At 41.0% G+C, this 72,089-nt stretch overlaps 1 protein-coding gene and 1 pseudogene across 6 annotated transcripts; both read right to left on the bottom strand.

Moving 5' to 3' along the window:
- Positions 1-2,663: 2,663 nt before the first annotated feature.
- LOC138110501 (pre-mRNA-splicing factor 38A pseudogene) lies at positions 2,664-3,765 on the bottom strand (annotated as a pseudogene).
- Positions 3,766-23,509: 19,744 nt separating this feature from the next.
- On the bottom strand, positions 23,510-67,711 carry TAB3 (TGF-beta activated kinase 1 (MAP3K7) binding protein 3). 6 transcript variants are annotated; one of them, XM_069033168.1, is made up of 8 exons: positions 67,422-67,706; positions 41,224-41,412; positions 37,123-38,257; positions 36,805-36,978; positions 33,597-33,757; positions 31,199-31,292; positions 29,549-29,632; positions 23,510-27,367 (listed from the first exon to the last, which is right to left on the bottom strand). In XM_069033168.1, exons 2-8 carry the CDS (start codon positions 41,323-41,325, stop codon positions 27,219-27,221), a joined length of 1,899 nt encoding a protein of 632 aa, XP_068889269.1. In that variant the 5' UTR covers positions 41,326-41,412; positions 67,422-67,706; the 3' UTR covers positions 23,510-27,218. The 6 variants fall into 6 exon arrangements, with proteins under 6 accessions (XP_068889269.1, XP_068889355.1, XP_068889497.1 ...); XM_069033254.1 differs by having other exon boundaries at positions 36,805-36,882; XM_069033396.1 differs by having other exon boundaries at positions 36,805-36,882; positions 38,020-38,257; positions 67,422-67,702.
- Between the last annotated feature and the right edge of the window lie 4,378 nt (positions 67,712-72,089).

The following is a 72,089-nucleotide window of genomic DNA, read 5'->3' as shown; positions in this document are numbered from 1 at the left end:
AAGAGAGGGGACTCTCCATGTGTGTTCCAGACAGGTTTATTCCTCTGAAAAGACAGGGTCGAAGAGGCCAATTGGTGGGAGGGTCCAGGGATCTTATACTGGGTACAGAATAGGTGGGGAGAGGAATCTCAGCCAATGGGATAGAGACAAGCAGGTGGGATTGACAGGAAGGGAACCAATGGGAACAACACATAGGAGGGACTGAGGGAAGGATCCAATGGGACGTCAAGGAACAAGGAACTTTCTAGAACTGATACATATTAAAGAAGGGAAATGAATATACATAACTTCATACATAAAACAGGGAGGGGAAAACATTAACTAATCATGGAAAAACATGCAAAAGGCAGAACAAGGGAATCATGGGTTCTCACCATGACTGAAGGTAGATGCTAAACTTGGGTTGCTGACCACCACAGCTGCTTGTCTGTGTTCTCCTCAGGACAAAGAGTGGCTGGAGCCACCTGCACTGCCACACGTAGCTGCTTCAGGATAAATATTTTGTACTGGGCAGTTGATTGGGTCTATACATGTCTTTGGGGTTTGCTCAGGTCTTCTTTGCTCATGAATAACTAAATTTACTTCTAAACAACTTCTTTGGTTATTTTCAAACACTGAAACTTCATTGGAGAAAGTGGGAATAAGTGAGGAAGTTTTGGGGATGTGGGCACATGCCTAGGTGTTGACTGGGCCATGGTTAGATCTGATGAAATGTTTACCCCAGTAGTTACCAAGACTATGAACTGGGATCAAGAGAAGACAGGATGTTCTCTCCTTATTTTCCTCACTTGTTGGAGCAGTATGGCAGTGCCCAAGTGTGACTGATAGGTAGAGCTTTGTAAAGGGAAGGCCTGGTAAAACCATGGCTCCGGCCTGTTACTTAGCCTAAGTAGAAATGGACTGTGGGAGAATGGCTCAGCTAGGATAGAGGAAGTGAGGCATGCTGCATGAATGCCTCGTGCCCACACCATGGTGTATGGTGGTTGGTTAAATTGGGTTTGTTGTGCCTTAAAACTATGTAAACTAACAACTGACTAATGGCATAAAAAGGCCAGGTTTTTTGTGAATGAAAGTCCTCCGTTGCACCTGCCTGGGGACTCCTTGCTGCTCCATATCCTTACACCCAAGGACATCTTTTTTCTCCTTCCCATGACTAAATGTGCTGCTTTGAAAGCAAACCAGTGGATGCGAGAGATTTCAGGTGGGTGTTACAATATAACAGAATTACTGTTGCAGTGCTCGGTTTGGTTTAGCAAGCCGCAGCCTTCTCAGGAAGCGCTGTGAGGGTGCTTAGGACAGAGCAGTTCCGCTCTTCCATAGTCCTTCCAGATGGCGTCGCATACCAGCTCCCGCTAGCTGTCAGCCCCACAACACAGTAACAGGAAAGGTCCCTCCATGTGGGCCTCAGAGGAACCTTTATTGCATGATGACAAGCTGATTCCCAGAGGCAGGGAGACCTGGTGGTCAGGGAGCAGGGGGGGTTTCCTCAGGGCCCAGGGGTGGTACATGGGCGGAGTTGGGGTACAGGAACTAACAGGGAGAGCCAGAGGGAGTGGCCAGGGCTAGAGGCGGGGGAAAGGGTGGGGAACAATGTGAAAGGCATAGATTTAAAATGTGAATCAGTGGGAAATACAACACCACAAGTTACAATAAATGCAGTGATACAGAAAAACTGGTTTAAACCCACAGAGTACAGCCTGGCACCCTGCTGGTCAGGGTGAGGGTGGTGGTGGCAGTCCAATGAAACAGTGGTTGCAGTCCTGGGGAATTGATGGTTGCCGTCTTGTTGAAAGCAGTGGTCCTGTGGAAGGTGTGATCCTCCTGTGAAAGTTCAGGTCCTCCTTTGGGTCTGTCCAGTGGTGGTGGTGTCCCAAGTCTCCAAAGCACCCAGATGATACATGGTCAGATTCAGGTAGGAAGGTCCAGTTCCTCCCCCAGGGCAGGGAATGTCACAATGGAATGTGTCTGTGACTACGGTGATGCACTGGTGATTTAGATCTTGGTCTCTGGCACCTGTCCTGGGATCTACTCTGGTGCCATCTTGGGCTTTTGTTATGATGCCTCTCCTGGCACAGTGAGGGCCTTCTTCTCTTTCGAGAGCAGCTGTGCCTTCTTGGAGACCTGCTCCGGCTCTGCCTGTACTGCACCACTGGAGATCTGCAGAGTTTGTCCAGGTCTCTGTACCCTCTTCTGTGGTGGTCAGGAGACAGGATTCGTTTCAGCTTTTTATCCTCCTCTTCCTCCTCCTCGTCCTCCTCCTCGTCCTCCTCGTCCTCCTCCTCATCCTCCTCCTCCTCGTCCTCCTCCTCGTCCTCCTCCTCCTCCTCGTCCTCCTCCTCCTCCTCGTCCTCCTCCTCCTCGTCCTCTCCTCTTCGTCCTCCTCCTCTTCGTCCTCCTCATCCTCCTCCTCCTCCTCGTCCTCCTCGTCCTCCTCCTCCTCATCCTCCTCCTCGTCCTCCTCATCCTCCTCCTTGTCCTCCTCATCCTCCTCCTCGTCCTCCTCATCCTCCTCCTCATCCTCCTCCTCGTCCTCCTCCTCCTCGTCCTCCTCCTCGTCCTCCTCTTCGTCCTCCTCCTCGTCCTCCTCCTCGTCCTCCTCCTCGTCCTCCTCCTCGTCCTCGTCCTCGTCCTCGTCCTCCTCCTCCTCCTCCTCCTCGTCCTCCTCATCCCCCCCCCCTAGATTCTACATCATCCATGTCTTCTGCCAGAGCACTAACACGAGGCTCGAGTTGCTCAGCTCCTTCCAGGACATACCATTTCTGCAGTCGAGGCAGGATGATATCACATACACGTGCCTCATGGAGCAGCTCATCAATAAATTCATCCACATGCATCAGCTCAAGTTCCCCATTTCTGTTCTGACATTTTATTTTCCGATAGTCATCGTACAGTGGTTCCAGGTACTTGTAGCAGTCAATGGCAGTGCCTGTCAATCTCATGTACAGCGCTCCAAGCATTTGAACATACTTGAAGTCCTCGTTCTTTATGAAGTCCATGATGATGTCCTTCTTGGGCTGGATCTGCAGCAGCTTCAGTGTCAGGCACAAGAAGGGCGTGGGTTTAATGTTCCCTCCATAGACGCCCCCCACGTATTTCAGCTCCATGGCCTTGTCCACCACCAGCTCAGCTGTGAGGCCAAAACACTCCTTCCAGTACTTGGACTCATAGATGCGGGTGCGGATGATCTTCTCCACCAGGTACTGCGGGTTGGTGCTGTGGATGCTGTGCGCGTCCCTCACTGTGTGGTTGGCCATGACAGATGCTGGACAGCCCCACTCGCAGCTCCAAACTCAGCTCTCCTCAGTTCCCCTTCCGTGAAGAGCTGTGCCACCTTCTGCCTCCTCCTTGTCAGTCACTGTGCAGGCCGATTTGGTCTTGGGTTTCCTTTTCTGAACAGGGGTGACTGCTACCCGCTTAGGCTGTCCTGGCTCAGTGATGGTTTGTGTGGACACAGCGCCTGTTTTGTTTTCTTTTCCCTATGGCTCGGCTGGTTTGAAGGTAAACCAGCGGGAGAAATGGTGGTCAGGGTGGTGGTTGCAGTCCTGGTGAAGCGATGATTGCAGTCCTGTCAAAAGCAGTGGTCCTCTTGTGGAAGGTCTGGTCCTCCTCTGGATCTGTCCAGTGGTGGTTGCTCTAAGTCCCCAAAGTGCCCAGATTATATATGGTCAGATTCAGGCAGGAAGGTTCAGTATCTCCCCTGGGGCAAGGAATTTCACAATGTAATGATGTAATCCTATGAGTCACAGGGTATTTTGGGTACTCCTTGATGGCCTAGGTCGATACAGCTGCCCATTGGGGCCTTTGAGCCATTATGGGCCATTGGCAGAGATAAGTCCCTTAGGCCGGTGTGGCTGTCACAGCTGAATACATTTGTGAAGACAAAGAAACACTGGCCTGCTGAAGGGTTTGATCTTTCCCTTATCTGACACCTGGCTTGCAGCCTGGGGGGTCGGGTGTGCCCCGGGCAGCTGTTGCAAGACACCCACCATTAAGTGTTCATCAGGAATAATGCAGTGGGGCTAGAATTCAGAGTTTAGTTACACCCCACGTTGTAACCCAGCACACTAAACAATAGATTAAGTGCAAAGAGTGGAAATAGAAGTGACAAGACTGCCCACCAGAGGTTTTAGTAGCTCTATTGCCAGAAAATCCTGTGCAGTGGCCACGGGCACAAGACTTGCTGTGTGGCTTTTGCACAGCACAGGGGTCACTCCTGGCTGCTGCGACCTGGGGAGCTGGTGAGCAGGGCTGACCCTGGTGGCACTTCCCCCTGCCTGGGACCAGTGTCTAGTCATCTTACAGGCTTCAGCAGGCTGAGGAGAGCAGGTTGTGGGGGTGTCACTGGTGAGGGTGTGTGTATACCCCATTTCACCGTTGGCTTCAGGTGTGTTGGCAAAGCAGAATTGAGGCCTGCTGGTGGGAGGATGATGATGGTCTGGTTACTGAAATGATGAAGCTGTCAATCCCTCGCTCCAGTCACCCTTTCTGCCTGACATGGACCTCCCACAACAGTAGTGCACACAGGATTTACCCCGCTCCTGCCCAAGCACGAGCCTCAAACAATGCTACAAATTCTGCATTTATTGGACAACAATTCTATTCTTATATTAACTTCCTCAGGGAAAACTTTTGCTTGTTGTGTTCCTAGTAAATGCAACTCAGAAGGAGTTTTACTTTGATTTTAAGAGGAGGAAAGTTACTGGCTTTTCAGCCTGGAGAAGAGAAGGATCAGGGACACATTAGTGTGGCATTCCAGTAACTTAAGGTGGTTTATGAAAAAGAGGGGGAGTGTCAGAGACTGAAATATTATATTTTATGACTTAAACATTTTCTTGAAGGACTTTAAAACTGTATTACAAAAGCTGCAGAGAAGACTACTACACCCTGAATGGGGCCCTGACTGAGGCCTTACACCGCTCGCTGATGAAGATAAGATAAAATAACAGCTCAGGGCTGGGGACATTCACAAAGCACAGCCTTAACACCTCCAAGGTGGAGACCACAGCTCCAGGGCTATCAGCTGCCAGGCTCACACAGACCCTGAACCAAAGGGTGGAGGGAGGAGAGGCTTTGGGTGTCTGGGAAAAGCCTCTGGTCAGAGATGCAGTGACTGCCCATCCTCCACTGTGCAGAGGAGCCCAGCTGAGGGGTCCTCACCGGGGGGGGGAAGCTCATCCACAGCAGAAGGGGTGACATGGCCCATCACAGGGGCCCCCTCAAAGGGGTCCCCAGAGCCTGCACCAGACACCAGAGATGGTGCAACAGACCCTCAGTGTTGCAAGGGACAGTGTCAAGCCGGCCCCTGCAAGGGAGACACGAGGGCGTTCCCGCCTGGCCCACAGCGGATATTAATCCACGGGATCTGCACTCTTTGGCGTGTGGCGGCGTGGCCACGGCAGCCATGGGGGACCCTCACCACCAGCAGACCAGATGGAGGGGAGCAACGAGATGTCATTGGGACCCTTGGATGGGTGATATGCTTCCACCTAACCCCTGTCACCTCTCCCTGTTCCCCCACCCACCACACACACTTCTTTTTCCTATTTCTTTCTCTCTTTCTTTTCTCTTCCCTTCTCTTTGCCTCTCTGTTAAATAAAATACATCAATTTTTTGGCATCAACATCTAACCTCGTTTGGTTTTAATCTCGTTTCTGGGAATATTTTTAACCTTCTAAGTTCTTTCTGGTTTATGCTCAGAGACTTAGCTTGCTTTGCTTTCCTGGGTCTAAACCAGATTGCAACAGGGAGGAACTTCTTATATGGGGACAGAGTGACAGGACAAGGGGCAATGGTTTTAAAGTGAAAAAAGGCAGGTTTAGATCAGATCTTAGCACAAAATTCTTTACTGTGAGGGTGGTGAGGCCCTGGCACAGTGTCGCGGGTTGGGTTTGTAACCGGGCAGAAACACCAATTTAGTGTAGTGGTTTGGTCTAAAATACTCATTACTGTTTATCTTCTGTGAGATAAGAATTAGGAGAAATACTGGGCAAAGCGAGTATTAGGTCATAAGTTAAGTAGCATGATAGTGAGAAACTTATATTGTAATTGTACTGAACTACCTAGGGGTGGAATATGGCAGAAGTTGAATGCAATTTTGATAATAACTCTTAAATGTGTCTTCACAGAGGCGAGGGGTGGAGAATGTCATAGGTTAGCAAGCATAGTCCCGGAAGGGATATCCTTGCTAAGGGGTGCTTACAGCTTCCTCTGGGACCTGATAGAACCTATCAGCTGGCCAGTTTGAATATGGACAATTCTTTAAGCCACTTAAAGTTGTGACCGCCTCTGTGATCCACACTTAAGAATAGACAAACTCCCCCCTCAAGCTCTCTCTCGTTTCCGGCGCTGGGACAGGTGGCTGCAGGCCCCGTGCAGGGGCCAGCGGGCCCGGCCAGGCCCTGCTTGGGCCAGGCTGGGCCGGGCCATGGCCAGCCTGGAGCCATGGGCCTGTTCCAGCCATGGAACCCCCCCCCACTGCCTTGCCGTGGGCAGCCGGAGCGGCTCGGAACCCCCCCCTCCACTGCGGCCGAGATTCAGCAAAGCGGCACCTCTGTCCGGCAGAGGCCAGGTGACCAACTGCGATAAGCCACATTCCAGCTGCAAGGCCGAGGTGAGATTAACCCTTTTATTGCTGTGAAGAGCTGAAAACCTGAGGGAAGAGAGAGAGGAGATGCTTAAAGCTGAAAGTCTGTTGTGAAGCTATGATATATCAGAGTATCCTGTTGTAATTTCATGAAGATATGGGGGGTGGAGTGTTCAACTCATAAGCAGAAGCACCTGCGCTGAGATAGGCAGATGCTGATGCAGCTGTAATTTCATGAGAAGTTTGGACAGAGAGAGATGAACCAGATGAACCAGATGAGGACTTTTTGCTCCAAAGAGGAAAGGAGAAAAACCTCAATTCCTAGAGATGCTTCCAGAGATAGTTTTAAAGATGAAGATGACCCTTTGCTCCCAGGGAAGGAGAAGGGCCTCTGTTTTTCTTTGTTTCTGAACAGCTCAACCTTAAAATTGTACCCCAGAAAACTTTCAAGAGTGGACCCTCGAAAGCAGTTGCGGGAAAAGCTGCAAGTCGGGGGAAGGGACTCACATCGCAAGCAGAGAGACTCCTCTTCCTGAATGGACTGAACAATATTTGGAAGTGGGTGGCTGTCTCGGTGTGATACTGTTTTCATAGCATGAGCAAAAAGAGACTTCTCTTTCTAAATGGACTGAACCAGGTTATTATGGAAGTGGTAAACAGACTGAACATCTTAAGGGTTGTCTTTACATTGTCAGTGGGAGACGGGAGGAAGGTGGGGGGAGGAGGAGAGTTCTAAAGGTGGTATAATTTTTTTTCTTTTCTTCTTTTAGGTCTGTTAATAAACTTCTTTATATTCATTCAAGTTGGTGCCTGCTTTGCATTTCTCCTAATTCTTATCTCACAGAAGATAAACAGTAATGAGTATTTTAGACCAAACCACTACACTAAATTGGTGTTTCCGCCCGGGAACAAACCCAACCCGCGACACACAGGTTGCCCAGGGAAGCTGTGGGTGCCCCATCCCTGCAATGTGTTCAAGGCCAGGTTAGATGGGGCCCTGAGCAACCTAGTCCTAGTGAGGGAGGGCAGGGAGGGAGGAGCAGGGAGGTTAGGAGCAGATGACCTTTGTCCTGCGTTGAAGTATATTTTATTACCATCCTCATGAGCTGTTGAAATCAGGTGGGGCAGTGTTTCCTTGCCTCCTCCCCCCAGACTATCCTGCTGTTAATGGCCCATCATTGTCCTGCTGCATGACTCAGAGATAACTCCCTCCGGACTATCTTCTGTTAATGAGCCTAATCAACACTTGGCTTCATGACTCATTACCCCATTGTGAGATGCTCCACCCAGAGGGAGGAACCAAGCATCCCATCGTGGATGTAATCTGGGACTCTGAACACCAGAGACACTCTTTCCACTGGATTTCCAGAGGACAGGAGCTACACAGCCACCACTGGACCTTCTGAGGAAGAGCAGACCCCTTCTACTACAGGATCACCACTTCAGAGGACTGCAGCCACCATTCCACCAGACTGCTACCACTACCCTGCCTAACAGGGACTCAGGTTGTATCTTGACTCTGTCAGTGTTTTTTTTTACTTTCTTTTCCTTTTCTTTAATTTCCATTAAATTGTTATTCTGACTTGGTGCTTCCCACTGGTTTGTTTTCAAACTAGTACACCTTTAAGGTCCCTTCCAACCTAATTCATTCTATGATTTCATTACTTTAAATTCTACAAGACACATCAACACTTTCCTGACAATTTATAAGCTCTGAAAGGAATGAGGGACTTGTCTTTACAAACAAGCTGTGGGACTGCTGGAAAATAAAACTAGTACTGGGAGATAAAATAAACAATGGGAAGGATTCCACTGATTGATGAATGGAAAGAAAGATATTTGTCTTTACAAATAAACTATAGGTCTGCTGATAAATGAAATTGGATATTGAGAGATGAAAGAAACAATGGGAAGAACCATAAATTCCATAAGAATTAAAATAAAGGGGGAGTTATACATTAGAAGGGAGTCTTAGGTATGAGGCGTTTCAGGAAGCCTGTACCTCTCAAGTACCTCAGCCAATGGGGAAAGAGAGAGGGAAATGCAGTCAGAAATTAGGATAAATAGGAGGCTGTGCCCTTCAAAAATTTGAGAGACCCCAGGGGAAATGCCCCATGGCCTCTCCCTTTATGTGAATAAAGTAACAGGATTCCTCTGTCTCGTTCTTGAACATAAACCTCTGGTGTTTGTGGATTAATTTTCCTGACAGCTCCTTTCACCCAGCACTGAAACATGGCTGCATCTTTTCTATGGAATGAAGCTGGAGTTTAAAGCAAAGGCATCTATTTGTTGGTATCTGCGACTGCATCTCTATTTTTGCAGCTAAACAAAACTATTGATGCCATTTGATAGCTTAAGAACCTCATTAAAAAACTATAAAGGAATAGATTATTGTTATTTATAATTTAATCATGATTTAAGACAAATAAATATCTGTAAATCAAAAGATGTCTAGTCATTACTTTTGTTGTATTTCTTCTTGTGCTTTTCCCATCTTTTAGCTGAAGGACAGGAAAGGATTTTAGTTTCCCCTGACAGTGCATTTTTTCTTTAAGGACAGGCAAATGAAAAAAAAAAAATAATACCCAGGATGAAGAGCTGGATGTAACAGCTCTGATCCAGGGAAATATCTTAATTCAAAAAAGGATTTTAACTGTGTTTTAACATTACCATCAGCTTCAGTGAGAAAGAAGTAGGTGTGTTTCCAGAATAAAGAATCAGCTTTGAACAATTTGCATGCTTAGTCCTTCTCCCTAGGAGGGACAGGAGCTCTGAATTCCTTGCTGAATGAGAACAATGAATATGCAGATCCAGCACAGCAGCCTCTTAAGTCCTTTCAGGAGACCTGGTAAAAATAGACAGATCAAATAGAAGTAGAGGAAATCTCAGTGCGTATCTCACATCACTGGCTCTTTGAAATACAGAGTGCCTGAAGCAAAGTGAGAACAGTAAATGTAAGGACAGGATGGCAAAACTGGAGTAAGAATTTTTCAGGAAAAAAAAGTTTGAAAGAGTAATAAATGTTTCATTGCCTTAAATTCTAGAAGGAGTTTAATCAATAATGGGAAAGGTACCAAAAATTTCTGTACCTCAGTATTGATTCTTATGTTATATTTATCCTTTGAAAGGCACTAGCAGGTCATTACTGAATTAGATAGAAGAGCCCTGAAAAGCTGAGGACTTTTATCACCCTCAAAATTTGTCACTCAAGATCACAGGGAACGTTTATTTTTGGAAAACCACTCGTTCCACCTAGTATGTAAGGGAGAACAGTCCCAGCTGTCAGACAGCAAACCTGATGTTTCTGTTGCTGTCTGTAAGGGTTCATACATCATCCTTTATGTTTGAAAAGAAGATTATTTTACTAGCCTAACAAATAGTTTATTAATTTACTTTGTCTTTTCAGTTAATAATTACCCAGCATTGCACCATTAGCAGATTTGTGACCTTCTTTATTACAATTTTATGTAAAACCTTTGGCATTTACATGTTGGACTTTGTATAAATAAACTCTGGACTAACCAGAGACTCTGTAAAAGAAAACAAATACCATCTGAATGGCTAAAAATTTCCCCCTCCCCTGAGGAAACGTGACAAACTCTGCATTTGTGTGAGTGTTTTCAGGGCTTGGACTGTTCATTCCCGGGTTTCCCACATGGACCCTCAAGCCAAAGGACAATGTGCAGCCCTGTTGTAGCAGCAGTAGCCAAAATTCCCATTGTGCAATGTTTATTTTACAACTTCTCTATATTAGCTTGCCAGCCAGCCTTCTGTTTAATTACAGTTTAAACTTAAATGCTTTAAAAAAAGAAAAAATCTCTATCCCTTTTTCAGTATTTCATTTCAGTGCCCTCTCTGTTTTATGAGTACATTTTCTTAGGCCTTCTTTTTTTCTTCTATTACTTTATGAGGAAAACAATATTATCTTTGAATATTAAACATACAGTAGGACATAAAGAACAACGAAATCCCCAAATTAAGCTTTCTATCTTGTTATGATTTACAACTCCATTTCAGTTTTTCCCCTAATAGCCTACCAGGATCATGATAAACTGCTCCAGATAACCCCTTTCCATCAACAGAGATTAAATTACTGTGTTGGGGTTAAAACCAGGAATTAGGGAATGATAAATTAAAACCTTGACAGTTCATAAGGAATTCCTAGAAAAGATGACTCTGTGAATGAGATTAAGGGGAATGTGCTATGAAGGACTAGGCAGCACCGCAGTGGGCCAGCCCCCTAACTGTGTTTAGCTGTACCTGGTGAGGCACCAGCAAATAGCTCCACCTAGATCCTGTGAATAAAGCAAGACCAAACTGGCTAAATTAATTCTGTATTATACTGGGGAGTTGTGAAGATCAGAAAAAAGAAAAGAAAAAAAAAAAAAACAATGCCCCTGTAGTGGATCTGTTCAAATTATCACTTACTTATTTACTTTCTGTGAGATAAGAATTAGGAGAAAGCAAAGCAGGCACAAAACTTAAAAGAATACAAAGAAGTTTATTAACAGACCTAAAAGGAAGGAAAAAAAAAAAAAGTCACACCACACCTTCAGAACACTTCTCCTCCCCCCACCTTTCCCCCTTCTCCCACTGCAAAAAAACAATCCTTGAGATGTTCAGTCAGTTTACCACTTCCACAATAACCTGTTCAGTCCATTTAGGGAGAGGAGTCTCTCTTGCTCATGCTATGAGACATCTCCACAAGAAACAGTTCTCTCATGGCTTCAGTATCACGAGACAGCTGCCCAGGTTGGTTCTCTGCTCGTGTGTGAGAGTCCCTTCCCCCAACTTGCAGCTTTTCCCACAACTGCTTTTGAGGGTCCAATCTTGAGCTACTGGGGTACCATTTTAAGGTTGAGCCATTCAAAACAAAGGTTCTCCTCACCCGTCTCTGGGAGCGTCTTCATCTCTAAGAATAGAGGCCCTCCCCCTTCCCTGGGAGCAAAAGGGTCCTCCTCATCTTCATCTCTAGGACTATCTCTGGGAGCATCTCTAGGAACTGAGGTCTTCTCCTTCCAGTTGGAGCAAGAGTCTTCATCACTTCCATCTCTCCCTGTTCAAACTTCTCATCAAATTACAGCTGCTTCAGCATCTGCTTATCTCAGAGCAGGTGCTTTTGCTCACTACTGCAGTCTGAACGCTCCACCCCCCATGCTTTCATGAAATTACAACGGGTACTCTGATATATCATAGTCCATCACCACCATAGCTTTACAACAGAATTTCAGCTTTCAAGCATCTCTTCTTTCTCCTCCCCCAGGACCCCAGCTCTTCTTTCTTTACTTAATGTCTGCAGGCTTCATCTGTTCTGGAGGAAACCTACAGCACTAAAAGGGTTAATCTCATCCAGGCCTTGGATGTTCCAGCTGGAGTTCGCTTATCACTGTTGATCACATGATCTTTGCTGGGCAGTGGAGCAGCTTCAGCTGAATCTTCGGCCACGCGGGAGGGAAGGGGGGGTGTGCAGAGCCGGGCCGTGCCATCGGCACGTAACAGGGCTGTGGGGGGGCTGCAGATGGAACAGGGCCACACGGCTCCAGGATGGCTGTGAGCCAGCCTGGCCCGGGCCGAGCAGGGCCCAGCCCAGTTACCTGTCCCAAGGCCAGAAGCCAGAGAGCGCTTTCCCAGGGTTTGTCCATTCTTAAATGTGGACCACATAAGGCGGTCAAAATTCTAAGTGGCTTAAAAAATTGTCAATATTCAAACTGGCCAGCTGATAGGTTCTGTTAGGTCATAGAGGAGCTGTAAGCACCTCTTTGCAAGAAAATCACTTCTGGGACTATGCTTGCTAACCCATGACTGTCCCAAAACTCCTGCCCCCATTGGTTCTTCTTTTTCGCAGGTAAAAGATGATCGGGATGGTAAAAATAGCACGGTGTCTATAATTTATTCAGTTGTTTTTATTTTCGGTTTTGGTGCCCCAGTTAATAGATATGGTGTTCAGGGTTTCTTTGAAGAAAATAATTTCAAACTTTCCCTGCAGATAGGGATTTTTTGACAAGGGCTTTGTGCTGAGTGTCTACTTTAATAATTCTGTGAGCTGTAGTAAAAGAGAATTACAGTAAACCTGAAGCTCAACCACAGCATCTTTTATTTTCTTCCAGTGCCTAATGTCTGTAATTTACATAGAATCTACTCTCAAGACTTTTTTCTCTTTGTGAAAAAAATGCTTCTTTTGCTCTTTTAATGAGACAACTGTTTGCTGCATCTTGTATTATGGACAGGTATTGCTGACAAAGTGGGAAAATTTAATTTGTAGTTTCATTTCTTCTCAGTTTTGAAAGATGTGATTATTTCTGTTGATTTTTTTCTAAAGATTATAGGTCTTCAGGTAGAGAGCTTTGAACAGTAATTATTCCTGTCAGGATGAAAGGGAGAATAAATGGACTTGTAGGTATTTGCTGTTTACTTTGATAATATTCAGCCTTGCTCTAAATGTCTTGTTATTATGTTTACAAGATAAAGTAACCTCTGTGTTTTGGCACCAAATTTTGCTGCCTTTCTTAATGTGCACAGTCCAAGCTGTCAAAGCAAGTAACAGATTGAAAAGGAAGCACTGAAATCTGTAGAAGACCTGGACAAAAAACTCTTTTTCTTACTGAAAAGAGAACTGAGCACATGAACCAAGGAGACTTTTTCCATTAACACTCTTCCCTGAATTTCCATGATTGCAAAGGTGCTTTAGTGCTGAAAATCAGAACTTGCATTAATGTTAGAGCTGATTTATTCCATATTTTCCTATTAAATAAAATTAGCTTCTATAAATAAATAGACCTGCATGTTCCAGGCTAATACCTTTTTACTGCGTGGTGTAATCTCTGTAAGTGCTACAGCTCAGATATTCCAGGAATGCACATGGAACACTGACTGCTGGACACTGTGCTTACTGCATTCTCATAAATATTGCTGTAAAGCATGTTAAGAGTTGTCACACATCCAAATCAGCGCTAGACAGCTCTCAGTAAATGTTTTGCTCGCGTTATGTGGAGCTAAGTTGTTTCAGGCAGAATTACATGAATATCCTAAATTCAGATATCTTCAGATAATATGAAACAAAATACTATTAAAACCTGTGAGATTGTGAGATAGCTGTTTCATTTACCCCGAGGCTCTAATTTGGGGCAGTAACACAGAGGCCATACCTGTGACAAACTGGATTCTTGATGAAGTTTTGGAGGAAGGCAGATTTTTTTATTTCCCTTTGTAGCTTGGTTTTGAAACCTTCTCCTTGTACCTTACACTAAGAATTTTAATGAAATCTATTTTGTGCAGGAGGCTCTGTTTCAGTGTGAAAAATGCCATTGCAGGCTTGATACTGAAGACATGATTTCTTGTGAGCATAAACTCATGCACTAATAAAGTAATAGTTCAGGTGGGACTGCTCTACACAGGCTCAGTCCCAGCAGCCCCACAGCTGTTTGTGGCTGAGCTGATGCATTTCCAATGTGGCGGATAACTGAATTTGAATGGACTGAAGGCAAACATCTTTTACTTTGCTCTTCTCTATGTATTAAGACTTTCCATTTACCTATTTTAATTTCATGAAAACTGGTAAAGATCAGCTGGGGATATTTTATCTGTCCACAGAGGGGGTTATGTTTTGTTTTACCTCAGTATATTAATGGCAATATCTGTTTGTTTCTAATTTTGATGTAGCAAAGAGTCTTTCCCTTAATTTTCAAGGCTTGTATTACCTATTACCTGTATTGAACCTTTTTAAAAATTAGTTAACACATGTAAATCATAAGGAGTTGGACTGTGATGACCCTTGTGGGCCCCTTCCAACTCAGGATATTCTATGGTTTTGTAATTCTGTAAAGTAGTTGATTCACATTATACTGGCTTTCATGAAAGTAGATTTTTCTAATAGCACCTAGAAGTTGATGCAGGTGTTTTTAACACCATGAACCGTGACTTGTTCACAATCATTTCCTTCAGCAGCTGTCCAATAGCTTGTTCTGAGATGAAGATTGTATAGTATTGATTTTGCTGTATGGGACTGATCTGGAAAGCAGTGATGGTGTTTTCTGGCAGGGTGCCCGATGCCATGGCTGGGGTCACACCGGGGTGTGACAGGTTTGGGTTCAGCCCCTGGTGTGTGACACTGGGCCAGTGCAATGTTTGTTCCTGTGGTTCACCCCTTCCAGTGGGGAAGCAGCAACACTGCTGCTGGCAGAGGATATTGTGGGAATGTGTTGGTGTCAATGCTGTCCGCTTGAAGGTTAGCTGCTTAACTGCTCAAAAATAGCTTCCTTGTTTTGTTAGGAAAGTAACTATTTCATTATCCCAGCTAGGATTAATGGAACTGTTTGATGAGTCTGGTTGGAAGAGAGGGAAAGAAAAGCCTTCCAGGCATTCCTTTGGCTTATGGCTTATCTCAGCTTTAACAAGTGACACAGCAGCACAGCACTGACCTCCAGAGAAGGATGCTGACCATGTTTGTACTTGGCAATTCTACTGCATCCAGCAAAGGACTGATGATACCAGCAAGTTTGCTCAGCACGTGGGCTGTGGCACGTGGCTCTTCATGAAGCTCAGTAAAACTGACCACTAAGCCCCTAGAAAGACAAGACATCGCCCTGAGAGCCCCATACCTACAGATCCAATGCGTGTCTCTGATTCTAAATATTTTTCCCTGCAATGACATGACCAAGATGCACTATATCATATTCCAGAAATTTGCCCTTGTAATGTGTGGTCTTGCCAGGATTTGGAATGGAAAGCTTTGGCTGAGTGACAGCCTTGGTTTTACAAACAACTATTGGTAACTGCCTTAGCATTGGCTGGGCGTGGCTCACAGGTTAATGCCCACTGCAGTCTCATTTGCTGGGAACACACACATTATAGGCGCTGTAAACACCAGAAGTCAATTCCCAGAAGTCAAAATGTTGGTTTCTCTGCAGTTAGAACTGCACAAGCAGTTAAGAAGTGCAGTTTCTGTACCCTCTTCTACCTGACTTTTAGGCTGTTACACAGACATCGCAATGATCAATTTCTCATCAGGTTTCTCTAGGCACTCACACCACTCTTTACCAATTTTTTCAGGCCATTCTGGCTTTTTAGGATATAGGATCAAGTGTTTGGGCACAGGTAGAAGTGCTGATTGGTTTTAGAGACCTTCAGAAGCCGGGCGATGCTGCAGAGCAGATGGTATGAGTTCATCTCTGGGGCTTACAATTCCTTTAAATTACTTTGTCCAGGTAAATCTCTGGACTCTTGCAAGCCCTTTCCAATTCAAGAAATCTTTTACTGATACTTACTTTGGTCATGCAGCTCACTGTGGATGCTGACATGTCAGTGGAAATGGTTCAAAACTGCACTAGGGGAGGTTTAGACTTGGCATTAGGAGGCATTTCTTTACTGAAAAGGTGGTCAAAACCTGGGCCAGGCTTCCAGGAGAGGTGGTGGATGCCCCAGGGCTGTCAGTGTTTCACAGGCATTTGGACAATGCCCAAAACAATGTGCTTTAACCTGACCAGCCCTGAGGTGGTCAATTCAGTGTATGCAAGTGATCAGCCCCTCTGGGACCAGCTCCAGGCTACCAGTAACTTGGATTATTTTATAGCTGTGTACACACATCTACACTCCCAAACATCCTGCTAGCAGGGCAGGTAAACACCAGGTAAAACTATCAATATCCTTCTATCAGATGAAAAGAAAACCAAAACAGATATGAGCATCCATCTTGTAGTTCAAGTCATGGATACTCCCTTTGTAAGGAACTTTTCTTTGTTAAATTCAGTGATTCAACTGCAGTGGAACAACACCACAGCAACTGCAAAACTCTGTAATTTGGAAGGTGAGAAACAATAAGAAAAATTATCTTGGACAGGCCCGTGTATCACACCAATGTAAATTGAGACTAATTTGTATTGGGTTTGCTTTCAAAATCTGTCAGGGATGATAAAACTGATGGATGCAGAGCAAGTTTTAACTGCTCCCATGCCCACAGAGCTGGAGATCTTGCTGCTTCTCCCATTTCTCCTCCTGGGAGGATCAGGGCACTGTTTCAGTGCTGTCCTAGGTTACAGTGTAAGATGTAACCAAAAGCATGTATTCTATTATCATGTTCACAAGCTGTTAAAGCAGGTGGGGCAATGTTTGTTATCTCCCACCATGATTCATCCTTGATAACTCCCTCCGGAGCCTATCCCTCTTTAATGGGCAATCAAGGACCCACGGCATGACTCATGGAATTACATCAACCCATTGTGAGATGCTCTGCAGGGGGAGGAGCCAAGCATTCCTGCCTGGGTATAATCTGAGGTTTGGAACAGAACGAGCAGCTCTTACCTACTGGACTCCCAGAGGACAAGAGCTACCACTGGACCTTCAGGTGAAGACCAGACCCTTTTCTACAGGATCACCGCTTCAACAAGACCACTTCATCTGGACTGCTACCACCACCCTGACTAGCAGGGTGTCAGGTTGTATTCTGACTCTGTCAGTGTTCTTGTACTATTGCATTTATTTTAATTTTCCTATTAAATTATAATTCTGACTTGTGATCCTCCCACAGGTTTGTTTTCAAGTGCTCAAGTAATACAGTTATTATTTGTAGGGAACATCTGAAATCTTAGAAAAGGGCTTTGGGATTAACCTGTCAGGAATCCTGAACTACTGCAGTGTGGGAATAAATGTGACCTGAAGACTTAAGAAGTTCATTTTAAAGGAATTTTAAAGGGTTTTACCAGCAGCTCCTCCTGTCCAGGCTGATGACCAAAACTAAGTAATAAAGACTTAGTGCTACAAGTGCACCTTTCAGAACTAGTGCAGCACATCAGGCAGCCTTACCTTTAAAAAAAATCAAAAAATAAAGAAAAATAGAAAAAGCAATAAGGTTTTCAGTGAAGATGTGGCATTTAGAGCCTTAATCTAGATTATACCTCTCCCTACAGCACATGAAGGGGCTTAATATGCTGCAAACTTTTAATTCCTGATATTTGAAATGGTGGCAAACTGAACATACTCCTTGGTAGAATGTTTATGTTGGTGCATTCCTGAGAAACAAACTTGAGCTAAAGTACTGCATTGTGCTGTGTACCCTCTCAGGTAGGAAAGAGGAAATTAAAAAATTAGGCTGTTTAATTGCTATTTATTTATTTCAAAATAATATTGGAAGTATCATATGTGTTTTATCTGACCCTTTTTCATGGCTTTTGGGAAGAGTTAGAGGGTAATAAGGGCACTGTTGCCACAGTGACAATAATGGATCGAGTGCAGCCCCAGCATGTTTGCAGGTGACACCAAGCTGAGCGATGCAGGTGACACACCTGAAGGACGGGAGGGCATCCAGAGGGACCTGGACAAGCTTGAGAAGGGGGACCATGGGAATCTCATGCAGTTTTTAACAAAACCAAGTGCTGCTGCTGCACCTGGGCTGGGAAATTCCAGGCACCAGCACGGACTGGGAGAAGAGCTCATGGAGAGTAGCACTGCAGGCAACTTGGGGGGGCTGGTAGATGAGAGGCTGGGCATGAGCTGGCCATGGGCACTTGTAGCCCAGAAAACAAATGGTGTCCTGGGCTGTATTGAAGAGGATTGGCCAGCAGCTCCAGGGAACTGATTGTATCCCTCTACACCGCTTTCATGAGACCCACCTGGAAAGATAACAACTACCAGCAAAAGTTAATACCAATGTTTTGAACACAGTATTTAATGTAAGTAACTACACCAAGGTAAAAACACATCTTTCTCTTGATGTTCCTATCACCTTACTCTACTCACACCTGAACACTGAATATTGTAAATAAAAATAGCAACTGGCTGTAGTTCTTCACAAATTCTATCACTAAACTCTTAATCTAGGTCACACACGTGTGTCTGTCACAGGGTAGTGGCCTGCAGGAGCCTGGAAAGGCCTTTGCCTGCAACTGGCAAAGGCAGGTGGAAAAATGTGACAGCTGAAAAAGAGCATTATAACAATCTGAACATCTGCAGAAGTTAGAAAAACCCAGACAAGACAAAATTAATATCTGGGAGACAGTAAGTTATTCCTCTGGATATGGAAGAGGTCCCTCATTTGTCAGGGCAGAAAATTTCTTTCAAAACAGTTTTTTCTAGAACAAATTTGATGTCAGTAGAATTTGCAAGCTGGAAAATGAGCAAAGGGGTTATCTTTCACATCCAGTTTTAAAGAACAGCTTTGAAAACTACTGGGAAACATTTACACACTCAGCATTTACTGCTGTAATAAACTTGTTTTCATTTTTAAAGCCAAGCATCACCATGTGGGAATTCCACACACTTGGTGGTTTCTATAGCTCACAAAAACATCTGTATTTCCCTCCTTGCTGCAGAGATGATTCGAGTCTCAACCAGAATACTTAAATAGCGTAGCCATATTTAGCGTAACACCCTGCCATTACTGTGCTGCCACGGGTGTGATCCTCACACCAGATCCTTCTGCACAGGTAGGAGCAGATCAGAAAGACAAAAAGGCAGAGTGACCATGGTTTCTCAGCCCCACACATCGAGAATACAGCTGGATTTGAAACAGTCAACCTCTCATGAGAGACAACTGAATTCCTACTAAGAATTTGTTAAAAAAAAAATAGACATCATAACAAATCAGAAACACTAGGGCTTTGCACCTCAGCCTCACTGAAGGGGAAAAATCCAAAATTAGGCATTAACTAGCAACCTAGGAAAGAGCCAAGCAAGAAAACGCATTGATACAGTTAACTCATTTTTCTTCCAGGATTAAATTCCGAGAGAACTTGAAGTTCTACATGAACGAAGGCTCTTGCACTGGGATATAAATTGCATTGTCTGCCATTCCAGATTGAGCAGCATCTCAGAATGTTTCAATAATGGTTGTTTTTCATGACATATCCTGCCTGCACACAGCTGTTCAACACTCCAGGGTTGACTTTAAATGTTCGTAGTTCATCTATTTGGATTTTTGCACTTCTAAGAGCCTACTCCATTTACAGAAGTGCTGCTGGAGAGAAGTTGATGCTTACCAGGTGAACATTCACACCAAGAGCTGCTGTTAATTCGGAAAAATTTTGCTATCCATCAGTTAAGGAGCCATCAAACACACGGGGAGCCTCATTGGCCAAAGTAGGATATATTTCATCTTGCATTAGTAGTGAAAGGTGAGTAACTGGGAAGACATGACAGAACATTTAAAGGACACGTGGTATCTTGTTTGGCAAGTTTAGTAGTGCTGCCCTTTAAAATGAAAAGGATTTTGGTATCACTCTCTTGAATCATGGACCTCAGTTTTAACATTGTGATACACAGACTGCTAGATCAGTGTTGTGCATGCAAATCACTAATCTCATGATAGATTAAATAAAAAGCTAAGTCCAACTTACAGATTTTAAAAACAAAACCTATTTAAAGTATCTCACTTCAGTGCACAACACAAGGTATGTAAATTTTGCTGGCAGTTGCTGTTTCACTAGAGGTAACAATTCTTACTACCAGCATTGGCTTGACTTTCTTAAAAGTGCACCAGGATCAAGACAGCCAGTCTGCTTCTAAGTTTCATTGAAACGAACAGTAAAGCCTGCAGTAAGTTTCAAAATGACATGTATTTTTTTAGATATTCTTTATTGATTCATGAATATTTATCTAGTTCTTTTTGTGTGATACAACACTGACCTGAGGTATCAGTGTTGTGAGGAGTGTGAACCTACACACAACTCGCTACCTACCCACTGCAGCTTTGAAATTTTCAGAGGTTGAAGGATGATGATCAGGGACAGCTTCATGGTCATACAGCATTATCGGTAAAAAGATAAAAGGACGTCTGTTTGGCTTACGAACAATCAGTTTTGAGACAAATGGGGGTTGGGGGGGAAATGTAAAATCAGTTACCTGAAACAGTAACCAAGCCATGAGACTTCAGGATCTGTGGTGATGAAAGTCACCCAAGGCTCTCCACCACCACAGCTCTCACCATGAAGCAAAGCAAGGGATATACAAAAATTTAATTAGAGGGAAGGATTCACAAGCTGTCATAAAGCACAAGTCCTTCTCTGCTAAGTTTTCTCAGACCCCGCTTACTCCCATCATCCACCTGGAAAATGTATTTGACTGTCACTCCCCCCGTCCTTGGGGTGCTGGGGAGCTCCTCCCCATGGATCAGACTGTGGGCAGTCACACCAGGCACTCTCCAGCACACAGGGTATTACCAAAAGCAACTTCTGCTTTGCAAAGTCATTAGATTTAACTGAATAGCTCAAAAGCAGAGCGTAGTAATTTCAGGTGAAATGAAATATAATCCCCCAAGCCTGGAATGTGCCAGACTGGTTCAGGATACTTTAGAACAATCCAGCAGACAGCCACTGAGAGTTTGGGATGAATATTTCAGCTGTGACTATTCCATCACTGCAACCAATGCCAGAATTTGGCACCAATTGTACAATACGCTGTTGGGCTGTACCAGTCTGGAATCAGAGTATCACATTCAAACCTATGAAAACCTTCCTCACCTAGCAGGTTCTTTCCTAAGTATTCCATACTTTTCCTAAAAAGAAAACCAACCCCCACATGCCTAAACTTCTTTTCCTAAAACACTTCCAAAAAAATAAGCCTTTAGTCAAAAGCAAAGCAGCACCTGCATTGCAAATCTTTAATTCCCAGGAGTTGTGGTTTTGTTTCTGAAGCAGTAACAGAACTGTACTGACTTAATTTTTAAGCAAACCTGGCAAGAGAGCTTTTGTTAACTTCAAGAGAAAAGGACAATTAATTTTATCTTCAAAATGGAACTTGCAAAAGCAGCAAATACATGCCAGGTTGTAAGTCTTGCCTATCTGGAAAATTACCTGCACAGTTTTTTTGCGGTTTTTTTTTTTTTTTTACTCAATACATTAATGCTTTCTAGAGAGACAAAATATTTTCTGAAGCAGAGTTGCGCTCCTGAAAGAGGCTTTTACAGGTCTGGCCTGGCTTTACTGTCAAACTAGAACCTGTCACAGTCAGAGACCCTCCAGCTAAAAACTAACAAAGCCCCTTCTTTAACAACTTCACAAGGCTTCCACAAAAAAATCAGGTGACCCATTGAGTACATAACACTTTGAGTCCACCTGTTCAGACAAAATCAAGTATCAACCACCTCCTTCCAAAAAGTGCATTTACAACCAGAGATGGTGGAATAAGGAATACACAGCACTTACCTATCACAGCATGGACTAAACTGACTAGAAGCAGCAGCACTAAATTCCAGGAATACTTACCAGACCACAGGACAAACCATCTCTCCAAGAGCCACAGGTTTAAGACATGGTCGACTGCTGCCAAAACCAAGTAATTCTGAGGAATAAATCAACCAGTTTTATGGAATTCAGGCAGATCCTCCTCCTCATGACTTCAAGGAAAGAACAAAAAATGATGACCACCTGTTGTTAGACTGTTATTTTTTGGCTCTCTATGGTCTCCATTAGTACAGTATACTTTACAGGTACCTTAACTTTTGTATGTTTGGGGTTTTTTAAATTAGTTTCAACTGCAGTGATTTCTAAAATGAAAAAAATAAAATTAAAATACAAACCTCTCCTGAAACTGTGATAAATTCAACTTAGCAAAAGGAATGCAAAATGAATTCTTACCTATGTGTACTGACTGAAGTGCAGCAGGTTTGTCAGCAGGAAGGCAGTGAAGAACCTCCAGTGTGTGTGAACACAGCCCAGCAGGGGAACAGCTCTGGAGATCCTGAGGTTCGAGTTGTGGGGAGCTGCTGCCATCGGGGCGATGGAGAACACAGCTCTAGAAAGTGCCTGCACTCGGATTTGTGCTCTTCCAACTCTCCACCCTCTCCCAGAGCAGCGCCTTTCCCAGAGGCTAAAGCAGGAGAGGGACTTCTGTGATGCAGACACTCAGCACTGCTGATGAGCAGGAATCCAGCTCATCATCCAGGCTTACAGCCCAGAGGTGCCTCAGCAGATAGAGCAGCTCCTTCAGTAACAACCTTCCACTCAAAAGTAAGGGAGAAGTGCTAAGGTCAGCCTCACACTCTGAACATTCTATGTCCTGTTTCCACACCAGAAGCTGCACAGAATATCTATCGTCTAAATGGGATTCCTGCTCATTCACATCCATGGGAACAGGATTTGGACCCCAGTTCAATATTCAGCAAAAACAAAAACTCCAAAAGCCCTGAAACAAACTTGCTACAGGTTCAAGTGGGAGACCAGAAACCATCAGGCTATGAAGGCCAAAAAAGTCTGTACTTTTAAAAATGTTTCCTACTACATACAAAAACAAATGCAGGATGTGATGTTTGCTTAGTTTTATTAATTTATTTCTGCAGGAATCTGCAACTTGGAGTATGCACTTTCTGGAGGTACCATGCATGCATAGCCTCTGAATGCTTTTATACAATTTCATCTCTTAGTAATAAGTTCATTCACAGCATACACAAATCTAGAATGTAGACACCATATATACAGGATTAAACAAGATCGTGTCTTTTTTTTTAATGAAAAAATTTAACAGGGTTTCACACAGCAGGAAGTATGGATTAGATACACTGGTGCCACCATAAATAAATAAGTTTCAAGAACACAGTTTTTTAAAATTTGTTTCAAAGGTACTGGAAATCCAGGATTATAATATTGCATTAACTCCATTGATTTCTGATTATTCCAAGAAAAATATTTGCATTTATGGACATAAACAGCAATGAAAGCCCCAACTGAAGAAATTGTGGCAAAACTCAGCCATGTCTGGGTTAATGTAAGATTGACAATTTGAAACGAAAACAAATGCAGCTGCACATAGAGACAGTACTGACTGTGAGATGTGATACCTGTGCATGTCTTCCTTCCTTGTGGGATTTGGAGTCACTGAAGTACAGAGCACATCAATTCTGTGGTACCAAATTGGCTGTTGAATTGTTTATGTCCAACCATCCACTTCTCATCAGGATAGTCATGTTCACATTCTAGGGTACACCACCGGATTGTAAAAAAAAGAACTATCATCCTGATGACAAGCTTGTTTTTAACATATTTAATATTCTCACATTCTTTTTTAAAACATTCTTTATTGGTTTTATTTTGTCCCCATTTCAACTCAAGTATTTCTGTTTCCGTTTCAAGGGATTTTACAATCAATATTAAATGTAAAAGTATTCAGAAATTGAAAAAGTATTTAGAAATTGAAGGGAGAGATGTATAGCTGGGAGAGATAAAGTAACTGAGAGAAAAGTTGGGTTTTTAAAAAAAAAAAGTGATTCAGTAGCATATCATAATCAGAAAGTACTGAGACCAGCTCTTTTAAGAATTATTACACCTTTTCACCACACCTCCCATTTTTCAAGGGAAACACACACATACCACAGACACACAGATACACAATTCAATCTGATCTAAGACTACATTTTACAAAGTACTTCCTTTTGCTTGACTTCCCACCCCTTTCCTCTTCACCCAAACAAGACTAATAATTACATCAAATTAAAAGTAGATCCAAAGTTCAGGATTTCTTTTGGTTTACTATGTTCTGAATAATTTTCCACAAGCTCCACTCTAAATAAACTTTTAAAGAACTACAGTAGTATCCTATAATTAAAGGGAATTCATCTTAATAGCACAGTAAATATAAAATAAGCTTTATAAAATTTCAATGAACAGTGAGATCATTTTGAATAACTGAATGTCCAAGTCAGTTACAAACTACCAATCTAGTAGCATGGTTGAGGAAAAGCTCAGTCATTAAGGAAAAAAGAAAACACAAGTAGTGCATTAACTCAACACAACAGCATCAGCATCCCACCATTCTCACACACACACACGAGTTTTATACAATACAGTGCATTTTGTATGCCAGCTGACATTAGGGTTTTATGTGCATTCAATAAATATTCCATAAACCAATCTTTTTGGTATAATCTACAATTCAGTTGGGGTTTGAATGGCATCACCTGCTTTCATAAGGAAAATGGATCTTCCAATATTCAAAATACAATTACATTCTAACAAACTAGAAATATTCAAGCACCATGTCAAGTCTTTACTGTTAACGTTTGAGTATGGGCATTTACACATCAAAGAATACAACAGAAGGGTGTGGTGGTTTTCTGTTTGTTTGTACAAGCAACAAATGAGAGTAATTGAAAAAAACAAGGAAAATCATTGGTACAAAGGACTTATTTTTCAATTTAACGGCGCTCACTCACTCTTTCAAAAAGTATCTTGCTGTGGTGGCAGCCTTCCTTCTCTTCCTCTGGTGAAGCTGGGACTAAGATTTGCAAGTCTCCATGTATAGTTATTGCAGTTCAGGGCATTTTTGGACTGAATGCATATTTGCACCTCCTCCTTCAAAAGTAGCATCTATTCTGTCTGAAAATGGCACAACTGTATTTTTGCATGACACCCCTACTCTCATTTGCTGACTGTCACTTCAGTTGCTATCTTTTTGTAATTCCAGAAAAAACAAATGCTTCTAGAACTTCACCAGAAGTACACATGAACAGAAAATTGAAACAGTACAATGGTAAAGGCATTAGGATAGAAAAGCCATGAAGTTACTGGTATTGTTTGGAGTCATTCATGATACAGCTGATAACAGCAATGCTTCTGCTCATCTGTTTTCTAATTCTCAGTTCTGTTAAACTGTCCACTGACATGCACAAAATTAATATCTTCCTTTTAATTTCAGCTGACAGTAATTGACAGTAACATTTTTACCCCTTTCCACATGTGATGAGCTCCCCCCACAGCAGTGTAAATCATTAGGAAGGAAGGAAAACTATCTCTGATGCCTTTGACTTTGTTTTGCTCATCAGTGGTGCACAGTGATTGCTGGAGATCTCTTAGCTTATTTAAAATGATCCTGAAGATTTAGTTAGTGCAAGAACATATTGAAAATGCCAGATAAAATATTGGTTCCTCATCTAAGATCAACAGTTCAGTTCTTACTGTTGTCTTTATAAACTGTGGGGAGAGAAACACCACATTGAGTGATACAGTCAAGATGAGCTTTTCTCCACCCACCCCTTGCAAATGCTGCTTCATTTTAAATAAGGATTCAGACATATGATTGTTCTACCACAGCTTAGCATGTTGTCACACATCAAGTGAACTGTGGTAATTGACAATATGGATGTGGCTGCCATGAGCTAAGAACAGCTTAAAATGAAGTAGTTTAAAACTCTCATGGTAAAGTTAACAGCAAATTTTGCTTTACAAGGTCAATTACCATAACTCAGCTGAAGTGCTTGGTTGCATCTCTGAATTGTGATGAAGTTATACCATAAAAACTCAAATGCACTGTACCAGCCTCTGACCAGCACACAGAACACCCTACTCAATCACACGGTTGTGTCACAGAATCATTCAGCTGCCCAAACCCATTTTTGATCTCATAAGTATCGAGTGCTTTATTCCAGCAGCCTGAAGCATTCAGACAGATTGAACATCACCTTTAGAATACAATGTATCATAGGCAGAAAAGTACCAGTAGGATTTTTCAACTGCAAGTCTCGTGTTCTTTAACCTATGACAAATATTTCCTGACCAAAATAGAAAGAATGCAGTGTGTAATTTTTCAGGATCTGGCATCTGCTATTTTGTACAGGCTGGTTTATTAATAATGTGCAAATAAACCTTTACTGAAGAGCTGAGTAATTATTTTTCAGCTAACTTTGATCTGGGGCACAAAGTACCTTCTGTGCTGTAAACATCATGAATTCTTCACAAATTGGAAGCTGAAAAGGCCTAAGGAACTGGGAACAAACTCTTCTCAAACACAACCATGGCTGAGCCCAAGTCTTCCAAGCAGAATTGCAGTAGCCTGTGTTTGGCATGTCACTATGCTGCTGCACAGCACAGGCTCAGAAGGTTGTGTAGAAAAGCATCCTTTGAGCTTGGAAACACGACGGCCCAATGAAAGCATGCAGCAGGATTTTCATCTGCAACGTGGTAGAATTCATTCTCGGTTTATTACCAGTGTTGACACAGCCAGGTGAGCACTGTACAGGCAAACGGGATTGTAAAAAATTACCTCTGATTACACTCTCTGTAACACTCATACAGTTCCTCATTTAGTCACCTCAGGTCACTATTTCAATCAGCAATTTTTTGTAGACATAAATTACCCTGAAAAAAAGCAGCAATTACAAATACCCTTCTCCTTGTTTTTTTATACATTGCAAAATTTACCATTGCATTTACCTGTCTTCTTTTTCAGTAGCTTACAATCTAGAAGCACAGGGAGCCTTTGTTTTCCAGCTAGCTGTGGCCAGGTTAAGTCAGCTCTGGCTCTTCAGTTTTTCTGTTTAACACTTCACACCATTACTAAGAGTCCTATAATTTTCTTTTAAAAAACAGTAGTTGTGGGTTGGTTTTTTTTAGAGCCACTAAGCAGTAACTATAACCACAGGAATAAACACCAGTAGTTATTTGCTTTCCTGCATACATTCTTCTCAAAATTAATCCTTTCCCATTTTCAGGTTTTTTCTGCTTTGCTCACTGCAATGGGAAGGAATTTAACCCTTTATTTATTTTCTAGTGCAGCAGAAGCAGAAACATCCTAACACATTACTCCCACCCCTTGCAATATGAAGATTGTTGACTGGCAAAGGCCGGGCAGATGGACTGAAAGGTTCCCCATGTTTCCTTCTCTTACAGCTGTTGGCTTGAGAGCCTGTGTTCAACCCAATGCAGCCCCTTCCTGAATTTCAGGTGTATCGTGGCATTTCACACTGTTCACAGCGATTTAGTGCTGGGTGATTTAGGAAGGTGCAGCTACCACAATTCCATGGGGCCCCTTCAAAGTCTTCATCTCTTGGCTGAGTCCGTGGAGTCTGTTTGGAGCTGTTCTGATGCTCTAAAGAAAAGCCAAAAGAAAACATTTTATTTCAGAAGAGAAGGGTTAATAGTCAAGACCACACTACTGGAAGGTCACCTAATTAAACAGTCTGTCTTAAAATTAACATGGAAATCTTTCACTAAGGCACTTCTAATTCAGTTTGTGAAATCTGAATATTTAAAGTATTTCATTTCTGTGAAGAGTCACTTAACCATAACACCTTAAAACCAAGAAGAGCACTCACCACTGTTAGGTCACTGATCCTGCTAAAGGTTTAACAGCTTAAAACATACAAGTTTGTTACTGACATTGCAGCACCATCCTGTTAAGGAAAGACTTCACTGGTTTACACACAGTAGTCTATTTCCAAATTTTAAACTACAATCACCTTGCTTTACCTGAAGGGGAAAACTACTTCTAACTTAGTTCCTTCAAACAGTCTGACAAAAGACATTTTTCTAGCATTTATTCAGGCTGAAAAAGAATACAATCTAAAAATAAAATGACAGGCCTATTTCAAAACAAGACAATTCTTCCTCATGCCTTTGAAGCAGGGATGTATATATATGAAGCAGCATTTAAGTCTGTTTTCATTCATAAAATCAGTATGTATGCAAATCACATATTAGGTCTTAACCCACAGAAACACTTAGCTTTCCACGTCTCCTGACACCACCTCAAGACCTCAGGTTATCTACTATAAGTAAGGGATACTCCCAGGATGTGGGAACACAGCATGTTACAAAATGTTAATATTTATTAACATTAACACATACCTAGAAAGCATGGCTAAGATACCCAACTGCTAAACATCTGTGAACTTATGTCTAACAAAGGCCTGCAATTTGTAACTGCACACAAAGTAATTTGCAGTTGCTGCCCCACCTGCTAAGAAATGCAGCAGACTGCTGAGGACAACCTTAGTGCAAACAGTACTTAAATCTTCAGAGACAAACAAAGGAAATAAAAGTAACCTCTTTGCTTAGACGCAAACACAAAACAGCCCAGAAGCTGCACAGTCACATTAGCAGTGCTTGACCTCAACAAATTCCTCGTAAGCCAGGCAGTGTGGGCACTTGACTGCGTTCCATTGACTGGCCAGATGGCAGCATAGAGCACACCCTTGTCTGCCCACCCCGTCTGTCTGCCCACACTTTCAACAGCTGAATATTAAGCAGTATTTATTATTTAAGAAAAAAACAAAACCCGATGTCTCTGTAAAAATCCAAGCTCTGAAGACAGTACAGCGGCCCTAGAACCAATCTCTAATAAGCTGGCAGACAAAACCTGGAAGCTGGTTGTACAAGGCACTATCTTCCTAACCACTAAATAAAGTAACTTATTTCGTGCAAGTTTTGCACATTATTTTGCTTTGAAATAATAAATCAAATATGGTAGTGTAATTAAGAGAATGTCTTCAAGCATCACAAAGCAACAGTTCCTTAAATCAACCAGATGACCACTGCAATTTAATGTGACCCCAGGCAGCTACCTTCACACCACAGCTCACCTGATGCTACTGCTTTCCTGGACACTACCACCTAATGCAGGAACTCCTCCCAGTATTACCTTTTCTTTGAGCCACAAGCAGCAGGGCTTTCCCTTTCTTTTAAACTTCCACACAGTAACAATTTTATTACATTGAGGAGTAAGATACTTGCTTCAAAAGAGGGGAAAAATTTCCTGATATGAATTCAAAATTCACCTACAGAAACCTTTGTGTAGTGCTTATCAGCAACCAGAATTTATTTACAAACGTTGGAGTGTCAGGGAGACTGTATGATTACTGATTCAGAACAGCTACTTCTTTTCCACTAAAAAGTGCAGTACATGCTAGTTACAGCAAGAGGAGACACAATATTATAAATCTTATCACGCATACCATTTTCAGGAAAAGACCACTGGTTTTTCTGTATCAGAGCATAAGATTCCACATTGGCTATTTCAGCTCTTTTTCTAATAGGGAATAACTACTTATAATCAAGGTGGTATTAACAGAACATTCATCTGCAACAATCTGCCTGAGGAAAATAAGTTGTAGCTAGGATTACTGCACTTAGATAAAAGTGTTCTGGTTTGAATTATATGGAGAGAAAAGTTAAATAAGTAGAGTTGCTTCCTGTCACCACAGGGACTTTTTAAAAAAGTAAAAACCTCACTCAATGCAGATTAGGTGATGATACCTGTTTGTTCACCTACCTTTTTTATATGGCTTTGGTGGCACAACAGGACCAGGCTCTATGTTATCATAGAAGTTACATGCGGCTTTTGGATCAAAGTTTCCTGTCCGAAAAGAAAGGAAAGAAAGTGTAACTTGAAGGTTATTTAAATGCCTATGCCAGTGATATGAACATCAAGAAGCTTCTTATTTTATACATATTTTTATTATGACATTGTATCTTAGCTTTTTCACAAGTTTTGTCACATATTTTTAGTTTTCTGTCAATCATAGTAATTTTCAGCCAGACAACCCCATATTGAAAAATCAACTCCAGTGAACATTTTGTATTGCTTTGAAAACATGTGAAACATATGTCTTCCTACAGGATACTTCATTGATAAAAAAGGACTGTGGATATCCTAATCTGTTTGTTTCCATTTAAGACAAGTTTCTGTTGCAAAAAAGATTTTTAAAGACCCTAGTAGATTTTTGTTTGCCAGCCTCCTGGTTGCAACTCATACTTCAGTTCTGTATTACTTGGCCACAGCCTTTGCCAGCAAAAAATTAAAATTTTAAGTCAAGGATCTTTACAAAGGCATAGGTTTTTTTTTTTAATATGCTCTTGATAAAGTCATTTTATGTCACCACTTTCTTGCTACTGGAATTTAACTTGGCCAACAAAAGTATTAGCAAGTCAAGCTTATTAGGTTGCAACTGAACAAAACCTCACCTTTTAAAGGTAAGTTGTCATTGCTAATATAAACTGAACTCTAAAAACTCCAAATATTCACATTTAAGCACATGCCATATTAGAATCATAGGATCATTTAGGTTAGAAAAGACCTCCAAAATCATTGAGTCCAACCACTATCCCAGCACTGCCAAGTCAATCACTAACCCATGTCCCCAGCTGCCACATCTGCAGGTTTTTTTAATACCTCCAGGGATGGCAACTCCACCACTTCCCTAGGTAGCCTGTTCAAATGCTTGACAACTCTTGCCCTGAAGACATGTTCCCTAATATCCAATCTAAACCTGCCCTGGTGCAACTTGAGGCTGTTTTCTCTCATCTGTCACTTGTTACCTGGGAAAAGAGACTCCACCTTGCCACAGCCTCCTTTCACATTATGGTAAAGAGCAATAAGGTCCCCCTGAGCCTCCTTTTCTTCAGGCTGAACACCCCCAGCTCCCTCAGCTGCTCCTCATCAGACCTGTACTCCAGACCCTTCCCCAGCTCTGCCCCTTCTCTGGACTCACTCCAGCCCCTCAATGCTTTTCTTGTAGTGAGGGGCCCAAAACTCAACACAGGATTTGAGGTGTGGCCTCACCAGTGCCAAGTACAGGGGGACAATCACTGCCCTGGTCCTGCTGCCACAGGCCAAGTGCCTTTGGCCTTCCTGGCCCTCTGGGCACAGCTGGCTCATGTTCAGCTGCTGTTGACCAGTACCCACAGGCCCTTTTCCTCCAAGCACCTTTCCAGCCACTCTTCCCCAGCCTGCAGCTCTGCCTGAGGTTGTTGTGACCCAAGTGCAGGACCCAGCACTTGGCCTTGTTGAACCACATACAGTTGACCTCATCCCATTGATACAATCTGTCCAGACCCCTCTGCAGAGCTTTCCTACCCTCCAGCAGATTAACATTTGTGACCATATTCAAATGATGTTTTTTAAAAAGTATCAGTTCAATACCTCTAGATTGAAGGAGATCAACTTCTTTCAGTGTACAGTCAACATTTATCTGGAGTTGTCTGTTGAGGCTTCTCAATCTGGTCATTTCCTCAGGCTAGAAAGAAACATCCCAAAATAGTAATTGTGGGAAAGTCAGCATTTTATTTCAAATAGAAATAACATTGCTATATCTTTGTTAACAGCTTTATTAAAAACTGAGTATAGACAGGGCACTGAAAGAAGCCAAACTGGCCCATTACCCCTAACTCATCTGCCCTCAAAAAACCATTCTTCTATTGGCATGTAAGGAGTAAAACAAACAGACAAATTACTTAATACTAGAATTCGTTAGTATGACATTGCTGAGCTCAAGTTTACAAAACCACACACATCACTAAATTCTGTATAAATGGATGACTTGCTACCTGATGCTACCTTGCATCAAGATGATCAGAAAATAGAATACAAGCTGTAGCCCACATTAACTATTACTCAATTATAACTGAATGAGGTCAAAAGTTTTATTCATTTGCATCAACCCAAGAAGCTCCAAGAAGCCAAACCTTCTAGCCCACTATATTTAAATCATTCAATGATGAAAGATTGTAATTATTCTTAACAGACTAATCAGTTATTTAAGTGCATATATTTGCATATCATTAAGAAACCCTAAGTTACTGGAATGCAAAGCTTTCTTAATGCTAACAGCATCAATGACTAACATTTTATCCCAGGATACATTGCAGCATCACAGTCACAAAATCACAGAACATTTGAGGTCGCAAGAGACCTCTGGAGGTCATCTGGTCCAACTGCTCTGCCAAGCCTCCAACCAGACTTTGTGCCACTGATTGCCACACTCTTGGCCTGGCTGCTCATCCAGTTTCCAATGAACTTAAGTGCTAATCCAGCCTATACTTCATCAGCTTCTCTATAAAGATCTTACAGGAGACAATGTTGAAAGCCTTGCCAAAGTCTAGACAGACAATAACCACTGTCTATCTAGGTTACCAGGACAGACTCTGCACCCTAGAAGTTTACCAGATCAGTCAAGCCTGGCTTCCCCTTGGTGATTCTATGTGACTACTACTGATCACTTTCTCCTCCTTCATGTGCCTGGAAATGGGCACCAGCATTAGCTGCTCAAATCACTTTCCCAAGGATCAAGGTGAGGCTGACCAGCCTGTAGCTCCCTGGGTCCTCCCCTTCTTGAAGGCAGCAGTTACATTTGCTCTCCTCTAGTCTTTGGGCACTTTCCCAAACACCATTAATCAACTAAAGATTATCTGGAGTGGCCTTGCAATGACACCTGCCAGCTCCCTTAGCAGTCATAGGTGCATCTCATCCAGGATTATGACCTCGTGTACGCCTGCTTTACTTAAGCATTCCTTGACCTGATTCTCCTCCACTAAGGGAAGAGAATACCTTCCTTGCTTCACACTTTTCCCAGGGTCTCTGAGACCTGGGATTCCTTAAAGACTGTGCCAAGTTCATTCAGTATCTGAAGCCTTTTCCATGTCCTACATAACCAGGTCTCCCATCTTGCTCATCCATGAGCCCACATTTTCACTGGTCTTCCTGCTGTCACCTAGGTAGCTACAGAAGCCTTTCTTTTGGTCTTTGAAATCCTGTGCCAGATTCAACTCCAGTTGGTCTCTGGCTTTCCTAACCTCATCCTGGCACACTCAGTGCCTCTGCACTTCTCCCAGGTACATCCTTGCCAAATGCTGCCCTGTAGTTAAGCAGCCAACAGCCCTTCTGTGCCTTCCAGCCTACACCTGTGTGCACTGTTTGTGTCAACACAGCCAGTAAGTCTGAGCTGATTTGCTTAACAACTGCACACAGTGGAAGCTGTTTCTCAGCCAGATGCATTCTCTTATCAGAGCCACACACATTTGAGCTAGAGTCACTTGCAGGTGGAAGTCACAGAGATAAGAAGAATCAGCAAGGAAAATAGGAGAGTTCCAGCTTTTTCAGGCAACATTGCCAGTGAAAAGTTATTTGGCACATCCTGCACGTACCAAATGAGAAAATACTGTCTATGAGAAGCAACTACTCAAACAACAAAATACCATTTTAAAAACAGAAGTTAAACCTTCCTGCATGACCACCAAGCTCTATATGGCTTAGGCTTATTGAATAGACTTGGACATACTTTTAGTGGTTATTATGAAAGCAATTATATTCAGTTCTGTGGTCCACAAGAGCACATGCATACAACTTTCTGAAGTTTTGTTGGGAACACTTAAGGTAGTTGAACCAGATGTGTCCAGTTTTCTTATGACAAATCAAGTACTTAAATAGTCTCCAAAGACCGAAGATTTTATACTCAAAAGTATTTTCTGAACAGTACTTTAGTTTCATTAAAACACAAAAAATAAATGTGTATGTTGAATTAAAATACTAACAAATTGCTTACTGTTGGAATTGCAGTTGTACAGCTGACTCTTCGAAGCCGCCTCTGCATCAGATCATGCTCCATACCATTGACTTCGGTTTTCAGGCGTTCGAGCTCTTCTTTCTCAAGCTTCAGTTCCTTTGCTAATCTCTCCATCCTTGCTCGCTGATGTAACAGCAAGGCTAATGTTTTACATAGAAGAAATAGTTACTAGCACATAAAAACCTGGAACACTGAATTCTTAAGTTATGCTTAAGATTCATGAGTGACCTTTCTGGAAAAAAAAAAAAAGTGATCGTAGACATGCAGCCAAATATCAGTGGGAAGATGCTTTCATGCCAAATGAACTACAATTTAGAAAAAAGTTCTTCCAGAATAAAAACACATTTTAGACAGTAACTTGAAGTTGTTATTACCATTTTGGTCAAAGCTTCTTTTTTTGCATTTGGTCTTTCTCGTCTCAAAAATACAAAGGCACCTGTACAAGGAGACAGCTTCTAAGGATGAAACAGCAACCTAGTTATACTAATACTCTACTGACAAGAAAAAAAACCCAATACAAAAACCAGAGGTAAGATCAGACGGTAACACACACTTCATACCTGCTGCTCAACAGCAGCTAACACACCAGCCTTGAGACATTAGCCAAATGTCAGTCCTGAATTGTTTTTTTTTCACTGCTATTATAAACTGTGGTATAACTCTTAAGTAGCCTTGGCTTTTTAGGGAATACTGTAATCCTCAATACTGTAAGTTCCCCAGGGTTCAAAGGAAAAACTATAGAGCTTTAACAAAATTACTAGAGAATCCAGAAAATAAAAAGTTCAGCCAGCTCAGGTGCTTCAGACTCTTAATTCTATGACAGATTGATTTCTCCAACCACTCTCTGCTGTTTGCCATTCCCTCATTTTCATCATGGTACTGAAATTTATGACTCTCAGTCACAAGCTGATGTTGGGCTCCCAGAGAACCAAAGAAAAGAATTTTGACTAGCTAGAAGATAATATTCAGTTTCCTAAAGAAGAGCATTTCTCAGTATTTAATCATGATGCAAAGCTGGCCAAGTTAATGTGATGCTTAATCCTTTCTGATCAGGCTGGTTTTACGTGATTGAAGTCTGCTAGGACAGAGAAAAATAAGACATTTGATGTGGGTATTCAGACAAACATGCTGCTCATATAACAATGTTCCAGCAAACTGTTTAAAATAAGGACGCTGCAGAACCTGCCAAAAGCTACTTCATGAAAAGCCCCAGCCAGCACTTGCCCTTTTCTTCAGCCCATCCAACAAAGGCAAAGGAAAAGCACATAATATACAAAAATATTCACATATGAGCTAAAAGGAGTTAGAAAAATAAGCAGCAACATGACAACTTACTGCAAAAGCATAAGAACACCCCAACCTGTTAGAAACAGATATCAGCATTCCACACAAAAATGTAGCACTGTAATTTGGATTTTGTATGGATTCACCAATTCGCAACCAAAGAATAAACACCCAAAAGCCTAGCAAAGAGTAACACCAGGTGTTTTTATACTTCAGGCATCAGAATTATTGAACAGAACTGTTCTCTACTTTTTCAAGTAGCATAAGTCATGCAAGCAGAATTAAGAAAAAATGTACAATACCAGACCGAATAATTTTCCACTACTGTTACCAAACCTTGTCTTTGTGTGATTCCTCCAACTTAACACGGTGTGACTACATTTCATAGCTTCACATTATACTCTAGTACAACTCATCAAACATGACTCATATTACAAAGAAGTAGTCAAAGTACAGACACCAGGATGAATTTCTGGTAACACTTTTTACAATGGTTCACATTCAAGAGAAAATTAAATAAACTTGTTCCCTGTTAAGCTGTTAAATATACTCTTTCCTAGGACTCCTTTGCAGTAGTAAAGTGTTTCTTCTTCTACAATTTATTTCTATCAAGAGTTCAGAGTGCAGCAATAAAAAAAAGCTCTGGTAGGTAGGTATTGCCACCAATGCAAACACCCCAAAAAGCATATACTCATTAGTTTTACTTGGTTTGCTTTTCAGATACACAAATCTAGCGGAAGACACAAAGGCAAAACCAGGTTTTACATTTCAGAATATGCTTTTCACAGCTATGTGAAGCTACTTGTATCTTTCTCACATAAATGACAACCTTCACTGAAGCTGTAATAGTAACACTACCAAATAAAGCACAAGGCCTCAGAGTCACAGACCTACTGGCACTCATTCTTACTAAAGAACTGGGTCTAGAGACTTTCTAATTGGGTCTACCAGGTACAAAACAGCTTTGCTGATGAGTTCGAAAAGCTCAAAAGGCATAACTACAGGGCAGCACTAAAAGCTCTCACTTCAGCTCTCTGAAGTAAAAAAAAAGGCTAGAAGGAACAACAGAGGGATAGACTCTTTTTTCCAAGCACAAATCCAGAAAATACCTGATGCAGGTTATTATTCTGTCATTACCCAAATGACTGGTTTGAATGCTTGCAGACTGATTCACTTGCTCAATTTTAAATATTTCAAATCTATACAGCAGATGACTCCAAGAAAAGTAGTTTTCAGCTTAAGGTTTAATTCCCCTTTTTTTCTTTACTGAATTACTGAATTCTTCATTTATATATGGCATTAAAACTAAGTTTTATCCCTGTGCAGTAGAACACACATCCTAAAATTTGTCTGCCAATCTCTTCTTCCTCTTTGAAAATTTCAAGTAGAAGAAGTGAACTTTTGATTTAAGTTCTTCAAAATATTATTTTATTACCTTTCAAAAAAAATATTTGTATTGACAAAGTTTTTTTAGCTGCATTCTTATCTCTCTCTCATATTTCATTTAATATTCTTCAATCTAAACCAAATACAGAAGCCAGTACTTCAGGTGTTCTAGAACACTTGAATATGGAACAAATACAAAAAATTATAAAAATCCACATGTAAATTTATGACGCGGTTCTTCAATGCAGAATTCACAAAACTGACACACAGTATATGAATAAACTACTTATCATTGTTAACTGCAGTGTTTTAAGAAAGTCCCCTAACATCAAAACCACAGCAATGTTAAGACGCTTAGACTGAAATTTGGCAGTATTTAAAAAAATCAGAAAAAACTGATTTTTGACACAGTTTCTATTTTTCTCTGTACAGGTTCAAAAAGTCTCACTTACTAAGTAGCAAAATCAAGGTGAAAATGCATTTTACAATGCCACAATTTGCAGGGTGAAACATTTACCTTGAGTGTAAGCATAGTCGTCTGATCCAGAACTAGAACTTCTCTGATACTTATGGCTTCCTTTTTCTCCTCCAGATCCTGGGATTACAGAAATAGGCTGAATAGGTTCTGGTGCTGCAGAACGCTCTTCTTGGTCCACTAAATTTAAAAGATTCTCAGTCGGTGCTCGACCTACTGTGATTTTAAAAATGGTTGGGTTTGGCTGAGATACCATTACCCGAGGAGACTGTGTTGGTGCACCTGCAGGTCCAGTTGGTTGAGTGTAGGTAATATATACTGGATTAACACTAAATGGAGGTTTGGGTTGTCCTGACATACCTCTGGATGGAGAGCTTGAAGGAGGAGTAGTGGGCGCATACAGCGGGTGCTGGTTTCGTTGAGAGGGTTGATTACTTATTGGTGAAGGGCTTCTGTTCATTGCAGTCCCAGGTCTTTGCGGTGGCTCAACTGTAATTTCTATTTTATTCATGGAACCTTTGGATAAACTAGGTCCAGCAAAAGGAGGAAGGTATGATACAGAGTGACCACCTTGCTTTTGAAAAGTCTGGGATGCTTGCTGATATGGATGGGGTGGGACAGTGGAAGGGCTAGGAGGCATGAAAACATGTGAACTCTGATGACTCAGCTGAGGAGGTTGAACTTGGTGTTGAGGAGAGCCAAAGGGAGAGGGACACTGGGATGCCGGTGGTGATCGAAAAGCCGACTGAGGGATCTGGGGCTGTTTTGGAGAATACTGAGAAGGTTGGTAGTTCTGTTGATGTGGATATACAGGTAGAGGACGAGGAGTATAATGTGGAACTGGGCCCTGTGGCGATGAATGCCACTGCGTATTCTGAGGAGTCTGTCGTCCTGAAGAACTTTGAGATGTTTGTCTAATATAAATAGAGCCAGGAGTCCCATAAAGATTGCTTGGAATCTGTGGAAGAATTTGTAGAGCTCTGGGTACACTCTGTCCAGAGGGGAGGTTTTGTGATACTGTAACAGTAATGGGATTTGTACTGTACCGAGGTATGTGCATATACGTGGGAGGAGGGCCTTGCATAGCAGACGTGTTCATTCCTGGTTGTATGGAAGATGGCTGTGGAGGTGGCTGTGGAGGAGGAGTAGCTGCATTTCTATTCTGGTCATTCATGAAAAATGGATTGTAACTAGGAGAAGCTGCCACAACGGCGGGAGCAGAATGTGGTTCTTGAACTAAGCAAATCAGCTGTTTACCTGCCGTGCGCTGCGGGTCAATGTGTCCATCGCTTGAGCTGTGTACCAGTGTACGACCACCATTAAGTTGAGCTCCATCCCCTGCTTGATAGCTGGTATGAGGATGAATACCCAGATTAATGTGCAAAAGGCTATTTCTATTCATTCTGGTGTCATCAGGGCTGTGGTACTCCATATACAAATACTTGTTGCTCTCCTGCGCAAGGGCTCGACAACAGGCATCAAGGTTGTTGTTGTTCTAGGAGCAAGAACAGACACCTATTACTGTCACAGAGCACAGGAAAGAGTCACCACTCCATGTTCAGCATTCAGCTGAGGCCACAACCAGGTCCAGCCTGGACACAGCTACGGGTAACGTTTCACACACAGGTATTGTGAAATAAAGATGATACTTGCTACATGGTATGCAAGTAAAACATAGCTCACACAGCATCTGGAAAAATGCTCTGGTAACACTACTTACGCTATGACATATTAAAACAACCAAGTCCAGTTTTGGGAAAGCAACGGTTACAACTCTTTGCAGGTTCTTCAAGGAACAGGTCTGTACAATTAACTACTTCTAATAACAACACAAATCAAATTAAACTAGATCAAAAATGCAAATTCTGGAAAAGCAAAATAAAAATGCAGATAATATTTTAATGTTTCTCTGAGTGTCTACTGTTTTCACTTTCAGTTTACTGTTTATCTGAGTACTTCTTTCACCTGGAAGTTTAAAAACTCAACATTTTAAACCAGCTTTTATTGGTAGAACAGTATTTAATACCTCAACAATGAAGTCAAAGTACTGCTTGAAGAAGTGCTGGTGATTCTGCAAAGAACATTACAATTCCAACAAAATTTAAACTGCCTTTAAGAACTTCAAGCTTAAGGCTAAAAAAGGTTTATTCAATACATCAGTGAGAAACCAAATAACCCTTTTAAATGTTTGATTTGTTTTGTGGTGCTAGCAGTTGAAACTATACAGACTTGTTCTGTGGTGCTAGCAGTTGAAACTATACAGACAATAAATTATTAATCAAATGAGAAATATAACAGAGAATTCCTTTTCCCTTCTTGCCCTCTCCACTCATTTTAGCTTAATGTAATCTGTTAAAAGAACAACACAAATGATAGCTTTTCCAAACAAGTAAAGTTACTAGAAAGCATTCCAGATGGTGGACTTCTTTTCTCCCCACTTTATCATGTAACAGCCTGCCTCAGCTGTGGTTCAGATTTTAATTGTGATAGTAACTAAAGAAAACAAATTTCATTTTAAGTTCAACTAAATCTGGCTCTTAGCACCTTAACTTTGTTACACATGACCCAAGGTACCTTCTGTGACACAGAGCACCTTCCTCCACAGCAAGTGTGTATGTATTTATATATAAACATACACCCCTGCCTTCCTCAGTGTGCTAAAATTACCATTCTAAGGAATATACATTAATAATGGCTGCACTTCTATTTTAGGCACTATCAATATATAAACTTGTATGCATATTAATACACATATTGTCTTGCAATACAATTTTCAACAGCTTATCCACTGGCTGAACAGTCATGTTACGTTTCTTTTCTCATGGACCTAGTCAGTCTTAATACCAGAGTGAAGATGACTTTCCCAAAATTTCATATGATTTCACTATTAGATGAACACACATTCAGCATCTTATCTGAAGACTTACTACTGAACATGACAGAAGAGTCCAGCACTTAAATAGGAACAGCTCTCACTCTACAGATAACTTCTCCCTGACAACCTCCCTTCATGCTGAGCTCTCCTTCTAGACCTCAATGGTCAGTGGGAATATCCAGATATATCACTAAAAATTTAAGACCAGAATATGTGGAAACCAGACCTTGTAATAACAACCAGCACCACAATGCCAAAACAGTCTCAAAAATGTGAACCACTACCATCAGCCACTGGCCACCTAAACAGAATTTCATGAACAGAGCCTTCAGCTTCCTTAGGTCACTTGGTCAGGGTGCAGGTAAAGAGAATGTAGATAGGACAGGCTCCAAGCTGATTTTATCAGGGTATGGAATATATTTGTCATTTCAAAGGACCCCCAATCTTTGACAGGCCTGAAACTCAAAACTAATTTAAATCTAGAGCATTTATTGCAAATGGTTATTAGAAACCAGCTCACACATCTTTAAATATAAAGTGGGTTTGGAAACAAAATCTATACTTAAAAACATAACAAGTATTTGCCGTGCAAAGTTAACTAGCTATCCAGAATGCCATATTATAGATACAGAACACCATATGCTTCTGCAGCATTAGGGGTTCTTTAATTTTATTGGTTTAAAAATGTCTATGACAAACACAGTTCATCAAAAGGATCATGTACTTAACAGTACAGAAGAGATGACTGCCAGGACAAATAAAGCTTTAAACTGAAGGGCTTCCCCTGCTTTACATTTTGTGAAAGCAATTAATTTTTATTTGTATGGTTTAGAAGATAAAATGCAAAAATTACAACCCCTACTCTAAGTAAACCTACTCATCTACCAGGGACAGGCAGGATGCAAATACAGCTTTCCAACTTCAGCCATGGCCACACAAAGCCAAACCAGATCTTGCATGTTCCTATTCCATTCCTGAATCTTCCCATTACACTGAAGATATTCCCAGATTACCACTACTTATTACATGTGGTAACTTATTATCACTTCAAATTTCTGATTTTAGATGAAGGTGGAAGGATGAAATGGAAAGGAAAAGGAGTTCAGGGAGGAGAACCACCACTTAACCTAAAAAGAGAGAAGTAAAACTAAACCTCTGGGGAGCCATGGGAAAAAGATACCATGAAGAGGGAAAACTATCAGATTCCTAGCTAAGTCCAGCTCCTTATCTTGGAAGGATGAGTGACTGTTTATTAAAACCTCCTCCAGTATATGTATGTTATTTATGTGGCCATCATCAATTAACAGCCCATTAACCACTTTCTTTATTCCCCATATGCATACAGTCACAGGTCACACAGACAATGAAAAAACATCAATGCAAAAAAACCCCACAAACCTAAGTGAAGAATGACAAAATTTTTACACCTAAAAGACAAGACAGAAATGCAAGTAGTAGAGTCCTCCAACCTTTTAAAATATAACCAGGAGAAAGAAAATGTATGCTCCAAGCGTACTACTAAAAAGGATTTTCATAGTAAACTCATATTTCATACCAAAATAAAATACACAGACTCTTTACCATACCTGAAGCATGCACTGAGATACCACCCCTTCAGGTATCTCAGGGAAACGCTGCCGGAGATCATGGAGTACCTGCACGTCAAGCTGTTGGCTGCCCTGCGCCATACCAGATGGATGATGTTCCAGATTACCAGAAAACGGAAGTCAACAGACCTTCCAATGATTGTGGTCTTCTGAGGCTTCTGGCATTTTCTGTAAGAAAGAAAACACAATCTTCTAAGCCATCACACCTTTTCATCCTTCCTAAACTGCTTGTGTAAAAAAATTACCGTAATGTATTTCAGCATTCAAGATCTAATGCATTTTAGCTATCAAGAGAGACAATAGCTTAAACACAAGGGTGAGAATAATCATGTCTCAAATAGTGACATTGAAACACTTAACATATCACAGATATGTCTATATAGCACTAGAATGTGCTAGTTCAGGTCTTTACTCAGTCCCATTGTGCCACCATGTAGGCATAACTTTAATTAGTCTGACCTGAGTAAAATGGAACTGTTATATATTTACTCCCAGTGAAATTCTGAACAGTTTGCAGAAAAGGTTGAAGCTATCACAAAATATAGATGTCTAATTTACAACACACTAGAAGTAACAGTCTGGAAAACTAAGTAGCATAATTATCCAAAAATATTTATCTATTAATAGAGCTCAAACTCTTTTGTCTTTACATCACTACAAATCCAAGCAGCCTGAAGCATTTTTTGTGAAACTGAACAAGAATTAAACAGAATTTAAAGAGTCCTTTTCAGGATTAGATAATCACCTACGTAAAATTTTTGTAAAGTAACTATTACATTCATACTAACATGATGAGTGACAAAAACCAAACAAAACCCCCTACACTTTCCATTTCAAAATTCTTGTATCCAACAACAAAAAGATTCTATCTGAACTTCAATATCCAAGGACTACTGGAAGGTAAATATAGTCTCAGTCAACAAATGCTTTTTTCGCTTGTGACTCAAGATCACAGCAGTAACCAAAAGGCAGCTGATGTCTAGGCAAATATTCACAAAAACTTTGCATGAGGTGGTGCATGACACAGCTCCTGTTACACATCTATCACTGCTGAACTTCAAAAGCCTTTCCAACAATACTGCTCAGTGGAATTCTTAACTGCAGAGAATGCACTGCTTTGTTCAAAAAGGAAACGAAAATCAGATACCAGCAGAGCTGGTGTTTAATAATGTATTAGCTACCCAAAGACCCAAGTTTAAATCATGCTTATCTCAACCTCAGTGCATCTGTGGGTGGCACGTGGCACAGGTGTTCCAGTCAGCCTTTCATTTATTAGCTCAACCTCCAGCAGCAGTCTCCATCAGCACAACAGACCAGCAAACGCACACATACCTCTAGGCACTAAAATTCCAACAGTTTCCTATATCTTTCCTCTGAAAGTCTCTTTGTTTTCATAAGCAAGAAAACGGAATATATATCTTCAAAGAAAGGAAAGTGACAGGTTTAGGATAAAAAAATAAAAAAAAATTGGTAAAAGTTTTAGGAGTAAAAAAAGCAGGAGTCAAGCAAGTCCAGTCCACGATCTGCTGGCTTTGTATGTGGACAGCTCTCAGCTGCCATCAACATTCACTGAACACTATGTGTCCTCACAGAAAGGGTCCCTCTCTGTCCCATCTCCAGTATCCACCGTGACACCAGCCACATCACACAGTTTTTCAAGATAAATGAGACAAGTTTAAAGAACAGTGAAATATGTGAATTATCTTGCTGTGACTTAAGAAGTACCGCAATAAACTTACACTGTGTATCACAATTCATTTCTGTCCACTGCAGTAATGCTTTATTCTAAAAGGAAATGGAGCTTCCACCAGCTTCTCCCAGAAAATTCCTATCTACACTAACGGTAGGGGATCTTTCATAAGACTTACTTTTTTTGTAAATGGCAAACAAACATCATACTCTGAAAGGCAGAGCATCACAAGAATACTCAAAGAAAACCTGACAGCAATCAAGCTCTATGTGTTTCTAGACAACTCTCCTTATCCCCAGATGCAAAGGCTGAAAAAAAAAATGCAGTAATGAATGAGTACCCTACCAGAATAAACTGTAGTTAAAACCTCTGTTGAATAACAAACTACAGCATCTGAAACAGAAGTTAATAGTGATAAGAATTTCATTTGCACGGGCAAGAGCCTTTCCATCACTTCTCTCTTCAAATAAAAATTTAAATGTAACACGGGTGACTGTGTAAATGTAACGTGGACTGGAAGGGCCATCATCAGTACATTCAGTGTTTCTCTACTACAGTTTTAAAACAACAGAAGTTAATTTTTTTGTTTGTTTTCTAACGTTTCCCCAAGTATGTGTGGTGAGTAGAGGTATAACACAAAGTACCTGGCAGTTACTGGCCAACTATGAATTTTATCAGACTTCTAAACACAATGGGTAACAAATTTCAGTTTTCATTTTGAGGAGTTGAAGCTTTCAGCCTTAACAGTTACACAGATAGCCTTAAAAAGTCTATGAGAAACCCAAAATAACTGTTGAGAAGCATGAACTAACACACAATCATTCTGAAATCCTTGGATTACATGGCTAAGCTACTGTGGAAATTTGTTGGGTTTTTTCCCTCCCCAGCCAATACCACAGAATTCACTATTGTCATTATGTACAAGCCCAGCCTTTTGTCCTACCTATTGCCCAGCATTTTGTTCAGCTTATTCTGCTTGACCTGTCTACAACTGACTGCACATTTTCCACTCTAAGCAGGCATGAACTGGCTGGAATACAATACCCACTTCCCATGTTGCTCCACAGCACACGGCAGGCAGAGAAGCAAGTTATTCAGAGAGCCAAGGGCTTACAGCAAAGGCTACACAGCTAAGATGCTTAGACAAGAACTCCTGCTGAGCCACAACAGGCTAGGAAAGCAATCCTTCAAAGACTTTCTTCCACAGCATTCACAGGCTAAGGGATATACTGAGGTGCATTACATGACTAGCCTTGTAATTTCTGAAAGTTCAATGCATCAAACACCAACCCAAAGTCAAAATGAAAACAAGAGGCTTCATCTGTAGCTTTCAGAAATGATTTGAGGGTACCCAAACTCTAGATGAAAAGTATCTCATGAAGATGGAATAAATTAACAGTGCTACATACACAGCAGTTCTAATGGCAAAACCACAGCACATTGTCACATAATTGGTCCCACTGTGTTAACACACAGAGCCAACCTCAGGAGACACTCAAGAGAATCTCACGGATTATGCAAACCATGACTCAAGTCCTAAACAAATACAATAATCTGTTTTTTCACACCTTTTACATGCCCAAATGACATGTACGTGAAAACAGTATATTTACATTTAATCTTTTCCTTAAGCCATTTGTGTATATTACAAGTTAAGAAAACAACCAACAGTTCTATCAACCAACTGATGCCTCTTTTCTGAAATAATAAATAAAAAAGCAGAACTACTATAGTCTTGATCCTCCCACAGATCTGTTCAAACACGTAGAGAACAAAATCTATTCTACTACTGTAATTTTTGAAGCACTAGATCAATTAAAATGAAGACACCTAAATCATCAGGAATAAGATCCAACTGAAAACTAAATTATGTCAATAAATACTATTGGAAAATGTAAAAATTATGTACTGATGTGCACTTATACAATTACAATGTATGGAATAATTAAGTGATTCCTGAGTGAATTTCCAGAAAACAGGCTATCTGGAAGTCAGTTTCTTAGGCCTAAACAATTTAAAGTTAATTGTTAAGAGTTTATAGCAATAATTGCACACTGAAGTGTAAGAGGAAAAAATCAAGAGGCAGAACACAATAATAAAAAATCAGCTTACATAATCATAAATATACTGGAGTCCACAAGGAATATCAAAGTCCAGCTCCTTGCCCTGCATAGGACAGCCCCAAGAATCACATCATGTGCCTGAGAGCATTGTCCAAACACTTCTTGAACTCTGTCAAGCTTGGTGCTATGACCACTGCCTTTGGGAGCCTGTTCCAGTGCCCAACCACTCTCAGGCTGAAAAACCTTTTTCTAATATTCAACCTAAACCTCCCCTTACACAGCTTCAGGCCATTCCCTTGGGTCCTGTCACTGCCACCACAGAGCAGAGATCAGTGCCTACCCCTCCTCTTCCCTTCATGAGGAAGTTGTAACTGCAGTGTGGTCTTCCCTCAGTCTCCTCCAGGCTAAGCAAGCCAAGTGCCCTCAGCTGCTCCTCCTCACCCTTCACCACTCTCATGGCCTCCTTGGTAGTTACAACACACAAACTGAACAACTTTCTCCACCTTTCTTCCCACCTTCAGTCAACTCAACTGTACTAGCTCAACCTGTTAAAACAATTTAAAAATCAAATCAAACACTTCTTACTAGTTTAACAAGCTTTTCCTGCACAATGCATACCCCCTGAACATCACACCGCTGTGTACAGGAGAATGAGAAGATAAAAAGAGGAAAGGGATACAGGACTAAGAACACCAGAACACCACCCCCCTCTTTTCTGCACACGTCAGTCATCTGATTCATTAAAGCCATAACAAAGAACCTTCACCTGAAGCAGACTTGGAACAAAAGCCAAAGCTGTTCTTGTACAAACAGCACTAAACCAGGAGGGGGTTTTACCAAGTGCTGTCAATACTGGAGTTAGAGACCATGGTGTAGCACTGCAAGAAAGCTGCCTGTCAGCTGAGCTCCAAAGGTACCACCAGATACCAGGTCAGAACTGAAACTGCACTTCAAACTCCACGTCACTTGCTTACTGTCCATGCAACACTAACACTATCCTCTACCAAAACTCTTCCTGAAAACTGTGACAGACCAACTGATTACAGGCAGCAGCTCTTTATCACCGGAATGATTACACCCCCTACATCTCTGCTGACGCATTGGTTAAATGTTTCCAAAGGCCAGGATACTGTCCATATACTGCTTGCCAACAGCAACACATGAGAAGACAAGAGACTAATTAGCTCAGCCAACACATTTAGAAAGCACTTTATTAGACTGAGTATTAGTATCTTTGGGGTTTTAGCTATGTAGTTTTAACAAATAAATATGATTTCAGCCATTACTGCATCATCACATCCCAATTCCACTTCTGTATTTCAACACTCAAGTAGATGTTAAGGTGTGTAATTATTGTGGTACTTCCTACAGTGATTGCAAACACACAGAAGAAAAGCTGTTGAAGAGCAACACTTTTGTAAATAAGCTTGTATAGAACCATGACATTTGAAGATAAAAATTCAAACCAAGTTGCTTCACACAAAGGATTAACTATGAAAAAACATGGTTTTTAACATCCCATCCCATCCCACACATACCTATTATTTAATAGGCAGCAATTATAGCCTTGTAAACGTGCCCAGCATATGACCTGGCTGCAGATGCAATCATGTAATCCCACCTCTAATCCTTAAGCAGCCTCTAGAACCACTGTTATCTTAAATTCAAAGGTGCCTGCCTGCAGTAGAAAATTACACTGGCTGTAATTGCTTAAAATCATCACAATCTACTAATTCCAGTACTAAAAAGAAAGACAACAAATTTGTACACTAAGCTTACATTTATTTAACCATTCAAACAAAAAAATTAACTCATCCTGAAAATACCAGAACACTCGTATCAATCCAGCTAAAATCTTGGATTGCTCTTGCAGCAAAGGCAGGCAAATGATTTTATGGTAATGTGACACCTTCATAAAGACTTGCTAGCTGGAAGATCTCAAAATCTCAGAAATGAGAGAAACTAAAGTGTTGTCACAGTGCCAAGAGCAATTTTTCTTCACAACATCTTCAGTCACACACTCACTGTATAAACATGATATATGACAAAAACCAAGAGTTATTTTTCCCTGCAACAGTCCAGCTAAAATAATTTTTAAGATTCTATATAGCTAAGCACACTTTTCCCACCTCAGAAATCAGAATGCCCATTTGTTAGAGAAGTTTTCTTTATTTACAGGGTGATACATCCCAAAGCTTTGGGACGGTATTGCTTCACATAGTAGGAAAGACACACCAAAACTTAAAGACATTTTGTCAGTTCATACTGAGTTACAAAGTTCAACAGAGTAAAATAAAAGCAGTCAACGTTTAAAGCTGAGCTCAGCATTCTGCTGCCACTAATCTGAATGACTGGCTATGTCAGTAAAACCACAGCTTCGTGGTTTGGCAAGCTGTCTTCTGATGAACAGTCATTCACTTGTGTAAAAGACTAACAGATTCATAATCCCCTGGATGGTAGGAAGGTGATGTGAAGCACAGTGAAGAGGTATACAGCAGAATGAAACTAAAAATAAAGCTGACAAGCTATCACTGTTGACCAATTGATCTCTTATGGTAAAGTTATACAAGCTCTCCTGACAATTCCATATCCCTGTCCATTTATCCACATAACAGTTACCCAGATGTGTCATGTGATGGCCTAGAACAGCTCAGAGTACTGAAATGGAAAGTAAATCATTAAAGTCAGCATGATTAGAATACTACTGTCTCAGATGGATGAAAAAAGGAGTCATTCCTTCACTTGTTTTTTTTTTTTTTCCCAGCAGCTTAAACTTAAGCAGTGATCAGTTTATGCATGTTTGAAACTCTTTCCACAGATTCTATAAATGAGGACTATTGTGATACAGTGTGGTGTGTCTTTAGCACAAAAAAGCAATATATAACTCCAAGGTAATGGAAACCTGGGGACAGGGGAAACCCATTTTCAGCAGAACAATGACACTGCCTAGAAACATGACTCAAGCATAACAAGGTTTCATCTGTAACCTGTGCACAAGCATGTTAATTACACAGGTTGTTACAAAAATTTAGAAAAAAACACTATTCCCTCTTAGGCATGTGTTTTGTGTGCTTTAGCATTTGCTTTGCTTTCCTCCCTTTAATTACACTGCCATCCTTATGGGCCATCAACATCTAAATGAACTAGTGTTTGGTGTTACTCCTTTACTGTTTTCTCTCTTCCATCTACATCACAGAATCATTAAGGTTGGAAAAGACCTCCAGGATCAAGTCTAACCTCTGACTGAATACCACCATGCCCACTAAACCATATCACCGAGTGCCACATCTACTCCTTTTCTGAACACTTCCAGGGATGGTGACTCCAGCATTCCCTGGGCAGCCTGTTTCAATGTTTAACCACTCTCTCAGCTGTTGCAGTGGGGATACTGCAACACGCCTATACCAAACCAGGAGTCCTGTGGAAAAGAAATATATACACGGACGGATTCTTGCTAGATGTTTCAGAGATGTTTATTTCCCCAGCCGCATGGCCGGCCTCTGCTGAAGGACTCTGCTACAGTCACAGGACCCGAGCTGCTTTGCCCGCGCAGGGGAACACAAACCAACCAATGGGGAACGAGGCTGAGCAGGGGCAGGGAAACCCCGTGCCTCCCTCAGGGCCCCTCTCCCAGGGCTACATGGCAGGGGGAGGAGACCCCAACACTCAGCGAAGACATTTTTCCTAATATCCAACCTGAACCTCCCCGAGGTTCATTTCCCTTTGTTCTACCTCTAGTTATCGGGGAGAAGAGACAGACCCCCACATGGCTAGAACCTCCTCTGAGGCAGGTGAAGTGAGTGAGAAGGTCACCCCTGAGGCCTCCTTTTTTCCAGGCTAAACCTGGCTCCCACAGCTGCTCCTCAGGAGACTTGTGTTCCCTTCACCACCTCCATTGCCCTTCTCTGGACATGCTCCAGGACCTCAATGTTCTTGGAATGAGGGACCCAAAACTTGTCTTTTCAAACTAAACATTTATATAGAGACATTATCTATTCCATTGCTTTGGAAGCAAAAGGCTGAAACTCATCTCTACCCCATATACGAGTCAAATCTCCACAAAGAAGAATTTACTCTTAATATCTACATGACACCAGGAAATAGTAAAAACTGAATGATAATGAGAAAACCACTTAACTGGAACAATGATACCCATTTTAGCAAGCAGCTAAGAGGTTCTTGGCCAGTAATTCTTCTACTAAGTAAGTCACAGCACGGTCTGGGTGGGACAGGACCTTCAAAGATCACCCCATTTCCAAAGCCCTGCTGAGGAGGCACTAGACCAGGTTGCTCAAAGCCCTGTCCAGCCTGACACTGCCAACGATGGGGCATCACTTGTCTGAGCAGACTGTTCCAGTGTCTCCCCACCCTCATCATCAGAAATTTCGTCCTTATGTCCAATCTAAAACTACTGTCTTTCAGTTTAAAACCATTGCCCCTCATCCTGTCATGACAGACCCTGGTAATAAGTCTCCCTTAATCTTTCCTCTAAGTCTCTCATACACTGAGAGGGTAGCAGTAAATACTTTAAAGGAATTGATGGTTCTCTCACTCCAATGAGCACGCAGAAGCAGCTCTCACTACAGAGAGAAGTTACAAAAGAGAAAGCTTCCAAGGCAGGGGGATAGTTCAGGAATGATGCTACTATGCCACGAGTACCAGCTTCCAGAAGGGCTCTGCAGAACACCAGGCACAACCAGAAGTTGCAAACACCAAGTGAATTTGTACAGCTCACAGATAATCTTGAGGTTACCACAAGTATCACGGTTGTATCCAAAGCTATGAGAACAATGAACTTTCTTAGGACATATGATCTATGATTTCTGACTGAACATTCGTGAAATAAGCTTGTGGCTGGGAAAAATCCTGCAGGGAACAGTATACTGTCAGATTTCCTAATTCATCAACTTCTGTGTTGGCTCTGCTAAGAGCAATTTTATGATGCAAAAAGATTTTGGTAGTGATATCCTATTTTGGAAATCAAAATGAGCCAGAAAGGATACAAGAAAATGTGACACTGAGTATATACTATAAAAGCACTGGAGGTCTACTGCAAATTCATGGATTATAAGCTTCAGATTTTCTTCACCTTTACATACAATCTGCTATTCATATTTCCAAGTTTAGCAATTACTGAAGCTGAGGTTTATACAAAAGAGAAACTGAGCTAACAAAGTGCAAAAATGCTGGACTCTTGTTTCATACACAATCTGTTTGAGAAAGTGAGCTTCCTTCCCAGAAGTGAGATTAACACTTCTCAAAGAAGCAGTATCTCCAAACATCGCTATGGACAGTGAGTTATCTGCAGGGCACCAGTCTGAATCTTCACCAGCTCAACAGGAATTTAATGCTGTTCCAGCTTGAGATGTTTAATAGCTCCTACAAAAGGTGACTCTCAGCATTAACTCCTACTCCTACATGACAAACTCATTGCTACACACTGAATTCACCTGTAAAACATTCGGAACAGGCTTTGTTCCTAAGATATATTTACAACAGGCAAAACACGAATCTCTCCACAAGACACTTCTACAAAATGGAACACTGCACATACTTTTGCAGGAGTTCAGATCAGTAAGAATTCACTAAAGCCAGAAGTTTGCAAAAAGACTCAAGACAAAAGTCATAATTTAAAAAAAACCAAACAATCAACCCACCAAATTTGGATTACTCACACTGAACTTGTAAAGTTTCGGCGTTACCGACGCTCATACATCAGCTGTTAAACATTCCAATGGCTAGTCACAAAATTAGCCTAAATGCGTCCCTCACTTTTCTTTACCTTTTCACTTTGGCTTGGGCTTCCTCCTAGTAAAATGCCTGCTCTAAACAAACTAATTGCTACCAATAAATCTGAAAGAGGCTCCATTTGCAGAATAAAAGCAACACAATCACGTTAGTTGTCTGAGCCTGCAGATATTTCTATAAAAGGCACACTACTGCACTTCACACATTCAGGGCTACACTATTTGAATTTTTCACCAGTTTTTTACTTGGGTGGCTCAGCAAACAATTTTACAAAAAAAAGCTTGGCCATCCTCTCAGAGTGAGCTGAAGCTGTGCAGTAACTACAAAATTGAAATTCACTTATTTTAGTCAATCATGCAGTAAATGAGCAATAGGATGAGTTACAGCAACATAAAATTTAAAAAATAAAACCCAATTGTTTATGCTACCAAAGAAAATTTCATCTATTTGAATTAAAACTTGACATATTAGAATTAAGCAATTATCAAGGCAGAGAGAAGAGGAAAAAAGTTCTAAATCAACTGCTTAAATACCAGGTTTCCTGCTTCTGAAATAGCCATAAGACTTTTGTGATGGCTTGCCATAGTAGTGTTGCAAACAACAGTTTAAAATAAACAGACTAGTACAGTTTCTCTGTTAAGTCTCTGATGAGTTTTTCTATGACAAACCTTGAAAATACTCTATATTCAATACACTGAATCAAAGCTTTTTATTTTGTTGGTAACTGCATATATGGAAAAGCTTTACAGGATGCAGACAATTTCTGTAACACACCTTGTCTTGAACATTCACATTTTTCTGCATCATTGAGAAAATGATCACAAGGTGTATTTACACCCATAAAGCAGAAGTATTCCTTTTCCTGCAGAGACAGAAGAGACTGTAATTAGCACTAGTTTCAAGTTAAGTAACCTGTGTAAGTTTATTACCAGCCCATAAAAGTGACAACTCTGCAAAAAGCAACATCAATTGCAGACTGCCTGCACACTTTATTCCCTACATTTCTACACCCAATATGAGCAGTTGAGAAAGGAGAAAATTATACTGGGAAGCACAACATTTAACACTCCCTGGCCTGATGACACCAGCCGCTCCTCACCTTAGGCATCTGAAACTAAAAGAAAAACCCTAGATTAGAAAGAAGTGGAGCGAGGGGACGACAGAACCACCTTTCAGGATCCCCAGCAAACACAAACTGATGGAGGATATGACTCTCCATATCTGAAACTGAGGAGGGAAGCAGACAAGAACATATAAACAGGAACAAAAAGTACGACAGAAAAAGGGAGAAAGCTGATAGAGAAGAAAAAACAAGGAACAGACAGGAGTCAATACAGAACAACAGTACAGAAAAATATGAACCATACTACAGCATACTACATCAACTTCCATTTTCAAAGTTTTGAATTAAGCTTTGGTGGCCTGACTGTAAATTTCTTTGACGTGAATAATTGCTATAATATACAATGAACAAGTTATGCAGCATGCCTGTCTTTTCTATCATTCCAGAAGAATTTGTTAACATAAGGAAATGTAACACAGACCTTGCTGATTCCGTGGTATCTTCTGACAAGTCTTTGCATGAGTACCTGCCTACGGGAGTGTTGCAAGACAGTCACATCAAGAGGTTACATACCACATTATATTAATGTTATTTATTTATGTTTATTGCAATACAACATTGACACATTGAGTTTATCCATGATCACACCTGTACATGTATAGATGCCTGACCATGTTCTACAGTCAAGGAACTGCTGTGCCCAATATCCTTGGGCAAAGCAGGAGACACCTTAAAATAAAAAATTATCTGCCAGCAACATAAATACATACAGACATGTATGTGTACATAGCTATATATATATATATACAGATGTCATATAAGCCCTACATTATTACTTTTACTTTTTTTTTTGCTTTTGCTTTTGGGGGCAGAGAGGGAAGAAAGCCTTAGAATTAGGTTTTTGTTTCAGCAATATGATTTGTTTTAAGACTACAATCATTCTCTATTAATATTATTTTATTTCAGCTTAGCCCCAGACTGGCTTTCTGGGGAGATGCACCTTAGATACTACACAATGCAGTCATATTTAAACGATTTCATTCTACAATGACTTCAGCATTCTCTATTAAAAAATACTAACAAGATACAAAAAAAAAAAAGGTCTGGTGAAAGGAAAGCTGTGAGTTTCCCTTCTTTCCTAAGTTACAACTGTTGCAGCAAGAAACACTGGTATGTAAGGTAACATTTAAGGAATCAACACTCAGATAAAGCTGTAGCTGTCCTGTCTGTGGAACTGCTTGAACAGCAAATCTCTGTAAGGAAGTCTTGATATTTCAGCTTCACTTGTTCCATAATCTTGGGACAGAAGCAGGATAAGCCAAAAGAGATAATGGAAAAACTAGAATATGAATACAGCTGTTCATCCTAAAATGCACTGATGCATTCCTGCCAAAATTCTTGTACAGCTTCAAAGGCCTTGAGGAATATCCAATATCTTTACCTGATGAAAGCTTTAGAGTATCCTCTTCAGAGGATAGAGTATCCTACAGAGAGCTCTGGGTTTAACACCTGAGAAACTACAGATAATAGCAGGAAAACTTCAGCCACCTACACAAAACCTTTTCATGAACAGAATTAATTTCTGCTTAGTCACAGAATGGGTTGGGTTGGAAGGGATTTTAAAGATTACCTAAATCCAAATCCAGTGCCATGGGCAGAGACACCTTTCACTAGATTTATATTTAGTGTGTGTTTGTGTATATGTATATATGTTTGTCAATATATTTTTATTAATTATTTACATTTCTTGCATTTATTGCTTTTCCCAAATTAAAAATCTAACAGCTACTTGGTAAATTCTTCTGTTGCCAACTCAATGTAATATTCAAAGTTTGTACATTTGAAAAAACAATACTTATAGCTAATGAATATTCTGTTCTAATAATGCAGCAGTCTTCATATTGTCAAGTAACTTTCATGCTCTTCAGTGCACTCTGGGCTGAGGACACAATTTTAAACTGACTTTTTCTAACATATTTCTAATTTTCTTTTTCTTCTAGAATTAAATTGGAAGGTTAATGAATTATAATCACTCATAGGTCAGCTATAGCTATGTAACAGCACAAACTCCTCCTAAAAACCATACTTTAGCTCTCTCTCCAAGGCTTTAAGTCATGGCTTTGGTAGGTTAATCAAAGCTGTGTTTGCAGTCTGGACACCTTAGTTACTCAACTCAATGGCACTGCCTGCAAAGGCAGGTTGGCAGTATTCAGGTCATCAATCACAACATTTGTTTATTTTTGTTGGTCTGACACCAGGCCAGAAAATTTCAAATCCAAGTGATGAGATTAACACAATTCCTGGCTGGAACACATGTAACTTTTTACATACAGATGAGCATAAAAAGACCAATTTTGTGAGGACGGAGCTGGATGCCTCTTTCACAGAGGCTGTGAATGCAAGCTATAACAAGAACATGTTAAACAACCCTGTGGCTTTATAGAATCAGCCTTGTAGTATACAAAGTAGAGAGAAAGAGGTCCTTGACTACTAGGCAGTCTTTCCAAAGCTGACACTGCATGGCTGGCTGATGGTGAAGTTACAAGTAAATGTCACTTTCATCAGGTACAGATACAGAAAAAAATAGTATAAATCTGCATATGAGACAAAATGAATGAGGCACACTTTCTGAAACTTTCAGGAATAAGCAGTACTTGACTTCTCAAAGCATTTCAGCCAGAAGTCCCTATTCACAATTTCAGCTTTTTACAATAACTTACTTTTATTCTACATGACAAATATCCTTCCAAATGTAAGTTACACACGCACGTTAAACACTTTAAGCAATCAGCACCTCTCTAAAGCCAAATAATTTCCACACTGATCTGCCTTACTGTACTCCATTGAGGTTGGTAGGATAAACTGCACTGATTTCATTTCCCTTTTAGGAAGCTATCCTCATAATCCTGCTTTAGAAGAAGAAAAAAACACTAGAGCTCAAAGGCAGCTTCAACCTAAAATAGTTACTAACTCATTCTATTCTTAAAGAGGTTTGGATTATTTATCTTCTCAAAACCAAAAGGATGCTGTCCAGCAGCTCAAGGTAGGTGCAGCCTCCAAAATCCATGTCCTTTGCTTTAATAGACCTCTCTCTTCTTTTAGGATCTATGGAGTTTTGTAGATAACTCAGTAAAGCAGTAGCAAAAGAACTGTTGAAACATTCTCTACACTACACTGAGCTTGCTCTGGTATTTGTGCTGTGCTTAGGGCTCTTCACCTGCACCAGAACAGAAGATTGGAACTGACACCCACCCAACAATATGAGTGTCTCAGATGCACTACAAGAATGGAAAAATCTTTCTTTCACCTGATCTGTCACAGTGGTTTCCTTTGCTTAGATACCACAGCGAAGGAAGAGATTTGGTGTTTAGTTCTTTAACCAATCTCCCAATTTCTTTACTCTTGAGAAATGGCAGTGTCCATGTTTTCTAGAATGCAACAATGTGAAGCATGCCCAGCTCTTCCCATAGTAACTGAAAATTTCAACCTTTTCAAACCAGTCTTTTTATTTAATTCCCTTGAGTCTTAGAAGGGCATCGTTTGCTAAAAACGCAGAGGGGAAAAAACAAGAAAAAAAATCACGGTCATATCTTTCCACAAATCCAATGCATTCTTATATACAACAGCAGGTTAGACAGTAGTAAAATCTAAACTTTAAAATAACTTGCTGTCTCCCCCTGGCCAGTCAAGCACAATTGTGACCAGAGTATTCCCCTGAGGCCAGTAAGTGACACACGGTGCCTGCCCTGGACAAAAGAGCACAAAGTGAGAGATTTGTACATTTCTGAATAAAAAAAACAAACAAGTTGAAAGCAAAAAATATATTAAAATAACATTGCAATCTGATGCCTTGATTCCAAAATCATAGCACAAGTAGTCACACCCTCTGCTTCACCAAACAGCCCAATGACTCCTTCCGAATTCTCACAACGTAACAGCAAGCAAACCCAGCTCTAAGCATTTACATAACCCAAACTCAAGTGTAAGCTTTGGGTTCTCTCCGCTTTTAAAGAAGAGGGAGGAGAAGGAAGGAGATGAAAACCTTTGACATTTTTAGTGCTGTTTAAGCACAAGCCTTATTCTATTTTGTTCTGTGTCATTCCTCCCCCACAGGATGGAAAGCAATGCTACACATTCAGTACGTGAATGGCCAGATAAGCTGAGCAATACCATAACAGACCTGTTAAGTCTGACTATAAATCATATGCAGATTCTCTGCTCCTTCCAACTTCTGGAGAAATATGCAAATTAAGTAATTAGATACCTCTGAGAAGCCTGTTTTTTGATTCAGCATCAGCTTTAAAAAAACAAAGCTAATTCATGTTTTAAAAAACCCCAGACAATACAAAAATAATTGATGCCTATTTTCACAACTATTTCCCACCACCAGTTTTCCATTACGGTGAACCAAACTCAGTACTGTTTAAAGTTTGGTGTTTTTCTTGGCTGAAAAACAATGGAATCTTTTTTTAAAAACAGTATTTAGCTGAGAACCACAATGAAAAGAACCCTCAGTTACCAGATTTACATTGTAGCACCATCTCCTCCAACCTTACAGATTCTCTGTTTTAGCCAACTTCTGCCAAGAAGGGTTACTGGGCTCCAGTCAGGGAATACACAAGACTTTGGACACTCAACTCCCACTAAATCTCCATCACTGTCTACACAGTTTAACCTATGGAGTTACTATTAATTCAAATATCTTATTTCATATTTTGTCTAATTTTCAAATGGATTAAAAGTAAATTTCACACAAATTTAAACATTTGCAGAAGAAAATTCACATTCAACTCTGTCCATACTTCCTCAAATACATACTCTCTATTACTTTACTTGCCAGATTTCCACACTCAACCATGTACTCTGATGAGAAGAGCAACTTTCTACATATTTGAGAAGTTTATGAACTGCACACAGTCCATAGACCAAACAGCCTAATGAGAAACTGCCTTTATAATAACACATTTCCAAGTATGTGTGAGTAGACATTCTTTCTGTAGTAATACATGCTCAATTCAACTGAATCAAGTCCAGAATAAATAGAAACTACACACAAAAAAAAAACCCCAAACAGGCGCACAATTAAGCCACAGGTTCAAACACTGTAATATTGACTTTCTACTTATTATTCCCAATGTAAACTTTCAATAACAACATCATGAAAGAATCATAAGAAGCATGCTTAAATTTTATTAGAAATTCTCAACTTGCATTATTTACCACAAAAAGTGACTTCTAAAATTCAAATTATTATTTTCAAATAAGGACCAAATATTTAAAGCAAATTTCATTACTAGAAATCAAAAGTACATTTTCCTAATTTAGCAAATTTTTCATAAAACTGGCTTTTACCTAAATAAAAGTGAATACATTTTTAAATGTATTTTACATTTTAAGATCAGTTTTTAAATTAATAGCATAAAAAACCCCTTATATCTCTAATGAAGACTATACAATAAACATATCCTAGACTGGTCTGGGAGTCAGTACAAAGACAACTTAGCAGTGAATTCTGGACTACGAGAACTGCTGAGTAAGATACTATTGAATGTTACTTCCAGGGGGAAAAAAAAAAAAGAAAATAAATTCTTAAACATAAAAAGTACAAAATAATTAACAGAAGGAAAAAAAAAAACACATCAAAATTTACAAACATATTACACCCAAAGTACCAAGGTTCTTACAAACTTTAACTGGGAACATAGGGCTGCAATCTAATTCCCTTCTACGCAGAGACACAGAAATACACAGTTACAAGGGAAAAGCAATACTGAACATCCAAATCCACCCATTTTTTTTGCCCAGCATACAGTGTCATGACTGAATACACCAAGGAAACAACAATCCCAGCAAAAGAGAGGCGGTTTTGAAATTGCTGTTGAACTCTGAAAAAACATTAAAAAATTGAAACAAGTGAATATTAGGCACAAAAACCCTTTAACTCCAGGAAATAAGTTGGGGGAGCAAGGGGTGATATCTTTGTCTAGGGAAATATTTATCATCATAAAATGCTCTGCAATAACACACACTCTGGGTGCTTCCACAAGAGAAATTGTCACAAAGGAAGTTTCATCTGACTGTTTCATAATCATGTTAAACCAGTAAAAACACAGTAATTCTGAAGAAAGAATTTGCTTCTCCTTTCCTTTGAATGCTTGCTCCTCCCAACACACCACCACAAATCTAGAGACCAAATGGTGACGTGGACATTACTAAAGCTAAACTTTGATTTACAAACACTAAATACTCCCCCAAACTGGATCAGCTACCTGACTCGCCTCAAAACCCCGCAATACCCTGCATTACAGACACAAAACTTTGAGACAGAGTTAGGCAGCCAGGGAGAGAGAGAGAGAGAGAGAGAGAGAGAAACGTTAGACCAGTGTCAGGATTTAGACCAGTGTCAGGATGGGATCTGACCACAAAGATCTCAGAACAGACTCTCTCTTCAGGTAGGGCAGAAAAAACTTACAAGAAATTAGACTTTCCCATTAAGAAAGCAGGCAAAGTCACAGTCCAAGTCTTAACTCTTTGATTCCATTTAGCAGATTTCCTGTTACTCACAGGAACCTCAGTAGCAAGGAACAATGCAATCGACAGTTCTGGTTGCAACCAATGTATCTTGTTGGTCACACTTTACCCAGTGATTTAGACGCTGAAGTAAAACATGTAACATTTCTAGAAGGCTTATTTTCCATGTTAAATGATAGAACAATCAGCATCTCTGTGAAATCCCAATATCTATATTCAAGCAAGCCAGAAACCTAAACCTTGGAGAAGCATTGATTGTTCTCAACTTCCTGAAAACCTTCCTTCCTGAATCTTCATTTTCTTTTTATTTGGAAGAATTGGCAAAAGTTCTTAGCCTTGACCACAGGAAAAACAAAGCCATCAAACCAGATTAGTTATGAATTTCAGGGATTAGCAAATATGAATCACAGAACACAGAAAATAATCTAAAAAGCAGGGCAAACAATATGAAATACTAATATTGTGATTGAAAAATGTTAGTATTTTGAGATACATTGAACTGATAGGAGTTTAATCCAGTGTCATGTAAGAATTAAAACACACATCTAAAGACAAGTTTGCAGTCCTCCCAGATCCCTCCTGAAAAGTTATTCTGCAGATTTACAATCCCAGTAATATACTCAAAAGTTACTCATCTTTGAGCATTTCATGAAACTAATACAAATTTGATGTACTTGAATATATGTATAATAAAAACCTATTATAATTCAACCTTGAGATTTACACCTTAGTAAACTCATTTAATGTTTAAGCAGTCTTTTTTCATAGCTAACAAAATCATTAACCATTAAAGGAACTTAAATACTGCTTACTACAAATGCAATACAGATGTTTAACTGCTTTTTAAGAATGTATTATTCAAATCACCACAATACTTTTTGAATATCTAAAAAAGAAATCCAATTTTTTGGCAGAGTATTTGTCTACTGGATAGTCTGCTAGTACCATTCTGTCACTCTGCACATACTATCAGCTATCCAAACAACTAAGATGCTCATAGCACAGAATATAGGATCATCACTAGTCCTGAACAAATAATCCCAAACATCAAGTTTTTCTCCTTGCTTGACATTTACTATAGTTTAATAAAAATTAACATGCTTACATAATTCACTCATTCTACTATACACAGAAATAACTTGCCCTACAAGTCTAAGTATACCATATACTTGCCGGGAAAACAAAAGAAAACACCACCCTCATCCACCACAAAACCAACTATGGTGAAAAAAGCAAAACAAAACCAAACTCAGAAAAGCAGACAAAAGGAAGCCCTAAGCAAGTCTAAATGCATTCCCCTTAAGAATGTAGAGTTTTCATTTTCTGAACAGACTAAACAGCCTGTGCCATAAATAGTTTCACTTAAAAAATGAGTGCAGCTTACATAAGCATGTGGCAGTCAACCATTTTTACTGATGGCACTTACAACCAACAGCCACAAAAAAGTTCAGAAAGTAGCACTTAGGAACTAATTCAAAATATCTGTAGTCCTTTACTCCCAGGCTGACTAACTAAAGCTACTAGCAAAGCTTAAACTCAAATATTCCATTCATGGACAAGTGGATACAGTAATCCAACGATTATGCTCAAGACAAGTTATTTAGAGTAGCCCCAAAGCAGAAATTTGCTACTGTCACGAGGACACAACTTCTCCCATGAGACACATCTGTTCTTTCTGGAAGCTGTGTTCTAGTACATAATCAAAACATAAGAACAAAACATAGCAAAATGTCAATGTCGTAACTACTTTCTTCTCACCTGAACCACAGAAGAACACTTAACCCTTTTTCTTTTCTTTCCTCTTTTTCTAGAGCTCACAAAAGCCTTACCTTTCAAAACTTCCAAAACCAAGAGACATTTAGAGACTTTAGAATCGCATTCTTTAGATTTCTTTACAGGAAGCTGGACCAAACAATGATCTACGGTATAGATTTTAACAGGATTCAGTGGTGGGGAAAGCACGTAAGGACTGCTTGGTTTTGCGGGGTCTTTCTAAAATGCAATTCACAGAAGAGAGTCAAACTTCTTTTGATCCTTTCCTGTAAGCTACCCAACACTAATCTCCCCTCAGCTAGTTCTCTGAGTCTGAGCCATCAAGTCCGTGAACTGCAACCCCACAGGGACCACGGCTTCAGTGAGCCCAGAACTGGCAATAAAAAGTTATCTCCACCTTGTCCAACCACCAGGAGAGTGAGCAGACTCTCAGAAGATACAGATTTCTTAAAAGGTAAGAGAAGTAGGAGCTGTTCCTCCATCTTCTCTGTGTTTCCTGGATGGGAATCCTCCATCAGACTGGAGACACCAGTCCAGTAATGCTGTGTTTCAACCTCTCAGTAACAGATGGACATGAGAACAAACTGCACTGGGACGTCTGAAGACAAAACCCAAGAACTGAACGGTACAGATAAGAACCAAACAGCACAAGCCTCCATGTCCTGATCACATCTTGGGTAACATATGCTCTTAGGAGAAGTGTCATAAATTTTTGCTACAACTTTTATAGAAAAATGCCTCAGTTAAGGAAAAGCAGCTTTCAAGTGACTGGGTGTTCCTCCAGAAATAGAAGTACTGTTTACCACAGTACCAGAAACGTCTGTGTTGTGGGTACTAGTGCCTCTATGAGTAACAACAACAGAGATCACTGAAGATGCCTCAGTGTCCACATTACTATAGAAAGATGTCACCCAGCTGATGGAACTAAGAACATCAAGACCTGCTGTACAGAGTTGCTGAGATGATTCTTCTCTTCAGAAAACTTCAAGTTGTCCTCTACAGAAGCCATCTACTTCTCACAGACCCCTTACTCCTAGATGAAGGAACTTTATTTCAACACTTGGGTGATTTTTTGACTCTTTTTCTCTCTCTTTTTTTTTAATATAGTAGATCATAACTTCTAAAGACAGACCAAAATAACTGATCTTACTTAGGTCTCTCTCAGGCCTAAGGCTACCTTCAGCCTCCTTTACCTCAACTCTCAAATTTTGAAAAGGATTGGCAGGTAGAATATTTACTTGACTTGCAACTTTCTTTAAAGCCAAAGAAGCATCTACTGCATCTGGAGGATGGGCTTCAAAAGCAAAGAGACATTTCATTTAAGAGAATCTACATTCTGCCAGTTATAAACAATTCAACTGCAACAGATGTGGTACAAACTCTCTTCCCTGTCTGACCTCTCTTCCTTTAAACTGGATATTCCAAGAAAACAATAATTAAAAAATGTTTGTTGCAGAAAGTGTCAATGAACTCACACCAACACAGAAGGAAACTAGATGTGAACTGGGGTAATTATCTCACTGTCACTGCCTGCTACTGAAACCAGCACACATTGACAACTAACCGCTTCAGCGTAAGCACAGGAGAAAGTGCAAAACTACAAACATATTCCTGAAAAATTATTCAAGAAGCTCTTAAATGCACACTGCATGAAGCATTTTCAGTCCAAACAATGAGACTTGTTGTGAAACACCTGTATATAAAACACTGATGCTCAGGAAGTTGTAACAGCATGCAAACTTTTACAATGACATTTTCATGATGCTACCCAAGCAGCAGGAAACAAAGCATAGACAAAAGACTACAATAGCTGTTCCCCTGTCCTGTCCATTTGAAACTTACTAATGAGTTGAAAAACCCCTGCTAATGTACAAAAGCACTGACAAAAATTTAAGTTTTAAAATATAATTTCATGTGTTCCGAATTCAGCTGTAACACTTACTCAGCAATTACTGAAGTCACATTTGCATAGTTCCAGATCATCCATCAGCTAAAACTTGATTTTTACCAGGAAAGAACATAAAGTAACTTTTCAGCAGAATGTCCAGAAAATAACTTAAAGTTTTTAACACATTCAAATCCTCAGTGAGAAGAAAGATGGTATTTGATGTAATGCTTCCTAATAGAAATTTAACCTGTCCATATTTTTTTGAGCAAATATGAAGTAACAGAGTGAAACTGTACCAAATTAACACTTTGCCTTATCTAGACACATAATTTCTGGTCCAACATTAGCAGGATTACAGTGAGAATTACTGTTCCTTCAAGATAAACATAAGAAGTTCAAGAAGAAAAGGCAGATACACTTTAATGCAATGCTCTGCAAAAGCCTAGTGCCTGGCTTACTATTTCTGCAAGTTGATCTTCAAGAACATCCACATGAAAGCCAAGTTCTATATTTCTTTCATAACTTGCACAACATCTAGGTAAAAAAAAAAAGCCAACAAAAACCAACCACCTCCTATTTATCAACTATTATTGATCCTATGCCCAATGCAAAAGAACAAAACAAAGCTGTAACTCTTTCAAGTGCTAGGAAAAAGTGTCCACATCTTGAGTCAAGCCAAACTATACAAATTCCCCATTGAACACAAAGAATTACACTTGAAGATTTATACCAATGTGACAAATAACATACATAGAGCAAACCAAGCCTTTTGCCAGCCATTGTCTAATGCAGCTGTGACACTGTAAACCAGGAAGAATTGTTCAAACAGATGAGACTTGGGGGCAAATCACCTCAGAATATAACCAAGGAATGGAAAAATGCTTAAGCTTAAAGCTGCAACAAGATTAAAATACCAGCACTGCTGTGGATCTTTTTACCAAATCTGGTAAGAAACAGTCAATACTGAGTGCAGTTTATTAAACCATTCAAGTTTTTTCCTGCCACAACATCCAAGACAAATACTGATACTAACAGGGTTTTTTTTTCTAAAAATTCTCAATTTATCCCTAGATCAACCATGATTTCACAGAAACTGACCCACTTTTCAAGTTAATATACACTTTAGTGGATATGCAATATCATTTGAAAGAAGGTATTTCATTATGAGCGTGGAACAAGACTGATTGAACAGAATCTGCTGAAAGGTGTTTTAAAGAAAACACTCTTAATGATCCACCAGCAAGCCCACACACAGATAGGAAAACATCTGTACTTGAGCTGTGGCAGCCAGGCTGCTCAATACCACTATAGCAGAATGACCTCTCTCTGTGACTTTGCTATTTGCTTACAAAGCTCCCTGCTTTAAACAACTCTCTGAAAAAGAGCAGTAATTTTCCTTACAAAAGAGCTAGATTAGGACAAAACCTGGTAATTCAGTGCTTTTAAAATCCCACTACTTTGAATTCAGGCCCTTAATAAAATAAAGCCCACCAGGACCTGAAGAACTAATGCTTCTTAAAAACACAAAGCAGTACATAACCTGAACAGAAATGGCATTTTTCACTTGTATAGTCTAGTGCTATGCTGGCTATTGTAAAACAATACTTGAAAAGGGAGAAGCATTCAATGTAGTAATCAATGAGGTGTGAGAGTACTGAAATGTTACTTCCACTCTGACATTAAGCTGAGACAGACAGTGTGATGAATCCAGTATAATTCATCTTCAAAAAGAAAAAAAAAACAAGCAAAACACCAAACAATGAGAACCCACGGCACAACTTGAACTGTATCAGCAATAATGTGGCATTGTCTCCCCTTATTACATACTGAATTTTGTGACATGTATTTCAGCCTCTCAAGTCAATAAAAACACCTCAGTGATGTTTTTTCTGGAAGTTGTGCACGTGAGTCTCCTGGATACCAATACCACAGTGCCACCTCTTAAACACTGACTGACACAGCACAGAAGTTACTGACCAACAACCCTCCTCACACAGGAGATACCCAGGACGGATATTCAGTACCACAGAGCCACCTATGCTATTACCGTTAGTCTGGAGCTGGAGAGAGCAATTTGCTAAGTATTACGAGCACATTCCCAGTTAGAAAGCCTTTCAAAGGACAACTTTGACTGACGCTTCAAGGTTTGGCAGACTACAAGAACCTATTCTAGAAGTGTTTTCAACCAACATCTTCAACATTTGCACACGCAAGTCTAAACAAGTATTTCAAAATTCATCTTTCCATTTATGGTGAGAGCTTCACACGTGAGAACTGGCACCATGACATCACCACAAATTCAACCTCTGCAGAACTATTCTCAGTCTCTCACAAGAACAAGATAGTCAATATTACCCTTCGGACACTATTTTAGCCTGCTATGCCCATACAGAAATAAGTCTACAGAAAATTTGTGTTATATAGAAAACCAAGAGTTCCAACTTGGAAAAAAGAAAGACAATAATAGAAAACTTTGGCAGGGATTTGAAAGGCAATCCCTAATATCAATTTACCACACTAGGTAGTACCAAAAATTTCCAGTTCAGCTTTATTCTTCTGTTTGAGTAAAGACAGTAAAGGGACAGGAAAAGATGTTGCAAAACCACAAGTCACAGATATTTCTACCATGTACCTTAAAACACTTGCAGTCAAAAGTAGTCCAAAAGGTACTTGTGATAATTTTTCAGGCTTTGCATGAACCCTCTCAGCTTCACTCCATTTGTCACCTGCCTTTTAACCATACCATGTAACAAAAATAACTTCCACTGCAGACACCTTTAGCTACACTTTACTTGCACTTATGTGTGCACACACAGGCACTGCACCTACTTCAGCTCACGGCAGTGGGAACAGCAGCACCACAGATGCTCCCAGAGCAGAATGTGTCATAGCATAGTTGAGTTGGATGACTAAGCACACGATAGACTTGACGTTACCCAAAACTTACTAGATTTGATCATTTACTCAATGACTCGATCATCACTAAACCTTTGGTGTCAAAAAAGTAAATCAAAGGCTTTTGGTTGCGTTAGTGATTCTGTTGAAACACTGCAGCTGTGAAAGTAGGGATTTGAAAATCATCCCAGTTTAATACACAGCTCTTTGAAAAATAATTCAATAAAACATCTTAGGTTTCCTATTTATTATGTACTGCAGTACATACCCACGTAACTCTTGCCCTAACAAAGAACACTTTTGCAGGTCATACTTTGAGGCTACTTATGCTGTTGACAAATACATACAAAATGAATCATTGCAGGTTTGAAGTCAGGACAATGTCTACAGACCAGCGCAACCAAAAACTTCATTTAAACTACATAATTCTTGAGAGGGGACAGAGGCAAGTTATTACTGGATAACCCAAAGAACCACATTAATGTATTCTCTTGGCTTACTTCAAAGGAGTCTTTTTCCATTAGGATTATCTTCTACTTTGCAACTCAACAGAGAGACACCAGCACAGACATCACCAAAGCTGGCTGAAAGTCAGATATGTTTTCACAGTACCTATTCAACTGATCTAGTCTTCCTCAAGGTGAAAACTCATGGAAAGAAAAAGGAGCCTCAATGAGATCCAGGAAACAACAAGAATGAACACAGATCTCACAATATCCTATTTACATTTACCCGCAATCATTAACTGTAAAGGTTACGACCCAAGCTGAAAAAAAATACATCATAAAAGTATAATTTCATAATGAGAACACATCACACTTATCCAGATACCTGTGTTTAAACCAAAAGATTCAAGATTAAAGGCAGGCTTAAATGCTGATTATTCCTCACTAATGTATGCAAAATTTGGTATATTGGTAATTTTATGGATGAACTGAGACAGTCTATATATACATTAACACAGGCTGTTATGGCACTCTTCAGACTGCTGCTATCAACAGACACCATTCACAAGGCGGGACAAAGTGCAAGCTTTAAAAAATGTTGTGAAATATTTTATTTTTAAGAATCCTGTTCCTCTCCCTCTACAAAGAGGAAATGAATTTAACATTTCTTCTTTTTACATGAAATATGTTAACTGCAAATATACTTAAGGAGGGGCAGAAAAAAGTATTGCCTTTCTCACAGATCTATAAAACAAAATTAAAGTCACCAGAACAGTGACTGGCCTTTGATCATGCAAGCTTTACCTGTAAGTTTTAAGTGTTCTGTTATACTAAGTCCTCTGGAAACATTAGTGATCAGGTGGACCTGCTACAGAACACAAGCCCATAAAGAAATACTACTCAATTTTGTCACAGTAAACACCAGCACTAAAAATAACAAACACATATTGACACATCAGCTGGACAGGTTGACCTGACCACTCTCAATAGTCATTTAGAATGGAAGAAGACTAGCATCTTCAAACCTGTGAGCACTCACTCACCTGTGAGACCTTCCATGACAGTTTTATGCATGTTTACCTGAACACAGTGTCTCACTTTAAGTTTTTCCATTACTTTCCAAGTGCGGCCTATCTGCACCATTCAGTTTTTTTTTGGACACAGGGAATCTCTACCAAACCCTGAAATACAGATACTTCCAAGCCATCTAAGCAATTGCCTTTTGTCTCCTTGTTTTCTCCTTGCCAAACCCAAGGAAACAACGGCCAATATCATGTTACAAGTTATGTCTGAACCAGGGGAAAAAGCACAGCGACTGCACAGTCCTACACTAACAGCAAACAGTATCAAGCCGTAAGTAAGAGCTGCATCCATCCACCGTACATATTAAAAAAACCAAACAAAATGAAACTCGAGTTAATCTTCCTCAGAGCAAATACAAACAGTCGATAAGATCTCAAACCCGACCTGAAGCCAAGACTCTGGACAAAGCATAGCCAAGGCCTTGCTACCTTTGGGGGCCTTCTATTTCTAGAGCCAAGGCACAGCAGCAGCAGCATCGCGCTGCAGTCACGTCCAAGGGGCAGTGGCAGCGTATACCTGTGAATCCATTTGCTTTTTGATAATTTATTTATTTATTTTTACGCAGCAAGAGCAGCATCAGTGGCCCAGCAGACACCACAGCCCCTGCTGAGGGGACACCCGCACGGCATCCCCGGGCAGTCCGCCCGCCTTGCTCCGCAAAGGGCTCCAAAAACAAAGACCAAAGTTTTTCCTGCTCGGTGCGTGGGAGTGCGGCAGCAAAACAGGAGCCAGGATCAACACGAGCCGCCTCCCGTCACCGCACCCGGGCCCACGCAGGGCAGGACACCCCCTGCTCCCCGGGGCAGCCCGTCTGTGTCCCCCGGGACGGCTGCAGCCCGCTCCCACCCGGGGAGGGGGGGGACACCCACAGCCCGGCGGGATGGGGGCAGCGGGGGGTGTCACCCGAGCCTCCTTCACTGACCCCCGGCAGCGGGGCGGCCCTGCCCGCTCCAAAATTCGCCCCGCACACCTCTCCCTCACCACCGCCCCCTCTCACCGTGCTGTGCTGGGGGCTCGGCTGCGGCTGCGGCTCCGGCGGCTGCATTCCCGCCCCCCGGCTCTGGCCCGGGCCCCGCTGCGGGGGCCCCCCCCGCTCCTCCTGAGGAAGGGGGGAGGGAGAGGCGCGTGCCCCGCCGGGCGCGGGGAGCGGAGGCTGGAGCGGGGACAGGAGTCCCGGGGCGCGCGGCCGGGAAGCGCTTCCGGGCTCAGTGCGGGGCGCTGGGGCCGCCGGGCGGGGCGGGGCCCCGGCTGCGCCCAACGGCATCCGACATGGCGCGGCCCGCGCGCGCCGGACCGCGCGGCTCTCGCGAGACTTGGGGAGGCAGCGGCGGGGGGGGAGAGGGGGCGCGAAGGCGCGCGGCAACGAGCGGGGGAGGGCGGGGGGAGGGCGGGGCCGGGGCGGCGTGAGGCGGTGGCTCGGGGCCGGTGTGGGGCCGGGGTGGGGCGGCGGCTCGGGGCCCGTGTGGGGCGGCGGCTCTGGGGCGGCGTGAAGGGGCTGCGGGCTTGGGGGTTCACTCCTGTCCCTCCTCCGTGCCGTCACTGCGGGCGGCACTCAGCGCCTTTAAACGAAGCTTCTCCGAAGCCGGGGCGGGGCACAGCGTTGGGTGCTGGAGGTGCTTGGGCACTGTTTGGCCCTCCGCCGGGGCTTTCGTCTCTAGAGTAAGGCCTGAGCGTGCTTGGGCGGTGACTGGAACTAAGGTGTTATTTTCTGAATATTGACAGCAGCGATAAGGCGCGTGGACACAGTGGTTACGGCACAATTCACAGAATTCACAGAATGTATCAGGTTGGAAGAGAGCACAGCGGGTCATCTGGCCCAGCCTCTGCTGATGCAGGGCCATCCCAGAGCACATGGGACAGGGCCGTGTCTGGACGGTTCTGGAATGTCTCCGCTGAGGGGGACTCCATGCTCTCTCTGGACAATCTGTTCCAGTACACGTTCTTACACAGGATGGGTTAGCTATGAGCAGAAAAACGCGGGTGTGCTGTGCTCCTACCCAAGTGTCTCGTGATCCTGTGCCAGTTCAAGTAATATTTTTGTGTCCCTCTGCTTGCAGGACAGACTTGGGGCTGTTATGATTAATATGGATTGATCCAACGTGAACTTGTAATTGGCATCTATGGGGGCTGAAATCTTCCTGTTGAGGCAGAGCCTTGCAGATGGTTTAGTGGGTGTACACTGATTTTTCATCCATGGACTGGGCCTTGAGATTACATTTGTTTTGTGTGCCAGTGTAAACTGGTGTAAAGCATCTTTTACTAAAGGATAAAGACCATGATTTGTGTTTTTCAGGATTTGTGTGTGTATAGATATTTTTCTTTGTTTAGACAGTATCTGTCTTGTGTAGTTTTTTTTTTTCTTATCGCGGTTTCAGAGCCACAGAAACACCATTGCACTGATACCAATGAGAGCAGATGCAGAGCTCTGTAACCACCTTCTGTCTCTCTCTGATAGAGAACTGGAAGTGTGGGGGGGGACGTGTGTCTTGTATTGCCATTACTGACTCTCCACGTCATCTTCCGTGTACAGAGGCCTCGGCTCCTCTGTCAGAGGTTGTGTGAAGTTAATTAAGGAATTCCTGTACTTTAATCCCTACATTGGAAACATGCCAAGCCTAACTAACATTTCTGGAGAGGCAAGATGTAAAACTGGAAGTAAACAGGATCTCGGTGCAACAATACTTTTATCTAAAAGAGATTGATTCTTATCCTGTGATTGGAACTCTTATCAAGATGCTGAAGTGCATATTCCTCAGCAAAAATCCATAATTTCCAAATATAAGCATGTGCTGTTGATGCCAATGAATAGTTCCCACAGCTATATCTAGTCTCATTTAAAATATAAGAAACAGCCCCTTGTATATCTGTTAATGTTGTGTGCATGAGAACCTCTGTGCTGTGACTTACATGTGCTGGCCCTGGCTTCTTCAGCATTTTTTGTGTTGTCCAGCTACTGTCTTAATTCATCCTGTCATTGTTGCTTCCAAATTTTTCAAATCAACGTCTGAGTCACTTTGTTACTGCCTCTCTGTAAACTCCTTGTACTAACAGCTCCAGTGTGTCCTGGCAAACCACTGTAGGTTTGTAAAAATGGGCTCCATTTCACTTTAGAAACATCCAGTGCTTCTTTGGAAATGATGCTTTTCCCCTGCAATCCTATGGAATGGACTGTAATGGTGGACTATAATCCAGCAATTGCCTGACTTTTATCCCACTTTCAAAGCAGGAGTGTTCCAACAGAAATTGCAGACACTCAGAATTTTTCATCTACTCTTAGCTAGTTGTAGGCTTGAGAGCAGGATTGTGAGACTGGGAAATTAATCGGTCTTGGAACTTCACAATTAATCATAGCACAGGCAGGGCTGTGCTCGAGAATTTAAGAAAAAAATCCTTATGGGTATTAGGTGCCTGATTACCCCAGAAATCAAAGATTGTATGTGTTCTAACTTTGCTGAACACCTCTGAAAGCAGTTAATTTTATTGCTGATCCAGCCTTTCCGTCTCTTATCCATATGACAACTACAAAAATTGATTATAAGGAAAAGTAATGTTAGGAAAGCGCTTAACGCATTTTTAGCTACTTCTAATGGGATTTAGCAGCTGGAAACAAGGAGCACTGGCACAGAGTAATCAGGGCTGTTCTTAGACAGCTGTGTGGGAAGCAGAGTATCAGGACTCTGAAATAAATCCCCATTTTTTTCTGTATTTTAAAAAATGCAATATATGCAATGAAGAATTTGAAAGCTAGACCTCAATACTTGCAGCTCAGACAGTTAACTCAAAGTCAAATGGAATTCCTTGTTAAACCCAGCCCTGTAATAACTTCTAGATGAAAATGCCTCTGGGTTCTGTGTGATTTTTTTTTTTAATTTAATGCTTATGGCAGTCACTACTACCCATCTTTGAAAGGCCTCAGGTTTGGATTTAAATTCCATGCTACATTAATTTTAAGCAGAACAAAAATGTAGTTATTTCTGCTCCCCTTTTCTCTTTATGAGCAACAATCCAAGAGACCCACTTTCCTATTTTGGAAGAAAGCAATTTTATGCATGTTTGTGCCTAGGAACTGCAGTCAAAAAAGCATCTTGATAAAATGGCCGTTCCATACATTTTCTGTCTGAATAGTTCCTGTACTCAGTTCCATTTACAAATCAAAAGCATAACTTTCCAATGTAAGCACCATAAACTGAGTCTTGAATCTAAAAAGTCAGACTGAGTTCTTTCCCCCTGTTACACCCTGGCCGGTGTTTTGTCACTGAAATACACCAAACAAGTTTATTTCATGATGCCTAAAGGGGAATACAGTCCCACTGTGTGGGAATGGAATGTATCCATTTGTCAGAGTTTTAGTCAAAAAAGAAGTTATATTTTTTGGTCCTAAAGCACTGCAAATATTTCACACAATTATGAATAAAAAAAAAACAGGAGTGTGTGCCTAGAGTAAGAAGGTACATTTTTTTTCATATTATTTTCCTTATGGAAGGAAGTTACCTTGGGATGAAATCTAAGCAGTCATATCTAGGCCTGTGGTAGTGCTTTGTGTTAGTGTCATCCTACTGACCCCTGTAGCAGTTTGTGTTCAAGAAATTGCAGAATTCAGGGTCTAACCAGGATTATTTAGGTGGAAGCCTATGGAGCTCAGTCAAGGATTTCCTCTCTATGATAATTTTAATTCTGCCTGCATATTCTTTAATAAGTTCTATGCCATTGGTTTGTAAGTCCTCCTCACTTCTCTGTTTCATTACATTGAAGGAATGTATCCTTGGCCTTTCCTCACCTTAAGGTGAATTCTATACCCGAAAAGCAATTTCTAGAGCACAATTCATCTACTAGATTCCAAATTTAATCAAAACTTTTTGGAATTATGCATCACCCTTTGTACTTTTCATTCTGCTAAAGCTGTTTGCAAAGGTGTTGTAGAGCTGTTTTGACTCTGCTAGATACCCTGGTTATTTGTTCATTTCGATTTGCTGTCAGCCATGTCACTGAGATAGCAGAAGAAAATGTTTGTTTTAACAGGGATCATGGATCAAGAAGTTGAGTTCAAAATGAAGATATCTTGGAACTTACTAGTAAACACAGCAGTAGTGAAGCTGAGAAGTCAGAATAAACCTCTGAGAAAATGGAAAATATTCCCAAGAGCAGTCAAAAATGTTATTGCTTTATCTTAGGCTGGAATTTTTGCTGCCTTATGAAGAGCAGATCTAAATAACTGAATTGTTAGACCCTCAGAAGGGCCACCTGACACAGTTTGGGGAACCTGTTGGTGTATGTTTAAGTGTGCATGTGTGTCCAGGAAAGGATAAGGCATTATCCCTCACTATTCCCTTTTCCCTTTTTTCCCTTATTCTCCACTTCAGACATACAACACTGTGATCACATCTGTCTCTGTACTAGAACATTTTCAAGGTCTGCCTTCATACTCCGAAGTTCTGTGAGTGACTCCAGCAGGCAGGGACAGAGCTCTGCTGCTCTTCGGGAATGGTCTTCTGAACCTAGAGAACAAGGCAGACACTGGGAAGAGCCGTAGAGCTGCTCCCCCAGGGGGCCAGCCCCCATCTCTTTGTTGGCTTGCAGTCCTCACTTTTTATTTTGCAATTTCTGTAATTAAGTTTGCTGCTTTTCAGATTAGTCTGTGACTTGGAAGAACAGGTTCTTCAAAAGC

This window comes from Aphelocoma coerulescens, chromosome 1, assembly GCF_041296385.1.
Source record: "Aphelocoma coerulescens isolate FSJ_1873_10779 chromosome 1, UR_Acoe_1.0, whole genome shotgun sequence".
NCBI lineage: Eukaryota > Metazoa > Chordata > Aves > Passeriformes > Corvidae > Aphelocoma > Aphelocoma coerulescens.
This window is presented reverse-complemented; position numbering and strand designations above follow the sequence as displayed.

Coding starts and splice junctions, on each gene's coding strand:
- TAB3 (XM_069033078.1), bottom strand. CDS start 41,325: ATGGCGCAGGGCAGCCAACAGCTTGACGTGCAGGTACTCCATGATCTC. Junction 38,258..41,223: donor TATCTCAGTGCATGCTTCAG/GTATGGTAAAGA, acceptor TCTTGCTCCTAG/AACAACAACAACCTTGATGC. Junction 29,633..31,198: donor TGATCTCCTTCAATCTAGAG/GTATTGAACTGA, acceptor CTTTTCGGACAG/GAAACTTTGATCCAAAAGCC.